We start from the raw sequence: 72,089 nt of genomic DNA, 5'->3' as shown, positions 1-72,089 counted from the left end.
TGTATCAGAAAATCATGAAAGGAAGGCGGCTTGCTTAAATATGAAGCCGTAAATAAAACATGAGATATGCTCCAGTCCCATAGGTAAAAGAAGAATGTCACCACCCTTCTACTGATTTGAAGATGTACTATGATAATCCGAGCTTGACCTCATAGGGTCAGATACTCTCCTGCCCCAAACGAAGTGGGAGTGAGTGATGTAGGCCTGAGCTCTATTGAAAGAAGTCAGTCTTTCCCCCTCCTTTACTTTCCTTTGACTATAAAATGTAGCCCACTTAATCCTCATGGCAGAGCTCCATCACTTGCCTGCTTGCATCTCTTACAAGCTTCCTATATTAATAATTCCATTTCCTATCTTACACTTTGCCTTTCTGAATTCCTTCTGTGCTGAGACACAAAGAAGCTGAGCCTCAGTAAGTCCAGGCACTAGGTGAGTGATTCCAGTTAAAAGACCACGGTTCACGTCCCAAACAGGATTTTGGCTGGATTCAAGTCCCGGCCACGTGGGTTTCAGTCCCAGCCACGTGGGCTCAAGTCCCAACCTGAGGTGAATATCTTCAAACAGAGGAGGTCTCCATGCCACCCTGTCCAAATTTTTCAACTTTGGGCTATGAAACTGGTTCACAGTGCTAGAACTAGGGGCACTTTCTTCTGCATTTCTCTGCACCTAGACTCCCAATATCTTTCCCTTTGTGTGTACAAATCCAGACACTGTAAGCCATGAATGCCTCCACTTTGTGTGCTTATAAAATTCAAACCAACGGTGCCTGCAGGGTTGGAATGGACCAAAAAAGAAAGAAAGAACATGGTCTAAAAATTATCTGGCTACCTTTAGAAAGGGGGCTTCCCTGGTGGCTCAGAGGGTAAAGAATCTGCCTGCAATGAAGGAGACCCAGGTTCGATCCCTGGGTTGGGAAGTGCCCATGCAGAAGGGAAAGGCAACCCATTCTAGTATTCTTACCTTAGGAATCCTATGAACAGTGGTGCCTGGCAGGCTACAGTCAATGTTGTTGCAAAGAATCAGACAGGACTCAACAACAAGCTCCTCACAACTCTTCTCCTTCACCACTTTTTCTTGTGTTTGTCCCACTTTCCCACATTTTGGGAGAGGTCTTGTTGATGTCTGACAGAAGAGAATCCTTCCTCCCCTACAGCTTCTAAAGATTTTCCACATTGTATAGAATCTAGATTGCACATTTCCCTTATTTAGAGATGGAGAATTTGCATCCCGTTACATGAGTATGGAGAAAAACACACACAAACTACCTCTTTGTTATTGTAATAACTCTGATGGATTTGAAAATATTTTTTAAATTGTTACATATCAGCCATTCCCACTGTCTTCTCATGACCTTTAGAGTAAAACATAAATCACCTTTCACTGTCTGAGATGTTACTGTTGAATGAAAAGATGTCTGTGTTACTAAGAATGTTGCATCCATTGCTGGCAAATGCCAACAGGGTAAGATGACCTAACCACAAAGATCGCCAGCAGTTTCAATTATCCTCTGTATTCCTTTTGAAGCTGAAGTTAATATGCTCCCCTTTTAGCAGATATAGTCTCTATGCTTTATAGCCTTTTCCACTTCTTGTAACTCAGAGATTATCTCTTGACTCTCTTTCTGTGTTTACATAAGCATTTCCTCATATCCTAATGTCTTTGTAAAGCTCAGCATTCTAGTTTAAATCACTGCCTCTATCAGAAGCATATTCTAATCAGGTGACTCAGCCAATTGCAACGGACTAAGGAAGGCTGTCCTATAAGGAGAGAAAACTTGGACACTAGCAACTGAACCACGAGTTGCAGCCTCCCTGTTTATTTCAAACCCTTTATTTTGAAATAATAGATCCATAAATTGTAAAAACAATTATGGGAAACATTGAAGGCGGGAGAGGGGGATGACAGAGGGTGAGATTTGTTGAATGGCATCATGGATTCGATGGACATGAGTTTGAGTAAGCTCCAGGACTTGGTGATGGACAGGGAAGCCTGGCATGCTATAGTCTATGGGGTCACAAAGAGTTGGACACGACTGAGAGACTGAACTGAATTGAGTGGGGGTGAGCAACTTTTCATGGGCCCATTGGCCTTTTGTATGTCTTCTTTGGAGAAATATCTATTCAGATCTTTATTTCTAATCAATAGATATGTCAAGGTGATAGGTGCCACTCCTATGGTTACTTTACAGTACCTGATGGCATTCGTGTGATCACAGACATTATTTTATGAGACATTATTTTGCTAGCAGATATGTTCTTACTTCCCTACCTACCTTGAATAAGAAACCTGTCAGAGGAGGAGCTAAGATGGTGGAGGAATAGGACGGGGAAACCACTTTCTCCCCCACAAATTAATTGAAAGATCATCTGAATGCTGAGCAAACTCCACAAAGCAACTTCTGATCACTAGCAGAGGACATGAGGCACCCAGAAAAGCAGCCCATTGTCTTCGAAAGGAGGTAGGACAAATTATAAAAGATAGAAAGAGAGACAATAGAGTTAGGGATGGAGATCCCTCCTGGGAAGGGAGTCTTAACAAAGGAAGTTTCCAAACACCAGGAAACCCTCTCACCAGCGGGTCTGGGGGAAGTTTTCCAATCTCGGAGGGCAAACTAACTGGGAGGAAAAATAAATAAAACCCACAGATTACATGCCTAAAAGCAAGTCCCAGCAGAAAAGTACCCCAGACGCTTGCATCCACCACCAGCAAGTGGGGGCTGAACAGAGAGGAATGGGTGGTGGCATTGCTTAGGCTAAGGACCAGGCCTGAAATCCCTGAGGGCAATCTGAGGGAGCTAACGAGAGATGGCAACTTCAACTGTGGGATGCACTACCCGCCTGTTCCCAGAACAAAGGACTGAGCGAATACCAGAGAAGAGCTAGCGGGCTGCGGACCGGCCCATCCCCCGCTGGAGGCAAGAGGCCGGGGGAGGGGAAAGGGGCAACCTCGGCCCCAGAGAGGGCATCCCCTACCAAACTGCAAACAGGCTTCAAGTCTCTAACCAAAGACTTCCTGAGATTCTGGATGGTTGACATCCACCGGAAGGGTTGCAGCCAGAGATCAGCTCCCCAGAAGACAGAAGGCGCACCTGACCTGCACGTGGAAACTGAGGCTGGGACCCTGGAGGGGATGAGCCACACCGCACCCGGAGAGAGTGTGCTCATCAAGCTCCTGGCTGCCTGAGCTGCTCAGGCCGGGGAAGGCACAGAACTCAGGCCCAAACGAGTCTGCGCATTTGTGGAGTACCCGAAAACTGGAACCACAAGCAACTCACGGCCCGCTCCCTATAGAGCAGCCTGGAGCCTGAGCATTGTAGACGGGGAAATCACACACGCCATGAGCGGGGGCAAACCCAGTGTGGCCGGAACACTGTGAGTACTTCCCACACACACCAGTGACATTTGTCTGCAGTGCCCCTCCCTCCCCACAACACGACTGAACAAGAGAACCTAAAACAGAGACCACCTCCGCCCACTTGTGTCAGGGTGGAAATTAGACACTGTAGAGACCAGCAAACAGAAGCCAAATAAACAAAGGGAACTGCTTCAGAACTGACAGGTGCAACAGATTAAAATCCCTGTAGTTGACACTGACTACACTGGAAAGGGCCTAGAGATATGGAGAAGCATGAAGCTGGAACAAGGAGTTATCTGAAACTGAATTGAACCCACACTGCCCACAAAAGCTCCAAAGAAATTCCTAGATATATTTTTGCTATTATAATTATTTCTTAATTAAAAAAATTTTCTTCTTTTTTTTTAAGTCCTCTATCACTCCTCTATTACTCCTTAATTTTCATTTTTATAACCCACTATAACCTGGCAAAAAAAAAAAGGACCCTATTTTTAAAGTGAACTTCATATATATATTTCTTTAATTTTTTGTTTTTGTTTTTTTCTTAACTGTATTTTAAAGAGTCTAACCTCTATTCTAGATTTTTAATCTTTGTTTTTCAGTATTTGATATCAATTTTGGACATTTATGAATCCAACCTTCAGTACCCAGTTTTACTCAGGAGTGTGATTACTGGTTTGATTACTCTCTCCCCCTTTTGACTCTCCTTTTTCTCCCCCAGATCACCTCTATTTCCTCCGTCCCCCCTCGCTTCTCAATCCAATTCTATGAATCTCTGTGGGTGCTCTGGGCTACGGAGAACACTTAGGGAACAGAGTACTGCCTAGATCTGTCTCTCTCCTCTTGAGTCCCCCTTTTTCTCCTCCTGCTCACCTCTCTCTCCTTCATCCCTGTCCTCTTCTTCATGTAACTCTGTGAACCTCTCTGGGTGTCCCTCAGTGTGGAGAATCCTTTCAAAATTAACCTAGAAGTTTTATTATCAGTGCCGTAAGGATGGAGAAGTCTTGAGGCTACTGGAAGAATAAGACTGAAATCCAGAGGCAAGAGGCTTAAGCCCAAAACCTGAGAACACCAGAGAACTCCTGACTACAGGGAACATTAAGTAATAAGAGATCATCCAAAAGCCTCCATAATTACACTGAAACCAAGCACTACCCAAGAGCCAGTAAGTTCCAGAGCAAGACATACCACACAAATTCTCTAGCAATGCAGGAACATAGCCCTGGGTATCAACATACAGGCTGCCCAAAGTCACACCAAACACATAGACCCATCTCAAAACTCACTACTGGACACTGCATTGCACTCCAGAGAGAAGAAATCCAGTTCCACTCACCAGAACACCAACACAAGCTTCCGTAACCAAGAAACCTTGACAAGCCAATCGTCCAACCCCACCCACTGGGAGAAACCTCCACAATCAAAAGGAACCACAGACCACCAGCATACAGAAAGGCCACTCCAAACACAGCAATCTAACAAGATGAAAAGGCAGAGAAATACCCAGCAGGTAAAGGAACATGAAAAATGCCCACCAAGCCAAACATAAGAGGAGATAGGGAATCTACCTGAAAAAGAATTTAGAATAATGATAATAAAAATGATCCAAAATCTTGAAAACAAAATGGAGTTACAGATAAATAGCCTGGACACAAGGATTGAGAAGATGCAAGAAATGTTTAACAAGGACCTAGAAGAAATAAAAAAGAGTCAATTAAAAATGAATAATGCAATGAATGAGATAAAAAACACTCTGGAGGGAACCAACAGTAGAATAACGGAGGCAGAAGATAGGATAAGTGAGGTAGAAGATAAAATGGTGGAAATAAATGAAGCAGAGAGGAAAAAAGATAAAAGAATTAAAAGAAAGGAGGACAACCTCAGGGACCTCCTGGACAATGTGAAACGCCCCAACATTCAAACCGTAGGAGTCCCAGAAGAAGAAGACAAAAAGAAAGGCCATGAGAAAATACTCGAGGAGATAATAGCTGAAAACTTCCCTAAAATGGGGAAGAAAATAGCCACCCAAGTCTAAGAAACCCAGAGAGTGCCAAACAGAATAAACCCAAGGCCAAACACCCCGAGACACATATTAATCAAATTAACAAAGTTCAAACATAAAGAACAAATATTAAAAGCAGCAAGGGAGAAACAACAAATAACACACAAAGGGATTCCCATCAGGATAAAAGCTGATCTTTCAATAGAAACTCTTCAGGCCAGAAGGGAATGGCAGGACATACTTAAAGTAATGAAAGAGAATAAACTAGAACCCAGATTACTGTACCCAGGAAGGATCTCATTCAGATATGAAGGAGAATTCAAAAGCTTTACAGACAAGCAAAAGCTGAGAGAATTCAGCACCACCAAACCAGCTCTTCAACAAGTGCTAAAGGATCTTCTCTAGACAGGAAATACAGAAAGGTTGTATAAATGCAAGCCCAAAACAACAAAGTAAATCGCAACAGGACCATACTTATCAAAATTACCTTAAATGTAAATGGGTTGAATGCCTAACCAGAAAAAAAAAAGGATGGTGTTATTTAAAAGAGGATTTGAATGAGTTGCAAATGTATCATGCAAACTCTACAAAAAGCAGTAAAAAAATTTTAAACATATAACTGATCTCCCAAGAGGAGGGAAAATAAAATCATGTTAAATCTTCATTCAAAACTACACAAGGCAGAAATACATAAGAATATTAAAACAACAACAACAACAACAACAAAGAATAAATTCAACGAATAGAAAACAGTTACACATATGGTCATTTTTAAACAAACTCTGCATAATCACTTGTAATGTGAATGGTCTAAATATACAAATTAAAAGGTAGAGACTGATGAAAAGAAATTGAAACAACAAAAATATATCAAACCCTATGCTGTCCATCTTTATTTTGGGCTTCCCTGGAAGCTCAGATGGTAAAGAATCCACCTGCATTGTAGGAGACCAAGGTTCGATACCTGGGTTGGGAAGATCCCCTGGAGTAGGGCATGGCAGCCCACTCCAGTATTCTTGCCTGTGGAATCCCCATGGACTGAGCAGTCTGGAAGGCTACAGTCCATGGGCGTGCAAAGAGTCGGACATGCCTGAGCGACTAAGCACAAGGGGTCTAAGAGAAACCCAGTCTAAATTCAGACATGAATAGATTAAAAGTAAAGGGATAGAGAACTATACCATGCTAATATGAGTGGTAAAACAAAACAAAAACTAAAACAAAACTGTACTTGCTAAATCTATTTCTGGTAAAGCAGTATTCAGAACAAGAAAATCAGGAATAAAGATGGGCATTACTTAAAGATTAAGTGGTCAACACTCAAAGAACTCATAGCAGACCTTAAGGTGTATGGACCAAAACCCCTGTGTTAAAATAAAATACCCACACATGTAAATCCATGGCTGATTCATGTCAATGTATGGCAAAAACCACTACAGTATTGTAAAGTAATTAGCCTCCAACTAATAAAATTAAATGAAAAAAAATAAGTAAAATAAAATACCCAGAGCAAACACTGATGTGGCAAATATACTCTCACAGGAGATGTCAACACATCTCTTTTAGTAATTGACAGATTCAGGAGGCAGCAAATCAGTAAGGTCCAGTTGAAGTGAAAAGTATGTAACAACCATTAACAAGATCTAAATGACATTTCTTGAATGACAGCAGGAAACACATTATTTTCAAGTTCACATGGAACATACATCAAGATAGATCAAAGTCCAAGCCATAAAATGTACATCATCAAATTTAAAAGAATACAAATAATACAGAGAATGCTCTCCAAGTGTGACGGAAATAAACTAGGAATTGACAACAAAACCCGAAGAAGTTTCTTTAAAGATACAAAATAAAAAGAAGATAAAATTCTCCCCAGGCTAAAGAAGAAAAAGGAGAGAAAACACAAATTAAATTACTAGTAGTAGAAATGAAGGAGAGGCCATAACTACTGATTCCATAGACATTAAAAGGATAATGAATGAATATTATAAACAACTCTGAGCCTACAATAATGAAAGGTTCAACGGAGAAACTGCTTGAAGGTATAACGTAGCACCATTTTCACAAAGAAAAATAGACAATCTGAATAGGTCTCTATCTATTAAAGAAATTTAATCTATAACTAATAAGCTTCCAACAAAGACAGCAACAGACCCAGATGTTTCCCCGGATGAATTCTAACAAAATTTAAGGAAGAAATGATAACAATTCTCTACAATCTCTCCCAGAAAATAGAAGCAAAAGGAACACCTCCTAATTCCTTTTCTATGAGGTGAGCATTACACTTGAATATCAAAATCAGATGAAGAAATTAAGAGAAAAAAATTGCACACAAATACCTCTCATGAACATAGAAACAAAACCCCCAACAAAATATAAGAAGAGAAACCTAACAATTCATAGAAAGAATTACATACTGTATCTAAGTAGGATGCATTTCAGATGTGCAACATTTGAAAGTCAGTAATCATAAATCATCATATCAATAGTCTGAGGAAGATAATCCCAAGATCATATCAACAGGTGAAGGGAAAAAATCATCTGATGAAATCCAACACCCATTCATCATAAAAATTCTCAGCAAACTAGATACAGACAGGCATTTCCTCAGCTTCATATAAAACATCTAAAAGGAAATACAGGTAAAACATCATACTTCATAGTGAGAAGACAGAAGCTGTCACACTAAGGTGAGGAACAAGGCGAGGATATCCCTTCTAACCATGCTTATTTAACACCAGACTGAAAGTCCTAGCCAATGCAGTGAAACAAAAGAAGGACACAAAAGATTCAGATATTTGGAAGGGAAAAATGGAATTATAATCATCAACAACAAGGAAACTCCTGGCATTAATAAGCCAGGAGTATATATTAATAAGGTTAATATATATTCAATATATAATGATTATATAATTAATATATTAGTAAGGTTAATATATAATAGTCAATTGTTTTCCAAGAAAGAGATGGAACTTGCAATTAAAAACCTAACACCACTTACATTAGCACCAAAATATATTAAAAATAATTCTTTAAAAAATATGTATAAGATTTACATGAGAAAAATAAACTGCACTGAAAAAAAATTAAAGTCTAAGTAAATAGACCTTTCATGTTCATAGAGTCGGAGATGCTATATTGTTGAGATGTCACTAATTTCCAATTTGATCTAGATACTTAATGCAATTCTGTTCAAAATTCTAGCAAGTTAGCTTGTAGACAGCAGCAAACAATTTAAAGTTTATGTAAAAAATGGAATGATCCATAATTCCAACTGAACTCAATGTGAAGGAAAATCAAAGTCAGAGAATTGATAATATGGGATGTCAAAACTTACTTCAAAGCTACAATAATTTATGCAATTAAGAGAAAAATAGATCAATGGCACAGAACAGAAAATATAGAAACAGACACCCCAAACACTCAACCGACCTTTAACAAAGGACCAAAGAGAATTCAATGGAAAAGGACAGTCTTTGAAACTTACAGTCCTGGGATAACTAAACATCCATATAGAAGAAAAATGAATCCACATACAAACTCTAAACCTTTCAAAATAATTTCAAAAGCAATCACAGACCTAAATGAAAAACTCACAATTAAAAAAAAAATTGCAGGGACATCCCTGGAAGTCCAGTGTTTACAACTCAACACTTCCACTGCAGGGGGAACAGCTTTGATCGCTGGTCAGGGACTAGGATTCCACATGCCATATGGAATAGGCGAAAAAATCTGAACGATAACACGGGGGCGAAACTTGAGTTTGGCAATGAGATTTTAGGCACAACACCAAAAGCACAATCCATGAAAGAAAATAATAAGCTGAACTTTGTTAATATCGAAAATTTCTATCTGCAAAATATACTATGAAGAGAATGAGAAAGAAAGCCCACAAACTGGGAAAAATAATTCTAAGACATATCTCATGATAAACACGTGGCAAAAATATACAATGAACTCTTAAAACTCGACAATAAGAAAACAAATAAGTCAATCTAAAAGTGGTTAAAAGAGCTGAACAGACATCTCACCGAAGAATATACACAGATGGCAACCAGCTTATGAAAAGATGGTCTACATCACATGTCTTCAGGGAATTTCAGATTAATACAACAATGACATACCTATTAACAGGGATAACACAAAAACAAACACCTGACGATATTAAATGCTGGCATGGACTAGGACCAATAGGAAGTCTAACTCAGCACGAAAGGAATGCAGTGATACAGACACGCTGGAAACTGTCTGGCAATTTATTTTAAGCTAAACATAGTCTTATATGATCTAGAAGATGTTCACTTAGGTATTTACTCAGAAGAGCTGAAAATTTATCTCCATCCAAAAAACTTCAAAAATATTAACAGTAGGCTAATTCATAGCTGCCAAAAACTGCAATCAACCAAGATGACCTTCTGTACATGAATGGGTAAACAAAACTGGTAGTTTACATGATGGAATGCTATTCAGCCTTCAAAGGAAAAATTTCAAACCATAAAAACATACAGAGAAACAAATGCATATTGAATAGTAGAAGGAGCCAGTATAAAAAGCCTACATCCTGTATCATTCTATTAATATTATATTCTGGCAAAGGCCAATTGTTAGAAAGAAGAAAACTTTCAGTAGTTGTCAGGGGCTCAAAGTGAGGTTTTGAGGGATGGGCAGGTGGATCATGGGAGATTTATAGTGCACTGAAACTCCCCTGCATGACACTATGTTTGTTGAGCAGGTAATATCATGCATTTGTGAAGCACTACACAACTGTGAGAGAGAAAATGTAAAAAATATTGAAACAATGGACAATAGTTAAAAATAACATATTGATATTAGTTGATCAATTGTAAGAAATGAACTTCTAACCATTCAAACAATACAAGATGTTAATATACTAAGTAGAGGAAGACACTGGCTGTATGGGAACTCTTTATAATCTGCTTAATTTTCTGTAATCCTATTTTGGCTATATAGAAAAGAAAGAAAAGAAACAGAAGGTCCAAAAGTACATGAAAAAAGACTGAACATTGCTCATTATGAGAGAAATGCAAATCTAACTACATAGAGTATCACCTGACACCGGTCAGAAAAGCCATCAAAAAAAATCTACCAATAAGAAATGAAGGAAAGGGTGTGAATAAAAGGGAACCCTCTTGCACTCTGAGGGGGAATGTAAATTGATATAGCCACTGTGGAATGCAGTATGGAGATTCCTTTCAAATATAGAAAGAAAATTGCCGTATGATGCAGCAATACCACTACTGGGCATAGACACTGATTAGTGTATTTATAAGTTAGGTAAACAACTTAAAACATACATGTATCACACTGTTCATTGCAACACTATTTACAATAGCCAGGACATGGAATGTAACCTCAATTTCCACTGACAGATGAGTGGATAAAGACCTTGTGGTAGATATAGACAATGGAATATTACTCATTTATACAAAGGAACAAATTTAAGTCAGTTGTAGTGAATTGGATGCACCTAGAGCCTGTTATACAGAGTGAAATAAGTTAGAAAGGGAAAACCATTGTATGTTAACACATCCATATATGGAATCTACAAATGGTAGATACACACCTATTTGCAGGGCAAGAATGGAGACACAGACGTAGAGAACGGACATGTGGACACATCAGGGGAAGCAGACAGTGAGACGAATTGAGAGAGTGGCAAGGACAAACATACACTACCATGTGGACAACAGGCATCTGGGGGAAGTTGCTGTATGACACAAGGAATCAGCTCTGTGACGACCTATAGGGGTGAGGTCGGGGGTGGGAGGGAGGGGATATACGTATACTTATAGCTGCTTTATACAAGAGAACCTGACACAACATTTAATTATCTTCTCATTAAAAATAATTGTTAAAAGAATCTGTGAATTAAAAAACTAGAAAAAAATCTGGAGAAGTACACATAGCCACTAGAGTTATATACAACAATGCCAAATGAATAAAAGTCAGAAGTAATGAAAAGCAAAAGATCACAGTAACAATTTGATTCTCGAATTAAAAATCTTAGAAAACAGGACAGGAAACACTCAAACATATAAGGAACTTCAAAAATCTGGTATAAACAAAAAAGATCAGCACAGGAAAATCAAGAGATTGGTCTGGAAGAATCAACAATTACCTATAGCAAGTAACAGAAAATACACCATAAACAAAAGCAACCATACAAAAATTTACCTAGAAAGAAACTTAAGAAAAATGTATATAGTCTTCATGGAGGCAACAAGAAGAATTTCCTGAGAGTCTTAGGAAAAAGAGGGCTCAAACGGAATAGTATGTTGTGTATATTCATGACGAACAGATATTGTAAGACCGTCAATTTTCTGTAACTCCTTTATAGAGTTAGTACCACATTTAGAGTCGCTGAGACCACAATGAAACACGGTCCGCTGTTTCTTCTACCCAGAAGTAACCATGGAAATGTTAGGAAGTAGTAAAGAAAACTACTAACAAAAGTAAAAACATAAAATTAAATAATCCCTGATGGACAATAAGTCTCCACTGAACTTGACCCTATGTGTGTCCAGGTGGGGCAGTACTCAGAGACTGGCACACATGGGCAGTCTGCAAGGGAAGCAGACACCAGGATCAGCTGGAAAAGGCTTTAAAAGGCTCAATCCAGGCTTGAGCCCTGGATTCTTCCACTCTGCCCGGGGATCATGAATCTCCACTGCTTCACTGAAGGAATCTGAGGCAGCATCTCCGAGGCCCCATGCCAGGACCATGTGGCACCAAAGTTTGGGTTGGATGTGGCAGGATGGGCCAGATCATGAAACAACCAGCACAAAGTTCGTTGTGTGTGTGCTTAGTCACTCAGTTGTGTCCGACTCTTTACGACCCCATGGACTGTAGCCCACCAGGCTCCTCTAACCAAGGGGGACACTCCAGACAAGAATACTAGAGGGGTTTGCCATGCCCTCCTCCAGGGTGTCTTCCCAACCCACGGATTGAACCCAAGTCTCCCGCACTGCAGGCAGATTCTTTACTGGCTGAGCCACCAGGGAATGTTAGTGGATGACAACTGGCCCTTTTAAATGATCACCTTAATAGACTATCACACAGGGACTAAAAGAAAAAAAGTTAGTATCACAGTAATTGTACAAAAGGACAGAACTTCATCTCAGAACTTTTGAGCAATGACCCTGCAGTCGACTGAGAGTCCACAGTGAGAACTGATGGGCTAAGGAGCCCCTTCACTTATCCTTCTGGAATTGTATGAGCATAGTTGGGGACAGGGGTGGACTTATACCAGAAAGGGAAGGATGTCCAGGCCCTGTCAGCACTCAATATGAATGAAGATTCTGAGTGACATGTGAGGGGTTCCACACCACAGAAGATAGTCTCCCATCCTTCCCTCAGCTTACCTTACCTGTAGCAGCCATTTCCAGGAAGCTTCAGGTAGAAACGGCGAGATGAGATGTATGTGCACTTCATACCAGGAGACTCAGGGGTTCACATCTTTGATGTGAGGCCTTCGCCTCAGGTCACCAGCTGGGACGTAGACCAGCACCTACAGGGGTCAAGGGAAGGCATGGAGAATGACAGAGCATCGCTTACTACACAAGAGGGAGCCCAAGAGAGCCCTCGCTGTCAGTCTCATGGGTTCCAGGAAGGCTGCTCGGCTTCAGCTCCCCAGTTCTTCCAGCTGGGGTGCTGACACAAGTGAGAGGCATGCAGTGAGCCAGCTGACAGTTCAGGACAGAGACGTCCCAAAACCCTTTAAGAGTCAAGGCAACGTCCACCTGCCAATCCTGTAAGAAGCTCCCCCGGAACCCCGCCTGTCCAAGTCCCGCCCATGGCGTCCTCCTGGAGCCCAGATGCGCATGACAGGAAGTGACGACCCCTAAGCACGCTGGGGGTGCGACGCCATCCTTGACTGTGCCGCCATCTCTGACAGCTGCCATTGACGGTGGCCATAGGGAGTCGTCCCAAGTCTCATTGGGTGTCAAGATCGGAGGTGACGTGAGTTACGAGTGCAGGGATACATCTGTCTCTGCACCCCGAATCCCTTTTCCTTCCAAAAAGAAGGGGCTGCAAAACCTCCGGCCGCTCTACCCGTACACTCAGACCAGGGGGTCCAGCCTAGCTCTTAGGCCCCAAGACCATCCACTAGGGGGTCTCGGGAAAGAATGCCTCGGTCAGGCTCTGCTGGACCCCAGTTCCGCTGAGCAGAGGGAGAGCCTCGAGCCCTGGGGAGTGAAGGAGGGACCCTCGGGGCGACTGAGGGGCTCCATACACCAGAACGGCAGCCATGTGTAACTCCCCACTCACCGCGATTTGGCCGCGGATCATCTGGACAGCAGCCGGGCAGCTCTAAAGGCAGAGGGGCTCTCTCACTGCAACCTCGTCTGCGGGACACTCAGGGAAGAGGGGACTTTGGTCTGAGGGGCCGGCAGCCGGTCAGTAGAGCGAGGATGTCAGGGTTTGGGAAGAGTCAGGATGAGGACCATCCTCCCCGCCAAACGGGCAACTCAGGATCCTCCCCTGCGGTCAGCGCTTCCTCCTGGCAAAACATCGGGAAGGGGGGCGGCTGTCTGAAAGGGGAGCTGGGAGCCTGGTTGTGAAGGGGAAGCCACCAGACAGCTGAAGGGAAGGTCCTGGGACCCTTCAGTGGGGGGCTGAGCATGTGCTCCTTTCCTCATCTGGGGTGACTGAGAAGGTGGCAGAGGCAATTTCAGATAGGAGAGGGATCGGGCTGTGTGTGGGAGAGGGGGCGTTGGATGTGGGGAGTCTCGCACCAATTTTCATCCTGACTCTGAATGAGAGCTGAGAGGATTTGCCTCCCCCGCCAGCCCCCACTGGCCACCCCTCTAATGCCCAGGCAGGATTGTCTGCTGCGCCCCAGGGCTCACTCTCACTTGCTACTCAGCGGTCTCAGGGGACCGGCTGACCAGGAGAACAGGAGCCCGGTGGGCCCTAGAGCACTGGCCTCACGGGCTCCTCAGAGGCGGGTTCCATTCAAGACAGGGAGGAGACTCCTTGCTGAAGGTGCTCACAGCGTCTCTTTGTCCTTCTTCCAGGTGCCCTCCTTGCCTGCCTTCCTGCCCACCTGCGGACCCTGACCTGTGTCACCATGCCTCGGCGGCACAAGCACAAGTACCATGCCCTCGGGAAACGCCACCAGGTCCGGGGGGACACTCAGGAGGCCCAGGCCAGTGCTGCTGCAGCCCCAGGAGAGGAGTGCCCCTCCTCATCCTCGTCTGCCCTTCAGGGTTCTCCCCCGAGCACCCCTGATACTGGCAATCACCAGGAGCTTCAGGGAGCCATGGCCCCTAGCTCTCCTGATGCAGGGCCTACCTGCGTAGGATCTGATGAAGGTGCCCAGGGCCCAGAGGAGGAAAGTGCAGGTGGTTCCCAGGTGGTGCCCGTCATGGAGAGCACTCTCAAAGATCCTCTGGCAGAGAAGGCCAGGATGCTGGTGCAGTTCCTGCTGGAGAAATATACCAAGAAGGAGCCCATCACGAAGAAGGCCCTGATGAATGTCGTCAGCAGGAAGTACAGGCAGCATTTCCCCGAAATCCTCAGGACAGCCTCTGAGTGCATGGAGTTGGTGTTTGGCCTGGAGCTGAGGGAAGTCGACTGCATCAAGAACATCTACATCCTCATCAGCAAGCTCAGCCTCGAGGGCGACGAAGATCCAAATGATGAGGGTGGGTTTCCCAAGTCCGGTCTCCTCATGTTGCTCCTGGGGGTCATCTTCCTAAATGGTAACCGGGCCACCGAGGGGGAGGTCTGGGAATTCCTCAGTATCTTGGGAATCTATGCTGGGAGGAGGCACTGTTTCTTTGGGGAGCCCAGGAGGCTCATCACCAAAGATCTGGTGCAGAAGGAATACCTGAACTACCGCCAGGTGCCCAATAGTGATCCTCCGCGCTATGAGTTCCTGTGGGGCCCGAGAGCTTGTGCTGAGACCAGTAAGATGAAGGTACTGGAGGTTGTGGCCAAGATCCTCCATTCGGTCCCTAGTTCCTTCCCAGACCTCTATGAGGAGGCTCTGAGAGATCAGGCAGAGAGAGCAGGGCCGAGAGGCGCGGCCAGGGCTCCAACCATGGCCGAGGCCAGTGCCCCTTCCAGGGTCAAGCCCTGCAGCTCCTCCCACATCTAGGGAGGCAGGCAGGCCACTTTGTTCCCTTTGTGTTGGAAGAGAGCAGTCAAGCTCCTAAATAGTGCAGACTAGTAGGGTGTAGGAAACAAAACCCATATGTTCTTACAGTTGTAAATGGTAAGCGAGTTTAGGTGCAGCTTGTTTTAACAAAATATATATCTGTTTTCTTTTATCCATATGAGAAATACCTAATGAAAGATGATTTAAGGTAGATAGGTAAAGAGATAAAGGAGGGGTTTAGTGTTTTCAAATGTTCTTACTTTTGATAAGGTTTACTGTGCTTCAGAATTCAAATGTATGAATTATAAATCATAGTTTCTTGCTGTTTTAATGTTTTCAAGTTTGGGGATTTGTAAAGCACACTGAAAGTATTGAATATGTTGTTCACAATCTAAACAAGATAACATGACACTAGAAGAGAATTTTTCTGGAAGGGCAGTCAAGCTTCTAAAGAGTGCAGGGTCGTAGGGGTGGAGTAATAAAATTTAGATCTCATTGATCTTTTTGTTTCACATGAATAACTTCTACATATTGTTTATTTCATTTATTTCAAATATTTGTACTTCTAAGAGTTTGTTTTTCTTCAGAGTATTAATTTGGTAATGATACTGCTCTTATATTTATTGCTGTTATAAAAGTTTAAAAGGTACACTTTTGGTAGAATTAAAGATATTCATAAACCATCTATATTGTCTTCATGATCTGGAAGTAGGTAACATAGCACTGCAAGAGATCTTCATGGAAATGTGAAAGACAACCCCAGAAAATACTGAAAAACACAAACAAAATAGATTAAAAAATAGAGTCAAAAGTCTTTAAGTTGTGGTTTACCTCATTTCTTTTAAACTTTCTTCTAGTAAAACTAAAAAATAGTTTGACTCACTGAGCTCATTTAAGAATATTTGTTTCTTTTGTAGTAATTTACTGCCTATTCTCTGTTCTGTCCTGGATTAAAAATAATTTCAGATGGGAAGGTGGTATTTTAGGGGTTCATAGTAATCATAACTTCCATTTGTTACAAAACAATACTTCTTCATCAGTTTGCCACTGCTTTATATGTAGTACATGCATTCCAGCATTCACGCAGGATCGGATTTAGCAGACTCCGTTGATGGAGTTACGTGCAAATTTCTCAAGTTCACAAACTGATGAAGTGACCTTCCCAGGACTAATGCCCTGATCTGGATTAGTGCAGAGCCCACAAAGTGCCACTTCTCCCAGCCTAAGCCAGACATCATGTCTTTTCATTCCTTTTTCCTCTAAACGCTCCAAAAAATGTATGCCATTGGATACCTGGGGCCCTGTCCCAAAGCACTGTTTTTGGAATAAAGTTAAAATAATGTTCCTAAGTGAATGGTATGAATGAAGACAAAACTACTCATGGACAATGTGGTCATGAACACATCCAATGTCAGATACCCTGAAAAGATCCATATGCCCTCATTTATCCTTCCCGATTCTCAGGGGCATAACGGCCTTAGCTTAAGGGCTGTGTCCTCAGGTCAATGGATGGAGGAGTCCCAGCCTCTGAGTTATCAAGGGGAAGATTTTAGAACACTAGGGGATCCCACAAACTATATCCTGCTTCTTGCCTTGTGTGGCCATGAGGAGAGCAGTCTGTCTGAGGTGCGCCTACCTTTCCTGCAGGGCAAGGGTGGAGGGGTTCTCGGAGTTGAGCGCCTTGGCCTTGCGGCAGCAGCTCCAATTCTGCCCAAGTCGGAGACCCTAACAGGACTTCATAGGATTTACAGTGAGGACACTGGGTGCTGATGAGTGGACGCCCCCATAGCGAGGGGGATGGCACGGAGGAGCAGGCAAGGGTAGCCAGGGAATAGCTCTATAACCTACCATTCTGTTGTCTCAAGAAGGCAAAAACCTCGGCCACAGGCCAGCTGATTCAGCCAGTAGAGAGGGTGGATTCCCATATGCTACCAGAAGTCAAGGTAAGAAACCTGATCTAAGACTGGGGGGGCCACTGAATCCAGAAGAGTGGAGCCCTATAATGTTTTCCTCCTCAGAAGGCCCCAATAGCTTTGCACACATCTGGTTCATCCTGTCTTCCAATCCAGAACTCCCAAGAAATTAATGCCTTTGTTCTGAGGAGCACAGCCTCAGGTCAGTGGAGGGTGCGCTCTGGGTGTGGTCAGGAGTGAGGATGAGGTCCCTGAAGGGGGAGCAAGAGGACCACTCAGCCCAGAACAGAGGAGACTGTGGAGGCACACCCCTGATGTCAGCCCTACGAGGCCCAGGAGAAAGCTTTCTGGCCGAAGTGCTTCTCTTTCTGCTGAAGTGGTCTCAGGGAGGTGAGAGCCTTGGTCCACTGGGAGAAGCCTCACTTCAGTACAGAGTGGAAAACCAGTGACTCCAAACGAGGATAAAGGGACTGCGCCTAGAACACATCCCTGGCCCTCTGTACCTCCCTTGGCAAATTCGGAAACACGGGCATGATGCAGCCCACACATTTCCTTTTAGAGCATCTCAGGAGGTGAGGCGCTGGGGCTCAGGGGTCAACCCCAATAGGAATTCCAGGTCATGCCAAGAGTCAAGTAGAGTACCCTGAGGACTAAAGGAACCACTCACACTATAAAAGTGGGGACACCACAGAATCCCTCCCGGAGGGTCAGCCATGAGTGACCACAGACAGGCATGTCCACAAGGGAGCCCTCACATCCTCTGAGATGGTCTCAGGGAATTCAAGGCTGTAGCATGAGAGGACAGGCCTCCTTAGGAGATGGGAAGTCAGTGTGAGGACCTGGAGAGAGGACAGTAATAGTGAAGAGAGGGAGGAAATACAGGTCTTCCCAGGAGTCAAATCGAGGAGCCTGAGCATGGACTGGTGCAGCCAGCCGTCAGAAGGCCTCAATTTGCCAGCCATAGTTTTCTGTCCTGAGAGACCACAGGTAGATGTGGTAAGTTAGGCAACCTTTGCTTTCTTCTATTGGGTCTCAGAGAGTTGTGGGCCTTACTCTGAGCACATGTCCTCAGGTAAAGACAGAGGAGTTGCAAGAACTCCCAGAAGTTCCCAGAGGACACCTGGTCATTTCTCCAGAGGAGCTTCAGGTAACCGCTGCTGTGGCAGGGAGGACACTTAATTCATACATGGGTCAGCTACTCTGTGTGAACTGATTTCCCTGGGCCTCTGTCCTTCTAATCCTCCATGATAATAGGAATTGAAGGAAGGCCCCAAACCAAGTGACCTGCCCCTCCCCTCAAGTCCTTGGTAGGAAAGTTTACCTTTGATGTTTCTGCTTATGCATGACTTCCCCTTCCACTTGTTGAGAAGAAGACTGCTCACTAAATGCCAGACAACAGTCCAAGCTGGAGACCTTCATGAAGAAGGCACCCACAAAGGAAAAAGACTGCTCTTGGCTGGGGGACCTGGCCTCCATATGACAGGGATAGAATAGCATAGGATACAGGTTCCAGGTGGCTCTGTGGTAAAGAATCCACCTGCAATGCAGGAAATGAAGGTTTGTTCCCTGTTCTGGAACATCTGGAGAAGGAAATGGCTACTCATTCCAGTATTCCTGCCTGGAGAATCCCATGGGCAGACAGCCTAGAGTGTTGCAGTTCACGGGGTTGCAAAGAGGCAGACATGAATGAGGGCCTGATCACAGACAGACAGACAGGTAGATCTAGAAGTCTAGGCGGGGTTGGATGGGGAATAGAGAAACAGAAACCCAGGAACCACTGGTAGACCATTGTAAGTTAACGTAGTTCAAGAAAGGTATCAGAATGTAGTGGAAGGAAGCAGGTTCATTTAAATATAAAGCCATATATAATACATGAGATGTCCCCCAGGCCTTTAGGTAAAAGAAGAATGTCACCACCCTTCTATTGATTTGAAGAAGTGCTACGTTAATCCAAGTTTGACCTCATAAGGTCACACACTCTCCTGCTCCAAACGAATTCGGAGCAAGTGATATAAGCCTGACCTCTACTCAAAGAAGGCAGTCTTTCCTAGTCCTCCACTTTCCCTTAACTATAAATGTATTCCACTTAATCCTCCAGGCAGAGCTCCATCACCTGCCTGCTTGCATCTCTTACAAGCATCCTATACAAATAAATCTATTTCTTGCCTAACACTTTGCCTCTTGCTGAATTCCTTCTGCACTGAGACATACAAGAACCTGAGCCACAGCAACTCCATGTACCAGGTGAGTGATTCTAATTAAGAGACTGTGGTTCAAGTCCCAAACTGGATTTTGGCGGGGGGTTGGAGTCCTGGCCACGTGGATTTTAGTCACAAACTGATGTGATAGGTTTCAAGTAGAGGAGGTCTCCATGCCACCCCATCGAAAATTTTAAACTATCGGCTGTTAAACTGGCTCATAGTGCTAGAATTAAAGTCACTTTCTTCTGCCTTTCTCTGCACCTAGACTCCCAATATCTTTGCCTTTGAGTGTACAAATCCAGACGCTGTATGCCATGAATGCCTCAACTCTGTGTTGATAAAATTCAAGCTGACTGTGTTTACAGGATAGGGAGAGAATGGACAAAGAAAGAAAAGAAAAGAAACTCAGCTAAAACTTTTCTGGCTACCTTCTGAAATATGGCTGCCCTGGAGGCTCAGACAGTAAAGAATCTACCTGAAATGGCAGGAGACCCCGGTTCGATCCCTGGATTGGGAAGTTCCCCTGGAGAAGGGAATGGCAACCCACTCCAGTATTCCTGCCCAGAGAATCCCATGGACTGGGGATCCTGGCGGGCTACAACCCATGGGGCTACAATGAGTCAATCATGATGTAGAGACTGAACAACAACAGCAATCTCCTAACACCTCTTCTAATTCACCAGTTCTTGCTGCACCTAGTGAAGCCCATGCGTCCTAGAGCCGGGCTCCACAGTAAGAGAAGCCACCACGATGAGAAGCCAGTGCATCCCAGTGAAGGGTAGCCCCTGCTCCTCGAAACTAGAGAACACACAGGCAGCAATGAAGAGCCGGCGCAACCAAAATTAAATACATAAATAACTTCTTTAAAAAAAATACTCAGGGAAGCCACGGCGGCCCCTGGGTTGAGAACTTCATCACATTCTGCCCAGCAAGATCACAGGTGAGGGAAGCCACAGCCATGAAAAGGCCACGAGGGACGTCAGCGACACCTCAAGCCCCTTATGAGCATTCGTCATTTACTTTTCGATGGGTAACTGATTGTCCATCGCTGAAGACTTGCCCTTAGCATTCGAGCGAGGTCTGTTATGTCAAAGTCTCCCTTGCCTTAAGGAAAAAGTCTGAACTTTGAAAGACTTGTCGGGTAGACTCTGCTGGCTTGGCAATGCTTCACTTGCCTACAAAAGCCCTTCCCCTTCTCCTGATGATACTAACCATCAACCAGCCACTGATCCCTGTTCACAGGAGCTCTTTCTCGGCAAAAGAAGGAGCCTCTTGGACCACAGATCTCTTCTTCACTATACTCAGCATTGAACACCACTGCTCCCTCCCCCCCTCAACAATGCTTTGCCCTCTAACCTGGGGCTCCAGACTCCTTAAACTCTGCCCACCTCAGCAAGTCATAGGGCCCACCAGACTTCCATCAGTATCAGAGATTCCTTCTGCATGCAGGACCTCAGTTGGATCAAACAAGATTAAGGAAAATTCTCAGATGACCCGAAAAAATATCTAGACAAGTTTAGACATCTATGACTTTTGAGTTAACCCAGAAGGACATTTATATCATCCTTGCTCAGATACTCTCTCAGGCAGAAAGGACAACTATATACAGAGTCAGCACTCAGCTTGGAGACAGCTATCACATGACAAACTCCCAACCATTTCCCATGGGAACAACGGCTGTTCCCTGTTTAGAATCCAACCAGGAGTATAATACTTGAGCCAGGTTAGCAGCTAGGGACGGTTTGTCTTTCTCTTCCCCCCCTGAACACTGGTGGTCAGAGTAACCCAGAGAGCCTCCCTGTTCCAGCCAGTGACCACTAGGTTTCCAGCCATGCCAGGACCAAGCAAGTCAAAACCACCAACCCAGGGTACCACAGGTGCACCGAGGCCTAAAAGGGGACTAATGTAACCCATGTTCATGATGCCATATTTATAAAAACATCACTGTGGTTTCTGTCTTCCCTCCCTCTCGGTGGGTTTTGCTTGTGTACTTCTGGGTAACTGCCTACACACTAGCTGTCCATCAACTTGTCAGTCAAATAACACAGGACATACACAACCCTACTCCATGGCAGCACTGCTTCTGGTTTCCAGACAGCCTGCTCTCATCTTTTCTCAGGAGTGTAATTTTGCTCTGCTTCATAAAACTGCTATTTAAAACTACTCTGTTTCTCCAACAAATTCTTTCTTTTTGGGAGTGCAAAAACAGGAAATCGCTGTTCCGCTGGTGACAATATGGATCACATATTTATTACTTTTTATCAGGTTCCAGTTAACGTTTTTATATTTTGTAAGACAAATTTAGAAACTTTTCATTGTTGTGTGATCTAGAACAAGAAAACACAGCAATGGAAGAGGGATTTTCATGCAAATGTGAAGAGACTCTGCAGTAAAATAACTTAGGTCAAGTAAAAAAGAAAAGAAAATTTAAATTTTGGTAAGTTTTTGGTTTTGTTAAATTCTTTTAATACTATTTTTTAGTAAAAGTATTTCCTTAGATTATTCAAGCTTGTGGGAGAAATTAAATAGTAATAAAGTAGACAACTTTATCATTGTCACTCATATTTCCAACCACTAATTGAACATCTACTCCTTGGAATAATCCATGGTATAACTGGGGATGGTAATATAAAGAAGACTGAGCCACTGTCCATAGCACTTTAGTGTCTAGGAGTTGCTGCCATATCAAGCAGATGGTGGGATACCCTCTGAGACCTAAACAAGTGACAAGTTGAAACAAGGGATGAGAATGAGAGAAGGTTTCAAATTAGAGCAGTCAAAAGTAAATGCATTGAAGCGAGGAATGTGGGCCCTTTGGAACACTGCAGTTCCCTTGAGGATGTAATTTTAAGTTAGGTGGGGTGGTGGACTAAATGAGGCTGAGTGAATTGGGGGCGGGGGCCGACCCTGAAATGGGGGGTTTAAGTTGAGAAGCTGAAGAATTGGAGTGGAAGATTGCCCTTAATTTTTACTTTGAGACTGTGGGTAAAACAGAGAGAACCTCCACCTGAGACAGGAATAAAATGGGTTCTGTGCTCCTGCCTCAGTATAGGTAAACACAGTGCACAAACTAGGCAGTGCACACCACTGCCTCCAGGGTGTTTGCCAGAAATAACAGTGTTATTTCCTTGAACTGAGATATCTAATACCCATTGTAACAGCACTCTCCACACTGGGATCAGAGGCCACTATGTTAAAGAAATGTTCTACTACTCTTCAGCATAATTTGGGGAACTTCAAATGAAGGCTACAACTTTTGGTGCTGGTGAAATTAACGAAAATAGGGAGGGGTGGTATGGATGAAAAGGCACTTGGGAGGGAAGATCTTTGTCCTTGACACAAATCTAAAATCTCTGAGTAGCATCCAGCCAGGAGAGATTCCTCTACATTAAAATGACATATTTACAAATGGGGAAATTTTATACAGTTTTACTGTCTTAGCAGTAATTTGTTCATTCCAAAAGTGCTCCATATTTTCTGACATCTCATGAAAGTAAAAAAAGAAAACTCCCTGAAGAGTTGTATGGTGTGGGGTCATAATTATCAGAGTGAGAAATGTCATTCTTTCAAAACCATTATTGCAAGAGCTTTATAAATATCACATATCTTACAGTAGTTCTAAAAAGTACAGTTTATCAGACTCATTTTGCAAATTATGAATTTGCAATTTTCTGAAGTTTACAAGACTTGTGACAGAGCTGGTAATAGACCTTTGGTCCGCATCTGTCGAGAGGCCACTGTTCTACTCCTCCCAGAATGAGGCAGACCTAGTGTCCTTCAATTCTCTTGTCTTCTCACTACTCCAAACTGTATTTCATTCAAGATGACGGGGTAGAAAAATGTCTGTCCATCTCCTCCTGCACCAAAACTGCAACTAGCTGTTGAACAACTATCGACAAGAGGATGTCGGCACCCACCAAAAAAAGATACCCCACGTCCAAAGACAAAATAGAAGCCGCAACAAGACAGCAGGAGGGGTGCAATCACAATAAATTCTAATCCCATACCCACAAGGTGGGCGACTGGAGAACAAACATAGCAAAGAAGTTCTCCCAAGTTGTGAAAGTTCTGAGCCTCACATCAGGGTACCCAGCCTGGGGAAGTGACAAAGGGGCTGGGAATCCCCTGGGCATCTGAACTTGAAGGGCAGTGGGATCTGATTATAGACTCCCACAGAAGTAGGGGAAACAGACACAGCACTCTTGGAGGGCATAAACAAAATCTTGCATGCACCAAGACCCAGAGAAAAGGAGCATTTACTCCACAAGAGATGGAACCAGACCTACCTCCAAGTGTGGGACAGTCTCCTGTGGAGGCATGGCTCAGCTGGGTCTCACCCCAGGGTGGGGCCTCTGGCAGCAGCAGTCCCAGAGGTCCTCCTTGGCATAAGCCTTCTTGGAGGTCATCATTAACTGTGCCACAGAGACCACAGATCCATAATTCAAAAAGAGACATGCACTCTAATGGTCACTGCAGGACTGTTTACAACAACCAGCACATAGAAACAACGTAGATGTCCATTGACAGATGTAAGTATAGGGAAGCTGTGGAAGGTATATGCAATGGAATATTGTCCTTGTTATTTTGTTGCCAAGTTGTGTCTCACTCTATTGCAACGTCAAGGACTGCAGCTACCCAGAATGCTCTGTCCATGGGATTTCCCAGGTAAGAATACTGGGGTGTGTTCCCACTTCCTTTTTCAGGGTACCTTCCTGACCCAGAGATTGAAATCATGGTTCCTGTGTTGGCAGGTGGATGTTTTACCACTGACCCACTGGGAAAACCAGTGGACTATTACTCAGTCATAAAAATGAACAAAATCGGGTAATTGTTAGAGATGTGGATGGACCTAGAGAGTGTCATACAGAAAAGGAAGTCAGAAAGAGAAAAACAAAGATTGAATATTAACGTATATATGTGGGATCAAGAAGAATGGTATAGGTGACCTTATTTGCAAAGCAGAAATGAAGACAGTGATATAGAGAACAAATGTATGGTACCAAGGTGGAAAGGGTTAGGGTGGGAGGAATTAGAATATTGGGATTGACACATACACACTATTGATACTATGTATAAAACAGACAACTGTGGGAAATATACTGTATAGCACAGGGAACTCCCCTTAATTCACTGGAGTGTCCTCAATGTAAAGGAAATCCAAAGTGAGAGGATATACATATAGGTATGTCTGATTACTTTTACTATGAAACAGAAGCTAACACACCATTGTAGAGCAACATACTGCAATAAAAAATAATAGAGTAAAACAAATACGTTCTTTTCTCTTTGCTGCCATTAATTCTAAACAGTGACTGAAAATGTACTTTTATTTAAACACTCCTTGATTTTCCAAAGAACAAGGCAAAGTGAATCAGAATTTTCCTTCATAGGCTGTTATTTAACACAGTGTTTTTATATGTTCACATGTGTCTTTCAAAATGGGAATGTCATACAAAGGAAACTAGGATCCATAACTTTAAAATTTTTTCATTTTTACTGTAACTCTCTTTACTTTCCTAGTTGGTATGGGGGAGCAAACCATGCTGTCTCAAAATGTCTCTTTTGATATGCAGATTATTTCTACCTGAAAACAATCAAGGCCAAATGACTCAGGAAGGAACTTGACTTTCCACCTAACTGCCTGAAAGAATTTAGACAAAGGTCCTGTTCCCTGAAGAGAACTATGACCAGAGATATCCACAAAGATTATGGGCAAGGTATGGTGGGGAAATCTTGGCAGGGCCTAGAGATGAGAGTCCACTCTGTGGCCTGGGGTCTCTGCCTGGCACAGAGAACCTTTGTTTACCAAAATTCCCTTTTCCATCGCCATGAGAATTGCCTTCCTATTCTTTCAAGTCCCAAACCACTACCATAAACATTTTCTTCTGTCTTTGGTTCTGGTCTTTGGCTGTGTTGGTGAGTTATTCAGTTTTCCTGGGTCTCTCTCATGTATATGTGTTATTAAACTTTTATTTTATTCTATTAATCTGTCTCACATCAATTTAATTCTTAGACTACCCACAAAAACCTAGAAGGGCAAAGGGAAATTTCATCCTCCTCCATATTAGCTACATCTCACATATTTCTTTCTATGTTCAAAATCCTTCTTAATGAGGTTTTCAATTACAAACTGGATGGCTAAGAATGTCATTAATGACTTTACTCATATTGATATAATTACATATTTCTTTATGCGTTTCTAATTTTTATTTATTTATTTACTGAGCATTACCCCGCCCAATAGAACAAGAGCCAGGTTTCCCCATAGCCAGTCCCTCCCATCAGCAAGCTTCCATAAGCATCTTAAACTCACTCTTCAGAGGGTAGACAGAAGAACTACAATGCCATATTGTCTAGAACGAAAACCACAATCACACAAAGCTAACCTAAATGATCACATGGATCACACCTTTGTGTAACTCAAGAAGCTATGTGCCAGGCCATGCAGGGCCACCCAAGGTGGACGGGCCATGGTGGAGAATTCTAACAAAATGCAGTCCACTGGAGAGAATAGCAAACCACTTCAGTGTCCTTGCCTTGAGAACCCCATGAACAGTATGAAAAGGCAAAAATATATGATACCAGGAGATCATACCAGGGGGAGATACCTGAGACGCCCAGTTCAGTAGGTGTCTAATATGCTATTGGGGAAGAGCCCAGAAATAGCTCCAGAAAAATGAAGAGACTGGGCCAAAGTCAAATGATGCTCAGTTGTGGTTGTATCTGGTGGTAAAAGTAATGTCCCATGCTGTAAAGAACAGTACTGCATAGGAACCTTGAATGTTAGGTCCATGAATCAAGGGAAATTGGTCAAGCAAGAGATGGCAAGAGTGACCGTCAACATTTTAGAAATCAGACAACTAACATGGACAGGAATGGGTGAATTTAACTGCGATTACCATTATATCTGTGGGCAAAAATTCATTAGAAGAAATGGAGCAGCCTCATAGTCAAAAAAAAAGCCTGTGAAATGCAGTACTGGGTTGCAGTGTCCATAAGGACAGAATGACTTTGGTTCATTTCTAAGGCAAAACATTCAGCATCACAGTAATCCAAGTCTATGCTCCAATCCCTGATGCCAAAGAAGGTAAAGTCAAATGATTCTATGAAATTCTACAACACCTTCTAGAGCTAACAGCCCCAAAAAGTGTTCTTTACATCATAGGGGATTGGAATGCAAAAGCAGATCCTCAAGGGATAATTTGCTGCAGAAGATAGAAAAGCTCTACACAGTCAGCAAAAACAAGACCTGGAGCTGAATCTGGCTCAGATCATAAGCTCCTTATTGCAAAATTCAGGCTAAAATTGAAGAAAGAAGGAGAAATCACTAAGCCATTCAGATATGACCCAAACCAAGTCTCATGACTGTACAGTGGAGGTGTGGAATAGTTTCAAGGGGTTAGATCTGGAAGACAGAGTGCCTGAAGAACTAAAGATGGAGGATCAGAACGAGGTACAGGTGGTAGTGACCAAACCTTCCCCAAGAAAAATAAATGCAACAAGGCAAAATGGTTGTCTGAGAAGGCTGTACAAATATGTGAGAAAAGAAGAGAAGTGAAAGGCAAAGAAGAAAAGGAAAGATATATGAATCTGAATGCAGATTTCCAAAGAAGAGCAAGGAGAAATAAGAAAGTGTTCTTAAGTGAACAATGCAAAGAAACAGAGGGGAAAAAAAGAATGGGAAAGACTAGAGTTCTCTTCAAGAAAATTGAAGACACCAAGGGAAACTTTCATGCAAAGATGGGCACAATAAACGACAGAAACACTAGGGATTGAACAGAAGCAAAAGATATTAAGACAAGGTGGCAAGGATACACAACATTGCACAAACATGGACTTAAAGACCCAGATAACAATGACGGTGTGATCACTCACTGAGAGCCTGCAGTGTGAAGTCAAGCGGTCAGTGTGAAGTCAAGCGAGAGCCTGCAGTGTGAAGTCAAGCGGGCCTTATGAAGCATCCTTATGAACAAAGTTAGTAGAGGTCATCTTCATGAACAAAGTTAGTAGAGCTGATGTTATTCCAGCTGAGGTATTTCAAACCCTAAAAGATGATGCTGTGAAAGTGCTGCACTCAATATGCCATCAAATTTGGACCGCTCAGCAGATGACACAGGACTGGAAAATGTCAGCTTTCATTCCAATCCGAAAGAAGTACAATGCCAGAGAATGTTCAAAGTATCATATAATTGCGCCCATTTCACATGCTTTCAAGGTAATACTCAAAATCCTTCAACTTATGCTTCAACAGTATCTGAAAACAGAACTTCAATATGTACAAACTGGATTCAGAAAAGGCAGAGGAATCAGATATCAAATTGGTAATCTCCACTGGGTCATAGACAAAACAAGAGAAAAATTCCAGAAAAACTTCTACTTGTTTGACTATGCTAAAGTCTTTGCCTGTGTGGATCACAGTAAACTGTGCAAATACTTAAAGAGATGGGAATACCAGACCTCCTTACCTGCCTTCTGAGAAACTGGTATACAGGTCAAGAAGCAACAGTTAGAAGTGGACAAGGAACAACAGACTGGTTCAAATTTGGGATAGTGGTACTTTAAGGCTGCATTTGTCACCCTGATTATTTAAGTTATATGCATAGTACATCATGAAAATTCCTGGATGGATGAACATAAGCTGGAATCAAATTGCTGAGAGAAATATCAATACCTTCAGATATGCATATGATACCACCCTTATGGCAGAAAGTGAAGTGGAACTGAGGAGAATGAAAAAGCTGGCTTAAAACTCAACATTCAAGAAACTACGATCATGGCATCTGGTCCCAACACTTCATGGCAAATAGATGGGGAAACAATGGAAACAGTGACAGACTATTTTCTTGGGCTTCAAAATCATTGTGGATGGTGACTGCACCCATGAAATTAAAAGATGCTCATTCCTTGCAAGAAAAACTATGACAAACCTAGATCGCATATTAAAAAGTAGAGACATCATGTTGCCGAAAATGGTGTGTATAGTCAAACCTGTTTTTTTTCCAGTAGTCATGTGTGGATGTGAGCACTGAACCATAAAGAAGGCTGAGCACTGAAAAACTGACACTTTTGTATTGTGGTGCTGGAGAAGACTCTTCAGAGTCCCTTGGACAGAAAGGAGATCAAACCAGTTATTCCTAAAAGAAATCAACTTTGAATATTCAGGGGAAGTACTGATGCTGAAGTTGAAGTTCCAATACTTTGACCATCTGATGGGAAGAGCCGACTGATTGGAAAAGACCTTGATGTTGGCAAAGATTAAGGGAAAAAAGAGAAGGGAGCAGCAGAGGATGAGATGGTTCGATAGCATCACTGACTCAATGGACATGAGTTGAGCAAACCTCGGGAGATGGTGAAGGATAGGGAGCCTGGCGTGCTGTGGACCATGGGGTTGCAAACAATCAGACATGACTGAGCAACTGAACAACAACAACACAGAACTCTAAAACACCAGAATTAAAATATATAGTAATCAATGGACAATAGTTAATAACACTGTGTTGATATTAGCTGGTCAATTTTAACAAATGAACTTGTATTAGTTGTACCAATACAAGATGTCAATAATAGAGGATGCTAAGTGGAAGAACAGACTGACTCTTTGGAACTCTGGATACTATCTGCTTAATTTTCTGTAATCCTAATTCTGTTCTTTAATAAAAAATAAAGATGGTCAACAAACACATGACAAGATGCTCAACCTCACTCATTATGAGAGAAATGCAAAGCAAAGCTACAATATTGTATCACCTCACACTTGTCAGAGGCCATCATAAAAAAATCTAGAAACAATAAATAATGAAGTGTTGTGGAGAAAAGAGAACCCTCCTACACTTTGAGGGGGAATGTAAATTGATATAGCTACTATGGACAGCAGTATGGAGATTCCTTTAAAAACTAGAAATAAAACTACCCTATGACTCAACAATCCCACTCCTGGGCATACACACTGAGAAAGCCATACATGAAAAGATTCATGGACCACACTGTTCATTGCAGCACTATTTACAATAGCCAGGACATGGAAGCAACCTCAATTTCCACTGACAAATGAACAGATACAGAAGTTGTGGTAGATACATACAATAGAATATTACTCAACCATAAAAAGTAACAAATTTAAGTTAGTTGTAGTGAGGTGGATGCACCTGGAGTCTGTTATAGAGTGAAGTAAGTCAGAAAGAGAACAAAAAATATTGCATATTAACGCATTTATATGGAATCTAGAAAATGGCACTTAGGAATCTATTTGCAGGGTAGGAATAGAGACACACATAGAGAAAAGACGTGGACACAGCAAGGGAAGGAGAGAGAGGGACAAATTGAGAGTGGCAATGCCACATATGCACTACCATGTGTATAAGAGATAGCTACTGGGAAGATGCTATATAACACAGGGAGCTCAGACTGGTGCTCTGTGACAACATAGAGGAGTTAGATGGTGCAAGGGAGGCTCATGATGAAAGGGATATATGTATACTTATAGCTGCTTTCATACTCTTGTACAACAGAAACTAAGACATTATACAGCAAGTATGTCCCAAATAAAATTTTTCCTAAGCAGTCTATTACTTTAAAATCTAGAAAGAAATCTGGAGACAAAAACATAGCCAGTACAGAGTTATATACAACAATGCCAAATGAATAAGAGTCAGGAATAATAAAAAGATGAAAAGCAAAAGATAATGATAAGAATTTATCCTCGAATTAAAAATCTTAGGAAACATGCACATAAAATATTCAAATAATAACTTAAGCTATCTGGTATAAAATAGTTCACCATAGCAAAATCAAGAGTCTGGCCTGGAAGAATCAACAATTACTTAGATCACATAATAGAAAATACACCATAAACAAAAGAAACCATACAAACAATGTACCTACAACGAAACCTTAGAAAAATCTATACAATCTACATGGAGGCAACAAGAAGAATTTCCTAAGAGCCTTAGGAAAAAGAAGTTTCAAACAGAATAATGTTAGGTGTATTCATGAGGAACAGATATTGTAAGACTGTTGATTTTCCTTAACTCCTTTACAGATCTAGTGCCATATTCAGAGCCGATGAGACCACAATCAAACACAGGCTGCTGTTTCCTATACCCAGAATAAATGATGAAACACTTATACAAGGAATAAAGACAACTATTAACAAAACTAGAAATGAAAATGGAGAAATCACAGCAGACAACACAGAAATACAAAGGATCATAAGAGACTACTACCAGCAACTACATGCCAATAAAATGGACAACTTAGAAGAAATGGATAAATTCTTAGAAAAGTACAACTTTCCAAAACTGAACCAGGAAGAAATGGAAAATCTTAACAAACTCATCACAAGCATGGAAATTGAAACTGTAATCAGAAATCTTCCAGAAAACAAAAGCCCAGGACCAGAGGCTTCACAGCTGAGTTCTACCAAAAATTTAGAGAAGAGCTAACACCTATCTTACTCAAACTCTTCCAGAAAATTGCAGAGGAAGGTAAACTTCCAAACTCATTCTATGAGGCCACCATCACCCTAATCCCAAAACCAGACAAAGACGCCACAAAAAAAAGAAAGCTACAGGCCAATATCACTGATGAACATAGATGCAAAAATCCTTAACAAAATTCTAGCAAACAGAATCCAACAACATATTAAAAAGATCATACATCATGACCAAGTGGGCTTTATCCCAGGGATGAAAGGATTCTTCAATATCCACAAATCAATCAATGTGATACACCACATTAACAAATTGAAAGATAAAAACCATATGATTATCTCAATAGATGCTGAGAAAGGCTTTGACAAAATCCAACACCCATTTATCATAAAAACCCTCCAGAAAGCAGGAACAGAAGGAACATACCTCAACATAATAAAAGCTATATATGGCAAACCCACAGCAAACATTATCCTCAGTGGTGGAAAATTGAAAGCATTTCCCTTAAAGTCAGGAACAAGACAAGAGTGCCCACTCTCACCACTACTATTCAACATAGTTTTGGAAGTTCTGGCCACAGCAATCAGAGCAGAAAAAGAAATAAAAGGAATTCAGATTTGAAAAGAAGAAGTAAAACTCTTACTGTCTGCAGATGACATGATTCTCTACACAGAAAACCCTAAAGACTCCACCAGAAAATTACTAGAGCTAATCAATGAATATAGTGAAATTTCAGGATATACAATTTATACACAGAAATCCCTTGCATTCCTGTACACTAACAATGAGAAAACAGAAAGAGAAATTTCCATTCACCATTGCAACAAAAAGAATAAAATACTTAGGAATAAATCTACCTAAAGAAACAAAAGACCTATATATAGAAAACTATAAAACACTGATGAAAGAAATCAAAGATGACAAAAATAGATGGAGAAATATACCACGTTCATGGATTGGAAGAAACAATATTGTGAAAATGACTATACTACCCAAAACAATCTATAGATTCAATGCAATCCCTATCAAGCTACCAATGGTATTTTCCCAAGAACTAGAACAAATAATTTCACAATTTGTATGGAAATACAAAAAACCCTAATAGCCAAAGCAATCTTGAGAAAGAAGAATGGAAATGGAGGAATAAACCTGCCTGACTTCAGGCTATACTACAAAGCTACAGTTATCAAGACAGTATGGTACTGGCACAAAGACAGAAATATAGATCAATGGAACAAAATAGAAAGCCCAGAGATAAATACACGCACCTATGAACAACTTATCTTTGAAAAGGGAAGCAGGGATATGCAATGGAAAAAAGACAATCTCTTTAACAAGTGGTGCTGGGAAAACTGGTCAACCACTTGTAAAAGAATGAAACTAGAACACTTTCTAACACCATACACAAAAATAAACTCAAAATGAATTAAAGATCTGAGTGTAAGACCAGAAACTAAAAAACTCCTAGAGGAAAGCATAGGCAAAACACTCTCCGACATAAATCACAGCAGGATCCTCTATGACCCACCTCCCATAGTAATGTAAATAAAAGCAAAAATAAACAAATGGGACCTAATTAAACTTAAAAGCTTTTGCATAACAAAGGAAACTATAAGCAAGGTGACAAGACAGCCTTCAGAATGGGAAAAAATAATAGCAAATGAAGAAACAGACAAAGGATTAATCTCAAAAATATACAAGCAACTCCTCCAGCTCAATTCCAGAAAAATAAATGACCCAATCAAAAATTGGGCCAAAGATCTAAACAGACATTTCTCCAAAGAAGACATACAGATGGCTAACAAGCACATGAAAAGATGCTCAATATCATTCATTATCAGAGAAATGCAAATCAAAACCACAATGAGGTACCATTACACGCCAGTCAGGATGTCTGCTATTCAAAAGTCTACAAGCAATAAATGCTGGATAGGGTGTGGAGAAAAGGGAACCCTCTTACACTGTTGGTGGGAATGCAAACTAGTACAGCCGCTATGGAGAACATTGTGGAGATTTGTTTAAAAACTGGAAATAGAACTGCCATATGACCCAGCAATCCCACTTCTGGGCATACACACCGAGGAAACCAGATCTGAAAGAGACACGTGCACCCCAATGTTCATCGCAGCACTGTTTTTATCATAGCAAGGACATGGAAGCAACCTAGATGCCCATCAGCAGATGAATGGATAAGAAAGCAGTGGTACATATGCACCATGGAATATTACTCAGCCATTAAAAAGAATTCATTTGAATCAGTTCTAATGAGATGGATGAAACTGGAGCCCATTATACAGAGTGAAGTAAGCCAGAAAGATAAAGACCATTACAGTATACTAACACATATATACGGAATTTAGAAAGATGGTAATGATAACCCTATATGCAAATCAGAAAAAGAGACAGAAATGTATAGAACAGACTTGTGGACTCTGTGGGAGAAGGCGAGGGTGGGATGTTTCAAGAGAACAGCATCGAAACATGTATATTATCTAGGGTGAAACAGATCACCAGCCCAGGTTGGATGCACGAGACAAGTGCTCGGACCTGGTGCACTGGGAAGACCCAGAGGGATCGGGCGGAGAGGGAGGTGGGAAGGGGGGACGGGGATGGGGAGTACATGTAAATCCATGGCTAATTCATATCAATGTATAACAAAAACTACTGTAATGATGTAAAGTAATTAGCCTCCAACTAATAAAAAAAATAAAGTAAAAAAAAAAAAATAAAAGAAGATGGAAGGTAAAATCTCATCTGGTTTTTACTTACAGGAACCACAGCAAGGTCTGTCTAAATAGACGCAGGTCTGGTGAGAATTGCTAGCTCACCACTCTGTGAGGATGGCTTGAACAGCAGGCTTACAGGGCCTATGCCTGTGTACTGCCCTATGGTTCTCTCTCCTTATGACAAATGACACAACAGACAAAGCAAAACAGTGACCATGTTTGAGAAGAAAAGAATCCCTAAGTTTCCCTAAGTCCAAGGAACTAGCTACACAAATATTATTTCCTGCTAATCTAAATTTAGAGAGAAAAAAAGGGACTCTGCCTACTTTCCTTCACATCAGAACTTGAAGGTAGAGATCTGGGAGACTGACACGATAAGATATCTTACCTTCTGTGGCCTTTGTCAGATGTCCCAGGATCTCTCAGTAGCAGCAGTCTCAGGATGAGCAACCTCCTGGCTGGCTTGCCAACTGTCAGGGAGGGAGAAATTTATGCCTCTATGCCTCTTGGGTTCCTGTGATTGGACTAATAAGAAAATTGACACAGACAGATTAACAGGAAAAGAAGAAACAAATTGTAATTCATGTGCACGAGGGTGTCCTAGAAATGGGACCTAAAGAAGTGGCCAAAGCAGGCAGCTTTTATATGTTTTAGACCTAGAAACAACACATTTTTGAGGAGTGGACAGGACAAGTGAACATAGGTTTTGAGTGTTCAATTCATGAAGAATCTAAACAGAATTTGAGCTTGGGGTAGTAAATTAAAGACATTTCTGTATACAGACTTCTCTGAGTGAATTCTCTACTTTTGGCTATAAGGGTGTTCTTCTACCTCCATATGACAGAGTTATTTCCTGCTTTCAGGGAGACAGAAAAGAGGGTCAGAATATCACTCCTGCAATGGCCTTTTCTTAAGTAACCTGAATACAAGGTAATCAGTATGTCACTGTGGCATATTTTGGGGCAATCTGCATTGAGACCCAACAGGTGAGATGCACAAGAGCCATTCTGTTGACACTTTCTGCCTTGAATTGGTAGAGCCAGATCCCAACGCACTAAAAGAGCATTTTCATTGGGTTGTCTTGGGTAATTTGGCAAATTCTAAGACAGGGCTAGATTTTGGTGGGAAAGAAACAAATAAAAATAGACACGATTTAGATAGAAGGGAAACTGGAAAGGACTAAAAGAGTCGGTACATGACAAAATTCCAGGAACTTTGAGTTGCTTCCAGGTGGAAAGATAAAAAAACCTCCACACCAAATTAAATAATAAATGCTCTAACACGGAAAAGATACTTAATTTTACTTGCTAAAGCAAAATTTTGGTATTGTTCTGTCTGAGAGTGCTGCACTTCCCCTGACATATGCTGGATTTAAGAAAACATTCCTACATAGGAGGGTGATATTGTCTAGGTGAAAATATTAACTGCCATTCATGAAACACCCAATATTTGCCAGGATTCTGATGGGTGCTTTATACACAATACATACTTTCCAACAGTCATACAAGGTAGGGTTTATCAAATTCATTTGGCAGATGAAGAACTTGCAATGTTCTCATATTCACAAGGTGGTAAGTAACAGAGCTAGACTCGATTCCTGGTCTGAATTTCTCGAGGGCACACTCTTTTTCTACCACTCCCGCCCCGAAGCTGACCTTGCGTGTTTTTACTCACTTTTCTTCTCTCTATTCTGGAAGATATCTCAGGTGATTGAAGGAACAATAAAAATAAAAAGCAGTGTGTGCCCAAAGTACTGGATTGAAATACATAGCCAGGGCAATAAGAAAACCAAAATAAGTGAGGGGTATAAATAATGAAAAGAAGGTTACTACCTGGTAACAATATGATCATTTACATGTGCAGTGTCAGTTAACCGTGAAAGATGGGGGTCTCACGAAATTATCAGGCTCAGCCCACTTCTGTAGTATGCAAGTCTCATAGAACAGAAGTTGTATTGGAAGCCAAGTCTGGGTGGTACCGAGAAGAAATAAATCAGCATGTTTTTTGCTTTTTTCTCTGAAAGCTCAACTCCTATCTAAGTCCTCTCTACCTGGCACTTCAGCTTTCCTATCTTACATCATTCCTGGGACACAGACCCATTGCCCTTAAGACTCACAGTGGAGACAGGACTTAAGAGTTTGCATGGATGTGGCATTTACAAGGAAGCCATTCATTAAAGAGACAGGAGCTGAAACCGGACTCGGGTGTAGGACTACTGAGGAGAACACCACCCGATCATTTAGAGAGGCCTGCAGGGACAACCCCTACCTAGTCTTAGACCTGTGCCATCAGGCAGCTTCCTGCAAGGAAGGTCTCACGTAGGTGAGGACCTGGTTGAAAGGAGCGTAATTGAGAAGCTGATGTGAAACTGAGGGTGTCCTCCACTCCAGAACAGAGGGGGCGCCAGAGATCGAGGCGCCATCTATGGTGAGGCGCTCACTTCCTCCGAAGTCGTAGCTAGCGCTCACTTCCGGTTAGACGGCGAAGGAAGAAGAGCGAGTGCCTGCGGCGGTGGCACAAGGCCTCAGGCCTGTGAGCGTTTCCAGGCTCCAGCAGGAACCGAGTCAAGGTGAGGAGCCTGAATAATGAATGGGAGACCCCCCACCAACCCCCCAACCTCCCCTGCCCCGCGCCGCCCCACGCCCCCCGCTCCGTGCCTCGCCCCCACCTCGTGCCTCGCCCCCCCCCTCCGTGCCTCGCTCCGCACTCTGTGCTTCACCCCGCCCCCTCCATGCCTCGACCCCCCCTTTCCGTGCCTCACAGACACCCTCCGTGCCTCACCCCGCCCCCACCGTGCCTCGCCCCTCCCCCTCTGTGCCTCGCCCCCCCCCCCCCCCACCTCCATGCCTCACCCTCCCTCCCCGGTGCTTCGCACTCACAAAGCCCCGACGCTCTGGTGGAGGAAGATATCCCCTCAGAGGCTCTTTGGGAGGTGAGGACCTTGGTTGAAGTGGGTGGCCCCAGTTCAGAGGGGGAAGAAGACCCTAATAAGGGTCTGAGTGAGGAAACTCAGATAGAAAGTCCAAACAAGGCCCTGCTTGTTGCTCTCAGAGGACCCAAACATGGCGGGCAGGTAGAGGCGAGCCTTCCTTTTCTATATGATAGATTAGGAACTAGACCACCTTGCCCTGAAGGAATTTGAGGACGGAACTCTGAGTGAGGTCTGAGAGGACCTCAACCCCAGAACAGTGAAGTGGCACGGGACTTGTGGTTCCATCAAACTTGGGAAGACCCGGACAGGGCAATCAGGCAGACTACTTTGAGGAGGGTTTCTGAGATGGTGAGGGTGTTGGTTTTATAGGGGAGGGGCCTCAAGGAGGCAGACGAAAGCATTCTAGGGTGGCCAGGAGTTGGAATGAGGACCCTATGTGAGGACAGAGGGAATTCCTGCCCTGCTGGCAGCCTGGCGTGTCTTTGCAACTGGTGATGTGATGACGGGCACTCATTTTCTCTTACGGTATCGCGAGGATGAAATGGTGAAGGGATAGGGGGCCGGGGGCCAGGCAGGAAGGCAGCACCTGGGGCAGGTGAAAGATTTTGTTTATAAGGGGTAGTTTATTCCCCCACAGTAGAAGTATTTCCAGATCTTTCCAGGAGTTGTATGGGGGTACAAAAGAATCCATCCCCTATTCTCAACCGTAGAGACCATGGGGAAGTGGGGGGACCCTCATATGTTACTGGGTTGTTGGCCGGCAGGAAGACAGAAATCCCAGACCATGCAAAGGGTCAAAGGAAAGACTGAGAGGACTACCAATCATTGAATCAGTTCAGTTCAGTTGAGTGACTCAGTCATGTCTGACTCTTTGTGACCCCATGGACTGCAGCATGCCAGGCTTCCCTGTCCAGCACCAAGTCCCGGCACTTACTTAAACTCATATCCATCGAATTGGTGATGCCATCGAACCATCTCATCATCTGTCATCCCCTTTTCCTCCCGCCTTCAATATTTCCCAGCATCAGGGTCTTTTGCAGTGAGTCAGTACTTCGCATAAGGTGCCCAAAGTATGCAGCCTCAGCATCAGTCCCTCCAATGAATATTCAGGACTGATTTCCTTTAGGTTTGACTCATTTAATCTCCTTGCAGTCCAAGGGACTCTCAAGAGTCTTCTCCAACATCAGAGTTCAAAAGCGTCAATTCTTTGGCGCTCAGCTTTCTTTATAGTCCAACTCTCACATCCATACATGACTACTGGAAAAACCATAGCTTTGACTAGATGGACCTTTGTCAGCAAAGTAGTGTCTCTGCTTTTTAATATGCTGTCTAGGTTGGTCATAGCTTTTCTTCCAAGGAGCAAGTGTCTTTTAATTTCACGGCTGCAATCACCATCTGCAGTGATTTTGGAGCCCAGGAAACTAAAGTCTCTCCCTGTTTCCGTTGTTTCCCCATCTATTTGCCATGAAATGATGGGACTGGATGCCGTGATCTTAGTTTCTTTAAATGTTGAGTTTTAAGCCAACTTTTTCACTCTCCTCTTTTACCGAGAGGCTCTTTAGTTCTTCTTCACTTTCTGCCATAAGGGTGGTGTCATCTACGTATCTGAGGTTATTGTTAGTTCTCACAGCAATCTCGATTCCAGGTTGTGTTTCATCCAGCCTGGCATTTCATATAAGTTAAATAAGCAGAGTGACAGTAGATCACAGAAAATCTCGGCCCCACGTTTTTCATTCCGAACTTGCAGGCTCAGGGCAGGACTGTCAGGCTGAGGCTGACAATCCACATCAAATCTGAGAGAGAAGAGTATGAGGTTAGTATGAAGTTGGAGCCACCAGTCAGCAGAGGGGAGGTATACCAGATACGGCCTGGAGACTAGGTGAGCATCCTTAACGAGAACTGAGGACCCAAGCAGCCCCTGAAGGAGTGGGTTCCACGTAGCTCTCAGTTGGGTACCCTCTGACAGAGAGAAGGGCCAAGGAACCCCTTCACTTCCTCCTCTGGGGTCTCAGGGAAGTGCTGACTTGGGTTTGAGGTGTCAGCTTCACAGCATCAGAAAAGAGGAGGCTCAAGACCTGCCAACAATTGACTATACGTCTGTGATGACCCTGACTATAAACTGAGAATACCCTCAAACCCAGAACAGAGGCTCCCTACTGGCAGCCCCTGCTGTCACCCTAGTATACCCCTAGCAGGGTTGGCAGGCTGCATTCTAAGGTTCTGATATCCTCCGCAGTTTTCTCAGGGTACAGGCTGATCAAAACAGAAGCCTTGAGAGGTCCTAGATCAGTGTCCCCAAGTACCCTGCAGAGGTGGCCTTGATTAAAGCCAAGGTGGAATCTCCCTGCTGAGGTGCTTACAGCATCTTATTCTCCTTCCTCCAGGTGCCCACGTCTTCTGAGCTCCTGTCTACACTCCTTCCTGCTGTCCCTGACCATGCCTCGAAGGAAGAAGAGTAAGGCCCGTGGTGGTGATAAACCCCACGGTGATAAACCACCCCAAGCCCAAGGCAAGACCCAGAGTTGTGGGGGTGCTCAGGCCACAGCAGCAGCAGAAGAGGAGTCCACTACCTCCTCGCCTCAGTGTGAAGGTGTTACCCAGAGTCTGCCTGATGCTCAGTCATGTAGCACTTCCCAGGAGCCTGAAAGAATACCGGCCATCACCACTTCTGCAGTCTTTTCTTGCACTAGATCTAGTGAAGCATTCGATGGCCAATATAAGCATAGGGTGTTTCTCTATGAGGTCCCACCCTTCACTGAGACCCCAGGAACTGACTGTTTAACCAGGAAAGCTAGCTTGTTGGAGCAGTACCTTCTGTACAGGTATAAAATGAAGCAGCTCATCATGAAGGAAGACATACTGAAGATTATCCACGAAAGCCACCACGACCGACTTGCTGAGATTCTCAAGAGAGCCTCTGAACGCATTGAGCTCGTCTTTGCGGTGGATCTGAAGGAAGTCGACTCAGTCGTTCCCTGCTATAATCTGGTCAGCAAATTGAAACTCCCCAACAATGGGAGGGTGCATGGTGGAAGGGGGTTTCCCAAGACCGGTCTCCTGATGAATCTCCTGGGTATGATCTTCATGAAGGGCAACTGTGCTGCTGAGGAAGACATCTGGAAATCCCTGGGTACGATGGGAGTATATGCTGGAAGAAAGCACTTCGTCTTTGGAGAGCCCAGAAAGCTCATCACCAAAGATTTAGTGAGGCTGAAGTACCTGGAGTACCGCCAGGTTGCCAACAGTGATCCTCCACGTTATGAGTTTCTCTGGGGCCCAAAAGCACATCTGGAAACCAGCAAGATGAAAGTCCTGGAATTTTTGGCAAAGGTCAATAATGCTGTTCCCACTGACTTCCCCACTTATTATGAAGAAGCTTTGCGAGATGAAGAGAAAGCCCAAGGCATGGATGCAGCCAAGCCTGACGCTACTATCAAAGTCAGTACACCTCCCAGGGACATGCTCAATATTGTCTTCCCACCCGTAATGAAGAATGTGACGCTTTTTCCCCGAGGCATGAAAATATAACATTACAATAGGGATTATATTCTTGGAAATGTGAAAGAATCCCATAGTAAAATAGTTAGGATAATGGAGTAGAAAAAAAGTAAAACATGATCAATGTTAGTTTTTCTTGTTCCTTTTAGTCTTTAGCTTTGTTATAGTAATTATTCTATACTCTGAGTTTCTTAGCTTCTTCAAGAAAGTAAGAGAAAGTAAATGTTAATAAAGTAGACCTTGTGTTTACTGGCTCTTTTATTCATCAAACGTTGAGAATCTGCTCTTGGGAAGGCTCAGTGCTAGTACTGGGGATGCTAATATAAAGAATATCCAGCCTCTACTCACAGAATTTTAGAGCTTATGAGTTACACTCATATGAGTAAGATACTGAAATATTCTCTATGACTTATAGGTAAAGTAAAAAGAATGGTTGAAGTGGAGGGTATTCCTTACGATGGCCCTCCCTGCCTGGCTGCTCAATCACTTAAGTCATGTGCGACCCCATGGATGATAGCCCACCATGCCCCTCTGTACGTGGGAATTTTCCAGAAAGAATACTGGAGTGGGCTGCAATGCCCTCCTCCTGGAATCTACCCAACCCGGGGATTGAACCCGTGTCTCCTGTGCCTCCTGCATTGCAGGAGGATTCTTTGCCACTGGGTGATGGCAGTTAAGTGTAAAGTTCCCGAGTAAGGCAGTTTGGGACTTGAGGAAACTATGAGTCCTCAGTGGAGTGTAGTTTTTATTTCTGTTGTGTGGTGGGCTAGTTGAGGTCCTGAAGTGGTGAGTAGAGGCCAAACCTTCCAACAGTTGATAGAAAAAACCCTGTATTAGTCTTCTCAGGCTGCTGTAACAATACCATAGATAAACAACAGACATTTATTTTTCACAGTTACAGAAGTTGGGAAGTTCACAATCAATGTGCCAGTGGATTCTGTTCCTGATGAGAGCTCTCTTTCTGGCCACCTTCTCTCTGTCCTCATATGATGGAGAGAGAGAATTCTGGTCTCTCTTGCTCTTCTTCTAAGATAACTAATTGCATCATGGGTGCCCCATCCTCATGACCTCATCTAAACCTAATTATCTCCCTAAACTTTCACCTTCAAATACAATTGCATGGACATGGTGGGAAGGAGAAAACGGTTAGGGCTTCAACACATGAATTTTGTCAGGGACACGAACATCTAGTCTATAGTGGAAAACTGCTGCTACAAATTATTTTGGGACTGTGGATAAACTAGAAAAATCTCTACCAGGGGCAGGAATGGAAGGTGTCCTTTGCTCTTGTTCTAGTGCAGATGAACACAGTGTGCAAACTAGGTGTTCTATGCACATCATTTCCAGGGAGTTTCTGAAAAATAATGGAGATGATCCCCTTAGGTGAGATGCCAAGAAACTACTGTGCTGGCACTGTTTGCCCCAAACTGGGAGAGCCAGTGTCTGATCCATTATAAAGGCATTTTAACTAGGTTATCTTAAGTAGAGTTTGGCAAACTCTTGAAGGATAGCTTTTTTATGAGAGTGTAATGAATGTACACAGAGCTGATTTGGATGCAAGGGCACCTGGAAGGGATGGTAGGGTTAATCTCCTAGATAGATGACATCTAGGAGCTTGAGCTGTACCCAGCTAGGGACAACAAGTCCATACCTAAATCAAATGATAAATGCTCAAATGGGTAAAGTTAGTTTTGCCAGCTAGAGAGACTTTTTGGTTGATTCAGTATTCTTTAAAATATTACATATTCTTTGAAACTTCCTGAATTAAAAAAAAAAAACATTCCAAGGGAGGTAAATGGTATCATCTGAGATCAAAATATTAATTACTGCTATTCTTTAAATATTGGGTGACATTTGCTGGTCCTCTTGCCATGTGATTTATATATGGTACATGCATTTCAACCATCTTACAAGGTAGGGCTTACCAAACTCAGCAGATGAAGAACTCAGAGTTTTCTTAAGTTCACAAGACTGGTTATTAGCAGAGCTGGGAATAGACTCCTCATCTGAACTTGTCTACAGGCCATAGTGTTTCACTCCTCCCAGCCTGGGGCAGACCTGTCTCTTAATTCACTTTTCTTTGCACTATGTATCTCAAATAATAAAAAGGCACTTGAAGTTAAAGTGCTAAAGTCAAGTCTACTGAAGGGGAGAGTGAATATATGAGAATAGATCAGTATGTGGGAACCGTCCCTGGGTTTCATTTTCCTAGGATCCGACCGAGAGCTCACTCTGTCCAGAAACCAGCATTTTGTTCAGCTCCAGTTCTTTCCACCATTACAGCATCCTCTCCTCTCCTGACCCCAGCCTTCCCCAGTGTGTCCTCCTTCCAGCTCTGGAACCTGGCCTCCTGCTGACCAGCTCTGCTCTGCAGCCTCCTCTCAGGGCTACACTCTGCTCTCAGTGGAGTTGACAGTCGATATCTTCTGCTGCCCTCTCCCCCCACCCCCACCCGCCTTAGAGCATCTCAGATCCCTGGATATCACTTCCTTTTTCATGGATGTATACCATCTTTATTTTCCTATTTATGTGGTACTTTGGAGATCTTTATTTCTCTAATTGTCTCTCTGTATCACTGTGTCTGTCTTTGTCTCTCTCTGTTCATTATTTTTCAAATATTGACTCTTAATAGACGGTTTAAATAGCTTCTGAGTACATTTATGAATCACTTGTTTATACATTTACTGCTGTGTATCAAGTTTGCAAATAGGAATTTTTATATTTTTTGAATCACAGTGGGACATCTTCATTCTTATTTTTTGATTCAGAATGGGTAACATGACACTGGAATAGGTGTTACTTTAGAAAAGTAAGTCAGTAGAAAAATCGTTGGGATCAAGAAATAGAGCAAAATAAAGTAAAAGATTGTCACTTCCTATCTTCCTTATCTTTAGTGTGTTGTACAGTAAAAATTAAATGACACATACCTGCATTTGTTTAGCTTAGCTAAGAATTTAGGAGAAATTAAATCTTAATAAATTAGATAACATGCTCCCTGGCTCATTTATTCCCTTAACACTAATTGGGCATCTGCTCTTTGGAATACACTGTGTTATTTCTGGGTGCTAGGATCTGTGTGTCTAACAGCCATAATCTTATAATGACGATGGTAAGATATTATGGTAAACCAGAGGGCAATTAAAGAGAGAGTGAGGGAGTTGAGGTCTAGATAAATGCAATGAAGTGGAAGTTAAGTTTAAATGCTCCAAGCTACGTCCACTTGGGAAATTGCAAGCTCTTCAGACTAAGGTTTAAGTTTACTTATGTCGTGGGGAGTTTAGTGGGAGTGAGGAACAAAGGCCAGATCTTTGCATGATGTATCTCAGAATTAAGAGACTTAAGCTTGGAGCACAATGACACCTTTATCACTGGATATAATGATGCCTTTATCATTATGTAATTCCCTTCTTAATCCCTGATACCTTTCTGTGCTCTGAACTCTACTCTGTCTGTAATTAGTATAGCCACTCCCACTTTATTTTGATTAATGTTACCAAGGTATTTTCTTCTCAGTTCCTTTACTTTAACCTGTGTGTCTTTGTATTTAAAGTGGGTTTCTTTAAATAACATATTGTTGGGGTTTGGTTTTTGGTCCACACTGATAATCTCTGCCTTTTAACTGGTGATTTTAGACTGTTGATATGCAAAGTAATTATTGATGTGATTGGATTAATATCTACCATATTTGTTACTGTTTTCTATTTGTGGCCTTTTTTCCCCCTCTTGTTTTTGTTTTATACTCTTTTTTCTCTGTTTGTGGTTTTTAGGCTAATTAGCTTGATTGGGGGAGTCATTTCACAATGTACATAGATATCAATATCACATTTCACACCTTAAATATATATAATGTTTATTGGTCATTCATATTAATACCTCAATAAAACTGGAAAAATTAGTTGAGCTTTTATGTGATTCCAATTTCTATACTTTAGCGTATCGATTATTTTTAAAAGTTTCTTTTCAGTAGTGGCCCACCTTCACTATAATATTTGTTATTTTTGTTGCATATCAGTAAAGTCTGTATCCAAAATTAACTACCAGTAATAGATCATATTCAAGGGTGATATAAAATTCATCTTGAACACTTTCAAATATTCAATAAGAATAATCTTGATCTCTTTCTTTAAATATTTTCCAAAAATTATTCCTTTTGATTCTGGTTTGTACGATTTCATTAATCTATTAAGTATACAGGCCCAAGTACAATTGTGATTAATCTTTATATTTTTCATTCTGTGCCCTTTTATGGTTTACAACCTCAAGTCTACTCATAAAATATTTTTCTTCACAACATACACTATGTATTTTGGCTTTATTCCCAAGAAAGTCTTCCCATCCAAGTGTCTCTTACCTTGTCACTGTCAGCCAGTTGTGGTCTCTGTAGACTCGGTTTTGTTTGACACAGTTCTACTTTTAGTTTAGGTTACTTTCTAAGTCAGAAGTATGAAGAGTACCTTCTGTTCTTTTACATTCTCCCTAATATAAATATTAAAATTATTATATTCAAAATAAAAGGACAAAATTTGCTCTTTACCAATAAATACATAAAATTGACAGATGATTTTATCAGCATCTTAACTCTTCTGGGTTTGATGAATTATTTGAAGCATAAACATCAATTATGTTTCTTGTCATAAAACTATTAAGAATGGTTGACTCTCACCAGCATTGATCAATGAATATTAGATTCTCAGAGGCCTCTGATTTCATGATCAGCACCTGTTTTGGGTTCTATAAGATTTCCCAGCATCAGGGTCTTTTCTAATGAGTCAGCTCTTCACATCAGGTGGCCAAAGTATTGGAGTTTCAGCTTCAGCATCAGTCCTTCCAATGAATATTCAAGGTTGATTTCTATTAGGATGGACTGGTTGGATCTCCTTGCAGTCTAAGGGACTATCAAGAGGCTTCTCCAACACCACAATTTGAAGGCATCAGTTCTTCGGCACTCAACCTTTTTTATGTTCAGCTCTCACATCTGTACATGACTGTTGGAAAAGCCATAGCTTTGACTTTATGGACCTTTGTTGGCAAAGTAATGTCTGCTTTTTAATATGCTGTCTAAGTTGGTCATAGCTTTTCTTCCAAGGAGTAAGCGTCTTTTAATTTCATGGCTGCAGTCACCATCCACAGTGATTTTGGAGCCCAAGAAAATAAAGTCTGTCACTGTTTCTATTGTTTGTCTATTTGCCATGAAGTGATGGGACTGGATCTTCATTTTTTGAACGTCGAGTTTTAAGCCAGCTTTTTCGCTCTCCTCTTTCACCAGCAAGAGGCTCTTCAGTTCCTCTTTGCTTCCTGCTATTAGGGTGGTGTCATCTGCATATCTGAGGCTTTTGATATTTCTCCAGTAATCTTGATTCCAGTTTGTGCTTCATCCAGCCTGGCATTTCCCATGATGTACTCTGCATTTAACTTGAATAAGCAGGGTGACAATATACAGCCTAGATGTACTCCTTTCCCAATTTGGAAAATAGGGCTCCAAACTCATGATATTTAGGTTGACAAAGGAGGTTTATTTGGTAAGGACATTGTGTCAGTAAGTTTGTCTTCCCCTATGTATAACTGGTTAGGCCTTGTGAACAATTATGGACAAATTGAGGCAAAGTCAAGGGGGTCCAGGACGCAGCTTCTAGATTCCTCCTACATTGTTGTTAGCCAAAACTGTGTGGATGATACAACAGCTGCCAAACTTTAGCAAGCACAGAATCACCTGGAGGGTTTGTTTGAACACGGAGGCCAGGAATTTGCATTTATACCAAGCTGCCAAGTGTAATTAATGCTGCTGGTACTAAAACTACCAAAGAGATCTAGAATCCCCCAAAAGGGATTTGAAACTGCCAAAGTTCAGATTACATCTCAGATATACCTAACGGCTACATGTTATCACTATGTGAGCATGCTAAGTCGCTTCAGCTGTGCCCCACTCTTTGCAACCCTATGGACTGGACTGTAGCCCACAGGCTCCTCTGTCCATGGGATTCTCCGGGCAAGAATACTGGAGTGGGTTGCCATACCCTCCTCCAGGGGATCTTCCCAACCCAGGGATCAAACCCACATCTCTTACATCTGCTTCATTGACAGGCAGGTTCTTTACCACTAATGCTACCTGGGAAGCCCATCTTACCAGTTGGATAATGCTAGACTGATAGTCAATACATTTTGTGAAGGAGGAACAAAACTTTTCTGTACCCAGTTCTTCTGGCTGGTCTAGAATTAAATTGATATGAGACAGATTAATAGAAGAAAATCAAACAAAACTTAATAACATGGATACATGGGAGAGACCCAGGAGAACTGAGTAAGTCAGCAAATTAGCCAAAACCCACACCTTAAACATCATCTTCAGTTAACAACAAAACAGAATGTTGGAGGTAGTGGATTGGGACTTCAAAGGGGAGGAAGGCAATTGACATGGAGGTGGAAAAGCCAGTGTTTTGTACACAAATGTTTGCTGGGCTGGGCAGAGACCATGGGACACAGAGTAGACTCTTATCTCTAGGTGCTGACTAAAATCTCCCCCACCACACCTTTCCCATATTCTTTGCAGATATCTCTGGTGATAACTCTATTTCAGGAATAGAGTCTAAATTGTTTTAGGAGATTAAAGGAATGTAGAAAGAAAGACTTCCTAAAACATTGGATTCTTAAAAATAGAATCATCCTCATGACAGAGAGACACATTTTGGGGTGGCAATTTTTTACCCTACACTTTCTAGGTTGATAAGTGTTGAGGTTTTGAAACCCAGCAAGGCCTTGTGGGGCTCCTGGGTATGGAAGCCTTTCTTTCTCGTTTTCTTGCTTGTATGAAACAGACTCCAGCCTCTATGACCTACCCTGAGTTCCAAAGAGTGGATTCAAGCTGTTGTTAATCAAGGTAGGAGCAGCCAAGAGACCACCCAAGGAAAGATTAAAGGGACTAGAGAAACTGATCAAGGTTACCTGAGACCACATTAAAGGAGTACAGGACCTGTACACACCCAAATCTTCTGAAACTCCATCCTTAAACTATTGCTATAAAACTCCCCATCACATCCTCCTGGGTTGGAACTCATAGTTGTCGAGGGCAGAAGCCAGCTGTGGCCCCCTTTGCCTGGCAAAGCAATAAAGCTATTCCTTTCTACCTCCTTTCTACCAATATGCTGTTGGATATCAGGGGAGAAATAAATTCAGAAAGAATGAAGAGATGGAGCCAAAGCAAAAACAATACCCATTTGTCAATATAACTGGTGATGGAGGCATGGTCCGATGCTGTAAAGAGCAATATTGTATAGGAACCTGGCATGTTAGGTCCATGAATCAAGGCAAATTGGAAGTGGTCAAAAAAGGAGGTGGCAAGAGTGAATGTTGACATTTTAGGAATCAGCAAACTAAAATGGACTGGAATAGGTGAATTTAACTCAGATGGCCATTATATCCACTACTGTGGGCAAGAATCCCTTAGAAGAAATGGAGTCGCCATCATAGTCAACAAGAGTCTGAAATTCAATACTTGGATGCAATCTCAAAAACAACAGAATGATCTGTTTGTTTCCAAGGTAAACCATTCAATATCATGGTAATCCAAGTCTATGCCCTGACCAGTAATGCTGAAGAAGCCGAAGCTGAATGGTTCTATGAAGACCAACAAGACCTTCTAGAACTAACACCCAAAAAAGATGTCCTTTTCATTATAGGGGCCTAGAATACAAAAGTAGGAAGTCAAGAAACACCTGGAATAACAGGCAAATTTGGCCTTGGAGTATAGAATGAAGCAGGGCAAAGGATAATAGAGTTTTGCCAAGAGAATGTACTGGTCATAGCAAATACCCTCTTCATACAACGCAAGAGAAGACTCTACACATGGACATCACCAGATGGTCAATACCTAAATCAAATTGATTATATTCTTTGCAGCCAAATGTGAAAAACTCTATACCATCAGCAAAAAGAAGACAGGAGCTGACTGTAGTTCACATCATGAACTCCTTATTGCCAAATTCAGACTTAAATTGAAGAAAATAGGGAAAAACACTAGACCGTTCAGGTATGACCTAAGTCAAATCCCTAACAATTATACAGTGGAAGTGAGAAATAGTTTTAAGGGACTAGATCTGATAGACAGAGTGCCTGATGAACTATGGATGGAGGTTCATGACATTGCACAGGAGACAGGGATAAAGAACATCCCCAAGAAAAAGAAATGCAAAAAAGCAAAATGGCTGTCTGAAGAGGCCTTACAAATAGCTGTGAAAAGAAGAGAAGTGAAAGGCAAAGGAGAAAAGGAAAGATATACCCATTTGAATGCAGAGTTCCAAAGAATAGCAAGGAGAGATAAGAAAGCCTTCCTCAGTGATCAGTGCAAATAAATAGAGGATAACAATAGAATAGGAAAGACTAGAGATCTCTTCAAGAAAATTAGATACCAAGGGAACATTTCATGCAAAGATGGGCTCGATAAAGGATGGAAATGGTATGGACCTAACAGAAGCAGAAGATATTAAGAAGAGGTGGCAATAATACACAGAAGAACCATACAAAAAAAGATCTTCAAGACCCCAATAATCATGATGGTATGATCACTCACCTAGAACCAGACATCCTGGAGTGTGAAGTCAAGTGGGCCTTAGAAAGCATCACTATGAACAAAACTAGTGGAGGTGAAGGAATTCCAGTTGAGTTATTTCAAATCCTAAAAGATGATGCTGTGAAAGTGCTGCATTCAATATGTGAGCAAGTTTGGAAAACTCAACAGTGGCCACAGGACTGGAAAAGGTCAGTTTTCATTGCAATCCCTAAGAAAGGCAATGCCACAGAATGCTCAAACTACCACACAATTGCACTCATCTCACACGCTAGTAAAGTAATGCTCAAAATTCTCCAAGCCAGGCTTCAACAATACGTGAACTGTGAAATTCCAGATGTTCAAGCTGGTTTTAGAAAAGGCAGAGGAACCAGAGATCAAATTGCCAACATCTGCTGGATCATTGAAAAAGCAAAAGATTTCCCCCAAAATACATCTATTTCTGCTTTATTGACTATGCCAAAGCCTTTGTGTGGATCACAATAAACTGTGGGGAATTCTGAAAGAGATCGGAATAGAAGCCCACCTGACCTTCCTCTTGAGAAACCTGTGTGCAGGTCAGGAAGCAACAGTTAGAACTGGACATGAAAGAACAGACTGGTTCCAAATAGGGAAAGGAGTATATCAAGGCTATATATTGTCACTCTGCTTATTTAAATTTTATGCAGAGTACATCATGAGAAATGCTGGGCTGGAGGAAGCACAAGCTGGAATTAAGATTCCTGGGAGACGTATCAATAACCTCAGATATGCAGATGACACCACCCTTATGGCAGAAAGTGAAGGAGAAATAAAGAGCCTCTTGATGAAAGTGAAAGAGGAGAGTGAATACGTTGGCTTAAGGTTCAACATTCAGAAAACTAAGATCATGACATCTGGCCACATCACTTCATGGCAAATAGATGGGGAAACAGTGGCTGACTTTATTTTTGGGTGCTCAAAAATCACTGCAGATGGTAACTGCAGCCATGAAATTCAAAGATGCTTACTTCTTGGCAGGAAAGTTATGACCAACCTAGACAGCATGTTAAAATGCAGAGACATTACTTTGCCAACAAAGGTCTGTCTAATCAAAGCTATGGTTTTTCCAGTAGTCATGTATGGATGTGAGAGTTGGACTCTAAAGAAAGCTGAGCACTGAAGAACTGATGCTTTTGAACTGTGGTATTGTAGAAGACTCTTGAGATTTCCTTGGTCTGCAAGGAGATCCAACCAGTCCATACTAAAGATAATCAGCCCTGAATGTTCATTGGAAGGACTGATGTTGAAGCTGAAACTCTAATACTTTGGCCACCTGATGCAAAGAGCTGACTCATTGGAAAAGACCCTGATGCTGGGAGGGACTGGGGGCAGGAGGAGAAGGGGACGACAGAGGATGAGATGGTTGGATGGCATCACCGCCTGAGTTTGTGTAGACTCTGGGAGTTGGTGATGGACAGGGAGGACTGGAGTGCTGCAGTCCATGGGGTTGCAAAGCGTCGGACAGGACTGAGCGACTGAATTGAACTGACCCTTCTACATCACCCAATGCCTGTCTCCAAGATTCGATTCGGCACCAGGGCACACAGGCCATCAGTTTCAGGTACAAAGAGGAGAGCCTAGAGATGAGAGATGTTTTTACTCTTATTGACTCCATTTCCTTAAAAAAAAGAAAAACTAGTTGGAAGTGAGGAGGAAAACCTCAGCAAAGCGAAAAACAAGTTTTTTACTTTAACTACGAGCAACTTTATTTTAATTTGGAGATCACTTTTTTATTTTCCCACTTTCCATTTTCAATAGAGTTTTGATCCTGCAGTTAATGGTACCAATTCATCTGTTTTAGGAACAAATAAATGGCAGTTAGAGGGTTAAAATTCAGCCATAATTGTCTTTTGAAGTTCAGGTGTATTCAAAGTAGAAAATTAAAATGCTATTTTAGGCAATAGTATAAAAATGTATAAAAATAGTATAAAAAATTATAAAAATGTACTTTATATCCCTGGGATAAGTATGTTAAAAACTTTTTCTTTGAAATCTCTCTTTGTTACTGAGTCCCAGCCCAAGCTTGCTCTGCTCACCACATGACAGACCAATGAATCTGACTGACCAGGTGTTGAGGTAAGGAAAACAACTTTATTCAGAAAGCAGCTGACCAAGAAGATGGGAGTCTGGCACCTCAAAATATCCATCTTGTCTAGGTCTGGATGCCAAGTTCTTTTGTAGAGTCACAAGAAAAGCAATGAGTAGCTAAAGTCAAAAAGTAGAATAGAGAGGGAGAGGCAGTGTGGAAGTAAAATGAAAGGGTCTTCAGTCTTGCAAAACATCTGTAAAGGATAGGGTGTATTAATCTCTTCTGTTCACAGGTGGATAGGGATCTATGAGCTGAAGAAATGCACTTTAGTTTACAGTCAAGCAGAGGGGCAGGGTCCTCTAATGCAAGCTATTAAGTATGATTATAACAACAAAAGCAAAAAGGAAAAGCAAGTCAAAGGGACAGTTTCCAACATGGAGTCAGAATTGGCTTCCTTCTTGCAACATTTTTAAAAGGTAGAAGAAAACGTGCATGAATAATGGGCAAGTAGAGTGTTCTGAGATCTTGGGATGGGGTTAAATTCGTTAGCCAAATAATACTGGGTTACCAAGTTCACATGGAAGAGTCAAAAAGCTTTATTTCTGACATAATTTTTATGTAAAGAAGACCTGTTTAGTTAGAGCCCACAAATAAAGGAAGAGGGGTGTAGTTGGCAACATTCTTGACTTCACTGAAGCTGGTGAAGGGGAGCAGAATAGCACCCACAAATATGTCTCTTTGGCATAAGGATTATTTTGCACTGATTTGTTTTAAGCAGCTACAGACAGAAAAAGCTCTGAAAATGACTAGTAGGAGTAACCCTTTTGTAAGAGATATTTACATCAATTAAGGAAATCTCCATTTGTAAAGTTATCTGTCTTACTGCTCCAGGAAGAGAAGGATGACTCTAAATCACTAGAAACTCTTATCAATGGAGAAAACAATGACAAATCTGCATAACAACCATACCCTTATTTTCTGGGCTTTGCCTGAAAACTGTACATAACCGGCCAGCATCTTTCTTTTGCTTTGAACTGTAGATGGTATTTGTAGTGGCAGCTTGGGTCATATCTAGGAGTTATTGTATCCCTGGGTCTCTTCCATGTGTACAGGAGGTATACATGTTATTAAACTTGTTTGTTTTTCTCCTGTTAATCCATTTTTTATTATAGCAAGCGCCTCAGCCAGGAGCATAGAAGAGTAGAAGGAAAATTATTTTTCCTCCCTGACACTGGGAACCTTGGGATTATTTTGTGTTTCCCTTGGGATATTTCAAAGTCTCAACTTGAGGAAATGACTTCTGAACTGAAAAAGAATAAAATGTCAGAGTTTCTCTCCCTCTGTGCTTTCTTATTGTAAAGGTTAAGGAAATGCTATAGAGGATAAAGGGGAGCTGGGGTAAATATAAAAATAATGAATGGACAGTACTCAGTCGGGGGTGCTTCCCAGGTGGCTCAGCAGTAAAGAATCCACCTGCCAATGCAGAAGACGCTAGAGACATGGGTTGGACCCTGGGTGAGTAAGATGCCCTGGAGGAGGAAATGGCAACCCACTCCAGTATTCTTGCATGGAAAATTCCACGGACAGAGGAGCTTGGCAGGCTACAGTTCATGAGGTTGCAAAGAATCAGACACGACTGAGCATGGACACACAAGTAGAGGGTAAATCTATTGTGTTGGAGAGCATATGGAGGAACCACAAAGAAAGAAGACAGTTGTTTAAGAAGCCAGTGGAGCATGCAGAAAATGTCAGGTTGGCTGCCAGGTCATTCTCCCTCACCTGTGTGAATGGCTAGCTGTCACTGGGGAGGCTGGAATTCCTTTTTCTCTTTAGATGAATAGCGGTTGACTAATGATGAAAAAATTGACTGGATAGGTGTGCTTTGAAGCCAGTTCCAGGATGTTAGGTGCAAAAGTCAACAACAAAAGAAAATGAAAACTACTGGAATTGCAAGCAATAGGATAGATTAAACACATGATTTTCTATGATAATTTATAATAGGGCACCTCAAAGTGAGTAGATTAAAGTCAGGAATTAGATTTAATCAACTCACCTTTTAGAACAAGGCAAAAAGGTAGAAACGACAGAGAAGGGGAATGCTCATGTGAACTGATGACCTCTTGAGAAAAATGTAATTTTTCTGATCCAACAAAGTGATTACAATATATTCAAAAGGCACAGGATAAAAAGACCTAATGGATAACCATGGAGGATTAAAAATTAACTGTGGTGACCCAAGGACAAAAGAGCAGATAAAACCAAGGAGGGTCTTGGAATGCAGAAAAACCAGGCCCTTATCATCCTTCCTGCCCCTATGTTGTAACTATTAATGAATTTCAGGTCCTCCTGAGCAGTATAACCAGTCTCCACTCCTATTCCATAGGGAGAAGGTATTTGCCTTACTCTTCCCCCCACCTAGTATATGTGCCACATCCATTCAGCAAATGATCCACAAGACCCCTATCCCACTCCTTGTACCCTGGCTATGAAAGTGGACTAAGGACCCCCATTCATCGTCACTTCTCCCTTGAGCTGGCCCACTGTTCTAACAGCGTCTCCCACTGTAATAAACTTTATTCTTCTCTAAATCTACCTCATGTCTGGAAATTCTTTTGAGTATCTTTGAGTGTCTCCTGCAGAGGTATGGGTCAGCAGTGGCCTGCCACAGGGTCGGGGGCTCTGGGTGCAGCAGACCTGGGTATGGCATAAGCCCTCTTAGAGGAGGTCACCATTAACTCCACTATAGAGCCACCAGAACTTACACAGGCCTGGGGAAACAGACTCTTGGAGGGCACAAACAAAATCTTATGCACACCAGGATCCAGGAGAAGACGCAGGAGACCCGCGTCCAGACCACGACATTAACCAACTAGTGATGTTTCTTGTCAAAAAACAATTTCATTGGACAGGTTAAACAGGCAAGGAAGATCTTACTCAATGCCATGGAAACTGAGTCAAGACTAGCACAATAGGGAGACAGATTGAACTCAACTGCCCTGAAACAAAAGGCAGGAGATTTTTTAAGTGCTGGGGTGAACTACTAGTTTAGTACTGGAAGACATTAGGGAGAGGTTATTCAACATGATTACTCCACCTATGTTTGTTAATTGACTCTCATGAAGTTAGGTTCTTACCCTCCCAACAGAGATTATTTCTTTTTTTTTTTTTCCATTTATTTTTATTAGTTGGAGGCTAATTACTTTACATCATTACAGTAGTTTTTGTCATATATTGAAATGAATTAGCCATGGATTTACATGTATTCCCCATCCCGGTCCCCCCTCCCACCTCCCTCTCCACCCGATCCCTCTGGGTCTTCCCAGTGCACCAGGCCCCCAACAGAGATTATTTCAAAGAGATGACTCTCATTTCCCTGAGAAAGATATTGTGAGTTGGAAATCTGGAAAGAAGAGTTATCTCTGAAGAAGAGAAAGAATTTAAAATTGCAAATTTTCTGAAGTTAAAGCTCTAAGAACAGAAAGATCAGGGGCCTATAGATTTGAAGAAGCCTCTCTAAAGTTAGTTAAGCTGGGGGAAAATTAAGGCAATCTTGTTCACTCTAGAAAGAATTCAGCACATATTCTTTACAGGGTTGTAATACTCTACAAATAAGATTCATTTCAATGTTCTGTAATATGTAACATATAAAGACAGTATGTTACAAAAAGTTAACATAATAATTCAAATGCTAACTCCTAATTTTAACACAAAAAAGATTATAAAAATAGAAGTGAAAGCATAACAACTAAACTTAAAACTACTGCCCAAAATAACTCAAACCAGTCACAGATGATTTATTCTAGGATGGCAAAATTAGTTTTGAAAAGACAAAATTGTGAAGTAATGTAAAATTGAATAATAAAAGAAATAACTGCAGAGACACATGACAATAAAAATAAAAAGATAATACTACCAATATTCATATATTTGTCAAGCTATAGTATTTATGAAAAAATATATGCAAAATGCCAAAACTATTCTAAGAAAGCAATTGAATAGACTAATAAATACGATACAATTTTTTTTGGCCACATCACACCCACAACACATGGGATCCTAGTTCCCTGACCAGGGATTGAACCTGTGCCCCCTGAAGTGGAAATGCAGAGTTCTAATCACTGGACTGCAAGGGAAGTACCTAAATGTTGTACAATTTTTAAACTTTTGGTTGAAATATATAATACATAGAGGTACAAAAACCTTAAGTGGATAGTAAATTTTTACAAAAGAAGAACCACATAGATCAAGAAATACATGTTATCCTCATCCCAGATGCCTCCATCATGGCCCTTCCCACTGAAAAACACCCATCTTCCAAAAGAATTACTCTCCTGACTTTGATCACTATAGATTACTTTAGACTATTTTTGACTTAATATAGAAAATAAACTATATTTTATATTTATATATATGGCTTTTTCATACTGTTTGTGGGGCTCACAAGGCAAGAATATTGATGTGGCTTGCCATTCCCTTCTCCAGTGGACCACATTTTGTCAGAACTCTCCACCATGACCCATCAGTCTTGGGTGCCCTTACACGGCATGGCTAATAGTTTCATTGAGTTAGACAAGGCTGTGGTCCATGTGATCAGTTTGATTAGTTTTCTGTGATTGTGGTTTTCATTCTATCTGCCCTCTGATGGATAGGAGGCTTATGGAAGCTTCCTAATGGGAGAGACTGACTGAGGGGGAAACTGAGTCTTATTCTGATGGGCAGGGCCATGTTCAGTAAATTTTTAATCCAATTTTCTGTTGATAGATGGGGCTGTGTTCCCTCCCTGTTGTTTGACCTGAGGCCAACCTATGGTGGAGGTGATGAAGATAATGGCAACTTCAAAATGTCACCACCAACTGAAGTCTCTGCCAGAGACTCCTGGGAACTCATGGGCAAGTCTGGGTCAGTCTCTTGTGATATCATTGCTCCTTTCTCCTGGGTCCTGGTATGCATAAGATTCTGTTTGTGCCCTCCAAGAGTCTGTTTCCTGAGTCCTGTGTAAGTTCTGGTGGCTCTATAGTGGGGTTAACGGTGACCTCCTCTAAGAGGGCTTATGCCACACCCAGGTCTGCTGCACCCAGAGCCCCTGACCCTGTGGCAGGCCACTGGTGACCTGTACCTCCGCAGGAGACACTCAAACACTCAAAGGCAGATCTGGCTCAGTCTCTGTGGTGCACACCAGGTTTTGTTTGAGCCATCCGAGTGTCTCTGGCAGGTATTGGGTTTGATTATAACATGATTTTGCCCCTCCTACCATCTTGTTGGGGCTTCTCCTTTGCCCTTGGACATGGACTATCTTTTTTTGGTGGGATCCAACATTCTCCTGTCGATGGTTGTTCAGCAGCTAGTTGTAATTTTGGAGTTCTTGCAGGAGAAGATGAGCATACATCCTTTTACTCCACCATCTTTCGTCTGGTAGCTGTAAGTGTCCAGGAGTCTCTGGTGGAGGCATGGGAAAGCAGTATCACTATGAACAAAGCTAGTGGAGGTGATGGAATTTCAGTTAGCTATTTCAAATCCTAAAAGATGATGCTGTGAAAGTGCTGCATTCAATATGCCAGCAAATTTGGAAAACTCAGCAGTGGCCACAGGACTGGAAAAGGGCATTTTCATTCAAATCAGAAAGAAAGGCAATGTCAAAGAATGTTCAAACTACTGCACAATTGCACTCATCTTACACACTACCAAAGTAATGCTCAAAATTCTCCAAGTCAAGCTTCAACAATACATGAGCCATGAACTTCCAGATGTTCTAGCTGGTTTTAGAAAAGGCAGAGAAACCAGAGATCAAATTGCCAACATCTGCTGGATCATCAAAAAAGCAAGAGAGTTCCAGAAAAATATCTATTTCTGCTTTATTGACTATGCCAAAGCCTTTGACTGTGTGAATCACAACAAACTGTGGAAAATTCGTGAAGAGATGGGAATATCAGCCCACCTGACCTGCCTTCTGAGAAATCTGTATGCAGGTCAAGAAGCAATAGTTATAACTGGACATGGAACAACAGACTGGTTCCAAATTGGGAAAGGAGTATATCAAGGCTGTTTGTTGTCACCATGCTTATTTAACTTATATGGAAAGAACATCATGTGAAATGCCAGGCTGGGAGAAGCACATGCTGGAGTCAAGATTTCTGGGAGAAATATCAATAACCTCAGATATGCAGATGATACCACCCTTATGGCAGAAAGTGAAGAACTAAAGAGCCTCTTGATGAAATTGAAAGAGGAAAGTGAAAAACTTGGCTTAAAACTCAACGTTCAGAAAACTAAGATCATGGCATTTGGTCCCATCACTTCATGGCAAATAGATGGGGAAACAATGGAAACAGTGAGAGACTTTATATCTTGGGGCTCCAAAATCACTGCAGATGGTGACTGCAGTCATGAAATTAAAAGACAGCTGCTCCTTGGAAGAAAAGCTGTAACCAACCTAGACAGCATGTTAAAAAGCAGAGACATTACTTTGAAAGCAAAGGTCCATCTCAGTCAAAGCTATGGTTTTTCCAGTGGTCATGTATGGATGTGAGAATTGGACTATAAAGAAAGCTGAGTGCCAATGAATTGATGCTTTTGAACTATGGTGTTGGAGAAGACTCTTGAGAGTCCCTTGGACAGCAAGGAGATCCAACCAATCCTTTCTAAAGGAAATCAGTCCTGAATGTTCATTGGAAGGAGATGTTGAAGCTGAAACTCCAGTACTTTGGCCACCTAATGTGAAGAACTGACTCACTGGAAAAGACCCTGATGCTGGGAAAGATTGAAGGCAAGAGGAGAAGGGGATGGCAGAGGATGAGATGGTTGGATGGCATCACTAACTTGATGGACATGAATTTGAGTAAGCTCCAGAAGCTGGTGATGGACAGGGAAACCTGGCATGCTGTAGTCCATGGGGTCACAAAGTGTCGGACATGACTGAGTGACTGAACTGAACTGAACATGGCTTTTTCCATTCAATGTTATATTTCTGGCATTCATTCAAGTTACAGAAGTTAGTACAAATTAGTTCATTTTCATTGCTGTATGTTATTTCATTCTATTCATGGTGGACATTCATGTCATTTATAGTTTGGGGCTATAACAATTTCAAATCTAAATTTAAAAGGTTACAATAAAAAATTTTAGAGGCACTTATTTGCCTATATAGAACATGTAAATATTTCATATTTATGACACCAAAAGCTGTAAACATAAAAGGCATTTTGATAAATTGGATTCCAATAAAAGCACCTTCTGTTTAAACAAAACAAGGCAAGAAAGAAACACTATTGACAAAGTTAAAGGGCAAACGACTAAACAGAAAAAGAGACACATATCAGACAAACATTTCATATTCACAATTTATTTTTAAAGTTCTACAAATAAAAAGGATGAAGACAATCCTATAGAAAAATGGGCAAAGGAATTTAACAGTTCGTAGTAAGAAGATTCATCTATTTACAAAGAAACCCATATCCACAGCAAAGAATGTGTAATCACACAAAGAATTAATGAAAATAAATGAGATAGAGTAAAATGTGTACAATGAAGTGTATATATAGTAGTAATTTATGTTCATTTATTTATAACTAGTATATATATATGAAATATTTACAATGTACAACTAATTTTTTCCCAAGAATACCACAAATAGTGGTTACAGCAGATTGTGGTTGATTTTTCTTGAATGGCAAAAATCTTTAAATGAAAAATCCAAAGCCAAATAAAAATCTTGGGAAACATTTGCAATTTACTCCACAAAATGCTAATATTGCCAGTACTATGAAGAAAAAGACCAACAGCCCGATATAAATATGGAATATACAAAAAGAAAATATCCTTAATGAAAAATGTCTTTAAACATAATAAAATATTCTCTAAATATACTATGTAGCTCTGAAAAGGGATGAGGAAGACCTTACCACACTTATACAGAACAGTAATAGGGTAAACTTTTAAGTGACACAAGCGAGATTCAGAATAGTGCAGAATAGCCTAAGAGGTAGAAATTCTCTCCTCCTGTACCCTCTCCTCTCCACTCTTCTCCCTTCTCATCTCCTTCTCTCTTTTCCTTTTCTCCCTTCCTCCCTCTCTTTCTCTGTATCTCTCTCTGCAATAGAGAGATCATCTGATCATCAATTTGATCATGTGTAAAATAGGGATAGTAATAGTACCTGATGCCTAGAGTATTTGTGAATTTTATCAATGTGAAATGAATTAACACATATAAGCATTTCACATGGTCCTTACCTATATGCTTGGCATGTAGTAAACACACAAGAGATGTTAATCATAGTCTGTCAGGCTTCAAATAAGCCTTGCTAGATTTTCATTTCAATATCACATAAATCACAGTGGCACATTAATCTTCATGGATGTAGGCATGCCATTTCCTTTTTTCTTCCAAGCTGTTATAACTCTTTGTGTTTTTGGAAGGTTTCAAGCTGTTTTTGGTTGTTTACTTGCACATCAGAAATCCGTGTTCAGAAGACACAGGGCAGTTATTTAAATTGTAGAAATTTTTAAAAAATTAACTTCCTAAAAACAAATCTGAAAACCTCCAGTGTTTATCAGTGACATAAAATGTGAATTGAAGTTTTCACTTTGTCAAGTTAAAAGTGCTGGATAAGTATATATGAGTATATGCAATGTGAGTATAGCAGCCCCAACATCCCAAATATAACAGGGCTTAGTGAAGATAATTTGCAATGTTGGCAATTCAAACAGAAATCAATAGCTAAAATGTATTCAATGTTTACTGTTTATCTGCCTCTGAGCTAAGTGATTTATACACATTTTCTAATTTAATCCTGACAATAATCCTATAAAATAATTAGTGTTTCTAATTCCAATTTTATAGATGAATTGATTATAACTCAAAGAGATTTAGTAACTAGACTAAGGATTCAAACTGTATCAGGAATTAAATCCAAGATGTTAGATTCTATATGCCTCAAATGCCTAATGATTACAACCTAACCAACTCAGATTCAAACATGCACCTACATTGCTTTCAGGAATAGGAAAACTTCATCAAAAAAGTGAGAGAGTTCCAGAAAAACATCTACTTCTGCTTTATGGACTATGCCAAATCCTTTGACTGTGTGGATCACCACACACTGTGGAAAATTTGTAGAGAAGGGAATACCAGACCACCTCACCCGCCTCCTGAGAAATCTGTATGCAGGTCAAGAAGCAATAGTTAGAACTGGACATGGAACAACAGACTGGTTTCAAATTGGGAAAGGAGTACATCAAGGCTGTATATTGTCACCCTGCTTATTTAACTTATATGCAGAGTACATCATGAGAAACGCTGGACTGGATGAAGCACAAGCTGAGATTGCTGGGAGAAAAATCAATAACTTCAGATACACAGATGACACCACACTTATAGCAGAAAGTGAAGAAGAAGTAAAATGAAAGTGAAAGAGGAGAGTGAAAAAACTGGCTTAAAACTCAATATTCAGAAAATTAAGATCATGGCATCTGGTCCCATCACCTCATGGCAAATAAATGGGAAAACAGTGGAAACAGTGACAAACTTTATTTGGGGGGGGGGGGTTCCAAAACCACAGCAGATGGTAACTGCAGCCATGAAATTAAAAGACACTTGCTCCTTGGAAGAAAAGCTATGACCAACCTAGACAGCATATTAAAAAAGAGAGCCATTACTTTGCCAATAAAGTCCATCTATTCAAAACTATGGTTTTTTCCAGTAGTCATGTATGGATGTGAGAGTTGGACTATAAAGAAAGCTGAGCCCCGGAAAATTGATGCTTTTGAACTGTGGTGTTGGAGAAGACTCTTAACAGTCCCTTGGACAGCAAGGAGATCCAACCAGTCCATCCTAAAGGAAATCAGATGCTGAAGCTGAAGCTCCAGCACTTTGGCCACTTGATGCAAAGAACTGACTCATTGGAAAAGACCCTGATGCTGGGAAAGATTGAAGGCAGAAGGAGAAGTGTACGACAGAGGATGAGATGGTTGGATGGCATTACCAACTCAATGGACATGAGTTTATTTAAGCTCCAGGAGCTGGTGATGGACAGGGAAGCCTGGAAGGCTGCAATCCATGGGTGTCACAAAGAGTTGGAGATGACTGAGCGACTGAACTGATCTGAACTGAACCCTGATGGTATTTTTAAACCTGTTACTTTATATTGTACATTATATGCATTCTATTTCATGAATTTCCTTATAGATACTGATTTCTGGAAAGGAAAATTTCATTAGTATCTAGAATAGACACTGCATGATTGTGCATTAATTCAAAACTATAAAATTCTGCAAAACAAGACAAAAATAAATTTACAGGGACACAGTAACCATTCACATAGAGTACTTAGTAGTGAGAGAGTTAATTCTTAGGAAGGTCAATAAGGAGTCAGGGGCTCTTGAGGAGGAGAAAGGGACAAGCATTTTATTCTACATTGCTCTGTCTTAGTCACATAAGTTTTTTCTTAAACTCTGAGACGTTATGACAACAATTTTTAAGAATAATTTTTGTAAGACAAGAGCTAATGATTACATAACAACACAACTCATCTTGCTCAAAGGTATGTTTTTCCTTGAGATCTGTACTAATGATTATATAACAACAATGTATCTTGCTCAATAACCTTAGATATGCAGATGACACCACCCTTATGACAGAAAACGAAGAAGAACTAAAGAGCCTCTTGATGAAAGTGAAAGAAGAGAGTGAAAAAGTTGGCTTAAAACTCAACGTTCAGAAAACTAAGATCAGGGCATCTGGTTTCATCACTTCATGGCAAATAAATGGGGAAGCAATGGAAACAGTGAGAGACTTTATTTTTGGGGGGCTCCAAAATCACTGCAGATGGTGACTGCAGCCATGAAATTAAGACACTTACTCCTTGGCAAAAAAGCTATGACCAACCTAGACAGCATATTAAAAAGCAGAGACATTACTTTGCCAGCAAGGGTCTGTCTAGTCAAAGCTATGGTTTTTCCAGTAGTCATGTATGGATGTGAGAATTGGACTATAAAGAAAGCTGAGCGCTGAAGAATTGATGTTTTTGAACTGTGGTGTTGGAGAAGACTCTTGAGAGTCCCTTGGACAGCAAGGAGATCCAACCAGTCCATCCTAAAGGAAATCAGTCTTGAATATTCATTGGAAGGAAATGTTGAAGCTGAAACTCCAATGGCCACCTGATGCGAAGAACTGACTCACTGAGAAAGACCCTGATGCTGGGCAAGATGGAAAGCAGGAGGAGAAGGGGACGACAGAGGATGAGATGGTTGGATGGCCTCACTAACTCGATGAACATGAGTTTGAGCAAGCTCTGGGAATTGGTGAAGGACACGGAAGCCTGGCATGCTACAGTCCATGGGGTCACAAAGAGTCAGACACATCTGAGTTACTGAACTGAACTGATCTTGCTCAAGGATATGTTCCTCCTTTTTAACAAAAACTTTCTGACTAACCCTATTATCTTATGTGGGAGTGGGTCTAGTAAGACCTTTCTATTGTTAGCTCTAATCTTGTTAATTTAAGATGTAGGTTGTGGGAGTGGGTCTGGTAAAAATTTATAAGGCTTTGATAAGACTCTCCATCCCCCTTCTAATGTCTATGTCAGAAGTTTTTTCTGTCCTTTTCACTGTAATAAAACTTCTGTTACAGGAAGTTCTGAGTGCCTGAATCCTAGTCTTTGGTCCTGAAGCTAAATCTTCGGAGAACACAGATCCAATATTTCACAGTAAGCTATCAGTGAAAACTTATGCTACAGATTGGCTAGTTTCAGCAATTCATTTATTCTCTACTTTTTAGACAACATGTATTGCCTATCTTGCAGTAAAGTGTGTCCATGTGAATGATTTCTATGTAAAGACATTTAAGGAAAAATTTCAGTTTTGGACCATAGAAATGCCCCATGCATAATCTTCCATGCTCTTTATTTTTTTAACTCTATTTACATCATATTATGTGGCCAAAGTATTGGAACTTCAGCTTCAGAGTCAGTCCTTCCAGGGACTATTCAGGATTGATTTCCTTTAGGATTGACTCATTTGTTCTCCTTGGAGTCCAAAGGACTCTCAAGAGTCTTCAACACCACAGTTCAAAAGCATCAATTCTTCAATGCTAAGCCTTCTTTATGGTCCAACTCTCACATCCATATGACTACTGGGAAAACCATAGCTTTGACTAGATGGACCTTTGTCGGCAAAGTAATGTCTCTCTCCTTTTTAATGCACTATCTAGGTTTTTTCATAGCTTTTCTTCCAAGGAGCAAGCATCTTTTAATTTCAAGGCTGCAGTCACTATCTGCAGTGATTTTGGAGTCTGAGAAAATAAAGTCTGTCACTGTTTCCATTTTTCCCCTATTTGCCATGAAGTGATGGAATCTGATGCCATGATCTTTGTTTTTTGAATGTTGAGTTTTAAGCCAGCTTTTTCACTCTCTTCTTTCACTTTCATCAAGAGGCTCTTTAGTTCCTCTTTGCTTTCTGCCATAAGAGTGGTATCATTAAGTATATTTCCAAAGTATCATGCCTCCTGATTTGCATGAGGAAGAAACAGGTTGTAAAAACTATACAGTTTCTGAGGAAAGCATAATTACAAAGGCCATTTCAAGGGGAGAATAATGATAGAGGAGAAATCTTGCAGAGGTTGCGGATAGGAGGCTTACCTGCTTAAAAAAAAGAAAAAAAGAATAAGGAATTTGCTATCAGAGAACAAAATCAGTTCCTATAATCAAAGAACTCTCCCAATTAGCAGGACAAAAGAAGGATCACAGTGCCTTCTTTTCTGTCATCCAGAACTGTTGGATCTCTCTTATCTATCCTACACAGGTTTTTTCTTCCCCTCAGACTTGAGGCAAAGGAACACAGTTACTTGGAAGTCATGTTTTTACATGGCCCAGCCACAAACCAAAAAGAGCATGGTCTCTAAAAATTACTTAAAGAACTACTCAAAAAAAAAAAAAAAAAGAACTACTCACAAGTTTGGAACACTCTTATTAAACTCTATGTGAATGATGGAAAAGCTTTTATCAGATTAAGTTATACACCATGGAATATTACTCAGCCATTAAAAAGAATTCATTTGAATAAGTTTTGATGTTTTTCTTTTACAGCTACTAATGATACTTTGACTTAACTACTTACAAAGTAACAAGTGAATAGTTATCATTGAAATTTTATCCTATATTATTTTTTAACAATAAGAAAAAGGACTATAACTGATAATGGAAGCTATTATTTTTAACTACTTATTTTTGTAACTACTGACTTCTTCTTAGCTTTATTACCGCTCCTGTGAAATGAGTACTTGTTCCTTAGGTTGATGTAACTCCTAGAAAGAAATATAAAGCACTTAGCTTCCGTGATGTGCTCATAAGGAAACTTTTCATAAAGGTCTGTTATGATTAAATTAAATTATAAAGATTATAAATATTCTGGAAATTTTAAATTTTGATTGTTTATGCACACATATATAAAAGAAGGTAATTAATTTTTCTCATTAGAAATAATTTTGCTTATTAGAAATAATAATAAAAATAATAATGTAAAAACTTATGTAGAACATGAAGCAACTGTGATTTATTCCCCATGGATCATTGTTGTTCTTTTTTCTCTTCTTACTGGAAAATCCATTAGCTAAAATTTTAGGATTAAGTATTGTTTCAGACATTTTGAATTAACAGATTTTAAGTATACTGCTTATCATATAGACCTAAGCTCATTGTCTCCACATATAAAGCAACCAATCAGTTAATCTAGCCAGTAGGTATTCACTGAGTGTCAACTAAGTTCTTAATTTCTCCATAAATTAAAAAAACACACACAAGATTTATTTCTCATTATCCTCACTTTTAGTATAACTGGTATTCTTTCCAAGGTTTTTTTCTGTGTGTATGATGGGTATACAAATGAAGCATATAAAGGAGACTTACCTTTGACTATACGATACAATTTCTTAAGTTCTAGCAAGGTGTATTTTAATTTAAATATTCACACTAGCATTTTCTCACTTTAAATATTTCTGAGTATACTTAAAGTATGCATCATTCAAATTGCATAAAGTTCACATATATTTTATATTTGTACATCATGAATAAAAAAGTTTAATGAATATATAGTTGGAAAAGCATTCAGAAATTTTTACAATACCTTGTTAATCTAGCCCACTTAGAATTACATGAGTCTGGCATTTCCATTAGACTGAAATAGTTTGAAGAAAAATGAAGAAAATGTCAATCAACAGGTTTGCTTGAGCTACATGATGCCAGAAAAATGATTGAGATGATTATATTCTTTGAAATGACAGTATGGAGTTTTTACTATTGACTGAAACTAGCAGATGTTTTGGCATAAAGTAGAGATGATTAAAGCATTCTGAACAGATGAAATTCCTATCTCATTTTCAAAGACATGTGAAAAGGATTTGATGACTTTATTTAGAAATACATTATAATATTTAATGACTACCACTCATTGGAAAACTTTCTTAGATTTATTCTAAGTCCTGCACTCTTTACCTGAGAGTCTGATTTTGTTTCTAATAAAATTTGATGGCATGTAGTCTAGCCTTCTTGTAAAATCCTTTTGCATGCCATTTCTCACATATCATTATAGCCTTTGGGTACTCAACATGAATATTATGCTTATATATTGACTTCTTTGTTCCTTTAACATATTTGTCATCTATTTACAACATATCATACTAGATACTTTATAAAACCCATAAATGCCTTCAGGTTTTACTGTAATAGAAAAGGTAACCCATGTCAATTTATAGCTATAATTAATTAATGAAAATTCCCTTTATTAGTATTAATTATATTTGTTATTAAGGGTTTGATGTCTACATTTTCTGCTGGGCTATGGACTCCACATTGCAAGGACTAAGCTTAGTATGTTCATGGCACAAAAAAGTTACAGAAGAAATATTTCCTGCATAAATAAGCCTGGTATAAACTGTATTGATATATTTAACATTCTTTATTATTTTGGTTGTGTTTTACATTTTTGGATAAGTGCTATTTAGTTTCCCTACCTTTATTTTGTATATTTAAATCTTGGAGAGAAATAAAATACCAACTTCAGGTTGTGAATAGGCAGTGAAACTATGGCCTGCATTGATCCTTGGTCTGTCATAGTACTTAAAAATGTAGTTATATCTTAGGTTGAGGAACAATTATGCTAAATACTCAAATGACAATAGCTTGTTTTGGGATGTTGGCAGTTTCACAGTGACTTGTGCTATAAGGCCCATTATGTTGAATGTTGTAACTACTTTCTGGTTATATAGTTAAATACAAACTTTTATGACAACATACCAAATAAAAAAATAAAATAGATTTTGATATGCCTTGGATGAATTTAACAATTTATACCTTAATTTAAAAAAAATAAATTAAGCAATTTTATGTAAAATTAACAATGATATATTTTTCCTTGACATTCTTACATATTTTTAGAATTTTCACTAAGAATTCTATTTCAAAAGCTATTTATTTCAGATAAGAAATAATAGTCTGACCTATGCCAATTCTTTGGTTGGGCTGTGATTTTTGTTGGGTGACTCAAAGAATTATATTTATCTTGTGCTGTGATGTGCTTAGTTGGTCAGTCATGTCCAACTGTTTGGGACCCCATGGAATATAGACCACCCGACTCCTCTGTCCATGGGGATTCTCTAGGAAATAATACTGGAGTGGGTTGCCATGCCCTCCTCTAGAGATCTTCCAGGCTCAGGAATTGAACTGGGGTCCCTTGCATTGCAGGCAGATTCTTTACCAGCTGAGCTACCAGGGAAGCCCACACTTATCAAAGATAATACTAAAAGAAAAGGTGACATTCTTTAAGCTGATATACTGGCTAAGCTACCCATAAAATGGTTAAGGATTTTAATGAGACTAAGAAGAGAAAAAAAGTGAAGTTTAAGTTCAATTCAACATGTATGTCAGTCAGTTCAGTTCAGTCCCTTAGGCATGTCCAACTCTTTGCGACCCCATGGACTACAGCACGCCAGGCCTCCTTGTCCATCACCAACTCCCGGAGTCTACTCAAACTCATGTCCATTGAGTTGGTGATACCACCCAACCATCTCATCCTCTGTTATCCCCTTCTCCTCCTGCCTTTAATCTTGCCCAGCATCAGGGTCTTTTCCAATGATTCAGTTCTTCGCATCAGGTGGCCCAAAGTATTTGGAATTTCAGCTTCAGCATCAGTCCTTCGAATGAATATTCAGGACTGATTTCCTTTAGGGCCGACTGGTCAGATCTCCTTGCAGCCCAATGGACTCTCAAGAGTCTTCTCCAGCACCACAGTTCAAAAGCATCAGTTCTTCGGTGCTCACCTTTTTTTATAGTCCAACTCTCACATCCATACATGACGACTGAAAAAACCATAGCTTTGACTACACGGACATTTGTTGGCAAAGTAATGTCTCTGCTTTTTAATATGCTGTCTAGGTTGGTCATAGCTTTTCTTTTAAGGAGCAAGTGTCTTTTAATTTCATGACCCCGGTCACCATTTGCAGTGATTTTGTAGCCCCCCCAAAATAAAGTCTATAACTGTTTCCACTGTTTCCCCATCTATTTGCCATGAAGTGATGGGACTGGATGCCATGATCTTCATTTTCTGAATGTTGAGTTTTAAACCAACTTTTTCACTCTCCTCTTTCACTTTGATCAAGAGGCTCTTTAGTTCTTCTTCACTTTCTACCATAAGGGTGGTGTCATCTGCATATCTGAGGTTATTGATATTTCTCTCAGCAATCTTGACTCCAGCTTGTGCTTCATCCAGCCCAGCGTTTCTCATGATGTACTCTGCATATAAGTTAAATAAGCAGGGTGACAATATACAGACTTGACATACTCCTTTCCCTATTTGGAACCAGTCTGTTATTCCACGCCCAGTTCTAACTGTTGCTTCCTGACCTGCATATAGATTTCTCAAGAGGCAGGTCAGGTGGGCTGGTATTCTGATCTCTTTCAGAATTTTCTGCAGTTTGTGGTGATCCACACAGTCAAAGGCTTTGGCATTGTTAACAAAGCAGAAACAGATGTTTTTCGGGAACTCTCTTGCTTTTTTGATGATCCAGCAGATTTTGGCAATTTGATCTCTGGTTCCTCTGCCTTTTCTAAAACCAACTTGAACATCTGGAAGTTCACAGTTCATGTACTTTTGAAGCCTGGCTTGGAGAATTTTGAGCATTACTTTATTAGCATGTGAGATGAGTGCAGTTGTGTGGTAGTTTGAGATTTCTTTGACATTGCCTTTCTTTGGGGTTGGAATGAAAACTGACCTTTTCCAGTCCTGTGGCTGCTGCTGAGTTTTCCAAATTTGCTGGCTTATTGAGTGAAAAACTTTCACAGCATCATCTTTTAGGATTTGAATTAGCTCAACTGGAATTCCTTCACCTCCACTAGCTTTGTTCATAGTGATGCTTCCTAAGACCCACTTGACTTCGCATTCCAGGATATCTGACTCTAGGTGAGTGATCATACCATCATGATTATCTGGGTTGTGAAGCTTTGTTGTATAGTTCTTCTGTGTATTCTTGCCACCTCTTCTTTATATCTTCTGCTTCTGTTAAGTCCATATCATTTCCATCCTTTATTGAGCCCATCTTTGCATGAAATATTCCCTTGGTATCTCTAATTTTCTTGAAGAGATCTCTAGCCTTTCCTATTCTATTGTTTTCCTCTATTTCTTTGCACTGATCACTGAGGAAAGCTTTCTTATCTCTCCTTGCTATTCTTTGGAACTCTGCATTCAAATGGGTATATCTTTCCTTTTCTCCTTTACTTTTTACTTCTCTTCTTTTCACAACTATCTGTAAGGCCTCCTCAGACAGCCATTTTGCTTTTTTGCTTTTCTTTTTCTTGGGGATATTCTTGATCCCTGTCTCCTGTACAATGTCACGAACCTCCATCCACAGTTCATCAGGCACTCTGTCTATCAGATCTAATCCTTTGAACCCATTTCTCACTTCCACTGTATAGTCATAAGGGATTTGATTTAGGTCATACCTGAATGGTCTAGTGTTTTTCCCTACTTTTTTCAATTTAAGTCTGAATTTGACAATAAGGAGTTCATGATCTGAGCCACAGTCAGCTCCCGGTCTTGTTTTTGCTGACTGTATAGAGCTTCTCCATCTTTGGCTGCAAAGAATATAAATAATCTGATTTCAGTATTGACCCTCTGGCGATGTCCATGTGTAGAGTCTTCTCTTGTGTTGTTGGGAGGGGGTGTTTGCTGTGACCAGTGCATTCTCTTGGCAAAACTCCATTAGCCTTTGCCCTGCTTCATTCTGTGCTCCAAGGCCACATTTGCCTGTATGTATGTAAAACTATAGACTTGGTTCACTGGTGATTATGTTATGGAACCAGGTTCATCTTGCCAGAAACACAGCCAGTCAAAAAACACTAACACTCTGAGGTTTTCAGCAAAAAGAGGATTTATTTGCAAGGCAGCCAAGCCAGGACACCAGAGAACCAGTCTTACAACTGCCTCCCTGAAGGCAAGGGGCTGGGGTATTTAAGTGATAACAAATACAGCAGCAGGGCATCTGAGGCACTGGGAGGGAGTGTGGCCCTGATGAGTGTGAGGGGTGTGAGGAGCCTCAGTAGCCTCAGGTGGGTGATTAGAAAAAGACGGATAATTATCTTTCTGTGTAGGTGTAACTAAGCTACAGACCTGGGCACGTTCCAAAGGTCAGCAACAACACAGGGCGTGCCCAGCTGGAGGTGGTCCTATCCAGTCTTCTCTGGCTGGGCTCAAACAGGAGACTATAAGTTCCTAGAAAACAACTCAGATAAACACTATTCTTAAGACTGTGTACTGCTTGGAGTACTTTCTCCTCTTAAAGTAACCTTGATTATGGAAGGCAGGTGAAATTGATTTTACCCATGGTACCAACTAGGGTACATAGATGGGTAAGAAAGTATCTAGTCTCAAAAAGCTTTCAATATGCTCCAAAAACTTTTAATTCCACAGCATAAAAAGTGATGTTGTTACAATCTAACTTCTTAATCATATACAGAGTGGCATATGTCCTAGAAAAAGAAATAGGACACTAAGGAAATTCCAAAGAAGAGCTATAATTTCCACTTAGTCCTTTAGGAAGGAAGAGGTATCTGAAATGAGTGAAAGAATAAGCAGGGAGTATTAAGCTTTTTTGAGGATAGTGGTTCAGTTTTCTTTCAATCCTTTTGGGGAAACTAAGACCTATTTGCAAACAGATGCTTATACGTGATTCCAGTAACTTAGAGCAGGGGACATATTAGGAGGCTGAACTCAGACTGTGAATCACATTTTGTTCCTCTTAACTCAGTTTTCTTGAAGGAGGGACACTCCTTTGTAACGTCTTTTTTCTCTTTTGGTTGCAGTGGGTCTTAGTTGCAGTACTTGGGATCTTTTTAGCTGTAGTATGCAAATTCTTAGTTGTAGCATATGGGATCTAGTTGCCTGACTAGGGATCAACCCCGGGTTGCCTGCAGTGGGAGCTTGGAGTCTTAGCTACTGGATCGCCAGGAAAAGTCCCCTGTAACATCTTACATTATTCAAAACACTTGCATCTAAATGGTGGTGTAAAGGTGAGATAACATAGAGAAAGCAACATGTACCAATTCCCATCAATCCGTGACCATATTTCATTTAAGGAGCTAGCCAAAAGATGAATGTATACCTCCTCCAGAAAGCAAGGTTATTTCCATGCTGTCTGAAAACTTCCTTTCCATCACCCCCAACTTTATTTGAATAACCTAATTAATATGGACTTCCTGGTGGCTCAGATGGTTAAGAATCTGCCTGCAATGCAGGAGACCTGGGTTCGATCTCTGGGTCAGGAAGATCCCCTGGAGAAGGGAATGGCAACCCACTCCAGTATTCTTGCCTGTAGAATCCCATGGACAGAGGAGCCTGGCTGGCTAGAGTCCATGGGGTCATAAAGAGTCGGAAATGACTAAGCAACTTACACACACACACACATAATTTATACATTAAAGTGTGCAACGTGATGATTTGATATACATATGTGTTGTAGAATGATTACCAAGATTAAGATAATTAGTGCCTCTATTATCTCACATAGCTAGCCCTCTTTTTTTGTGTGTGTATGGTGAGAATGGTTAAGACCTACTGTCAGTGCCTTTATACAATACCATATTGTTGACTATAGTCATCATGTCCATGGGATTTCCAAGATAAGAATATTGGAGTGAGTTGCCACTTCTTTCTCCAGGGGATCTTCCCCACCCAGGGATCAAATCTGCTCTCCTGCCTTGCAGGACAGTCCTTTACCAACTGAGCCACCAGGAAGGCCCACTAAACCACCACCACCACCATATTGTTGACTATAGTCATCATGTTGTACATTAGATCCTCAGAACTCTTTTTTTTTAGAACTTTTTATAACTAAAAATTTGTATCTTTTGACCTACATCTCCCTAATTTTCCATTTCCCCAGTCCCTGGCAGCCACCATGTTATTCTTTGTTTCTATGAAATTGGCTTTTTTTTTTTAAAGATTTCACATGGAAGTGATGCCATGCAGTATTTGTCTTTTTCTGTTCGGCTTATTTCACTTAACATAATGCCTTCCAGGTTCATCTAAATTGGCACAAGTGGCAGGTTTCCTTCTTTTTATGACTGAATAATATTTCTTTATTTTATATATATATATATATATATATATATATATCACATTTTATTTATCCATCAGTTGAAAGACATTTAGGTTTTCCTATATCTTGTCTATTATGAATCATACTGCGATGGGAGTGCAGAGAACACACAATGGGGAAAAGATAGTCTCTTCAATATGAAAGGGAGCAGGACCTAATGGTCCTTGCCCCTCATGTCTTCAGCCTGCCTTTTGTCTGTGAAAAAATCTTTAGCCAAAGAATAAGTTTAATCAGAGAAGTGAGAAAGTATATAAACAAAGGAAAACAGTCCAACAAAGCTAAATATTAATAGTTTAAATCATTAGGCATAGTTAAGGACCTGTAGTTCCTTCTCAAGGGCTATAGATAATATTCAGAACTCATTCTATTGTCTTCTCTCATCTGTCTCCAAATAGTTGGTTACCATAACTCATTATTGTGATGGGAAACTTTATAACGATAATATGTTCACACTTAAATTTCTTGTGACATAAAATTTGCTCAAGTATTTTGACTCTCCTCTGTGTAGGATGAAGATAGCAGTACCTCCAGGTAGTCTCCACATTGTTTTCCTCTCTCATCTCCCAGCATCTGTCACCTACAGATTTACCTTTATACTTGTCAAGGTTGATAAATCCTGCATTTTCTTCTTGAAACAGTCATAACTTTCTTACCTTGCATATAAAT

The 72,089-nt window shown here is 41.0% G+C and overlaps 1 protein-coding gene across 1 annotated transcript; it reads left to right on the top strand.

Annotated features, from left to right (window-relative positions):
• The first annotated feature begins 13,230 nt into the window (after positions 1-13,230).
• Positions 13,231-40,271, top strand: LOC110124356 (uncharacterized). The gene is made up of 7 exons (XM_070461783.1): positions 13,231-13,331; positions 14,395-15,462; positions 16,981-17,229; positions 24,297-24,417; positions 26,905-27,046; positions 36,139-36,317; positions 39,065-40,271. The coding sequence occupies exons 2-7, from the start codon at positions 14,448-14,450 to the stop codon at positions 40,206-40,208; spliced, it is 2,850 nt and encodes a 949-aa protein (XP_070317884.1). The 5' UTR covers positions 13,231-13,331; positions 14,395-14,447; the 3' UTR covers positions 40,209-40,271.
• Positions 40,272-72,089: the final 31,818 nt, after the last annotated feature.

Source organism: Odocoileus virginianus, chromosome X, assembly GCF_023699985.2.
Source record: "Odocoileus virginianus isolate 20LAN1187 ecotype Illinois chromosome X, Ovbor_1.2, whole genome shotgun sequence".
NCBI classification, from domain to species: domain Eukaryota; kingdom Metazoa; phylum Chordata; class Mammalia; order Artiodactyla; family Cervidae; genus Odocoileus; species Odocoileus virginianus.
This window is presented reverse-complemented; position numbering and strand designations above follow the sequence as displayed.

What these genes read in the sequence shown, in the direction of transcription:
- LOC110124356 (XM_070461783.1), top strand. Translation starts at nt 14,448, where the DNA reads ATGCCTCGGCGGCACAAGCACAAGTACCATGCCCTCGGGAAACGCCAC. An exon ending in AGATGGAGGATCAGAACGAG is followed by an intron (nt 27,047 to 36,138) that starts GTACAGGTGGTA and finishes CCTCCACTCCAG; the next exon opens with AACAGAGGGGGCGCCAGAGA. An exon ending in CCAGCAGGAACCGAGTCAAG is followed by an intron (nt 36,318 to 39,064) that starts GTGAGGAGCCTG and finishes TCCTTCCTCCAG; the next exon opens with GTGCCCACGTCTTCTGAGCT.